Source organism: Ursus maritimus, unplaced genomic scaffold, assembly GCF_017311325.1.
Source record: "Ursus maritimus isolate PB19 unplaced genomic scaffold, ASM1731132v1 scaffold_11, whole genome shotgun sequence".
NCBI classification, from domain to species: domain Eukaryota; kingdom Metazoa; phylum Chordata; class Mammalia; order Carnivora; family Ursidae; genus Ursus; species Ursus maritimus.
In genome coordinates, this window is record NW_024423453.1 from 62,185,305 (window position 1) to 62,249,015 (window position 63,711).

Consider the following 63,711-nt stretch of genomic DNA (forward strand, 5'->3'; position numbering starts at 1 on the left):
AAAAAAAAAAAAAAAAAAAAAGTCCCTTAAAAAGAGAATAGTGCTGAGAATTCACGGGAGCAGAGAGAAAGGGAGGCGGAAGCCGGCTCAGCCCCCGAGGCCGGGGCCAGAGGCTTCGGCGGGCGCCGGGAGCCCGCGTCCGGAGAAGGAGGCGGGGAGCTCGGTGACACACTTGGAAAGGGCCTTGGAGCGCCTCGGAAGGTAGGTTTGCAACAGGGGCGGGGATGTTCCCAGGACTGGGGTCGGGGCTGGGCGCCCCGCTGGGGGTGGTGCTGCGGTGGCCCACGGCGCCCGCAGGGGAGGGGGCTCGGGGCCGCAGGTCCCTAGAGCAGGCACTGGCAGAGGGCAGCCTGGCCCGGGGCTGGGGAGCACCGGTCCCAAAGCACCCTGGAGTGGACACCCCGCAACCCGCCCGCAGGAGAGCAGGTTCTCTCCGTCCCTGGGGGTTCACTTGTCTCATGCGGAGTGGGACAGCCTGCTGGTCTCCATCTCCCACCTCCTTGATGGCCCGTTCCATGGCTAAGATCTGGAAGCAGATTTGGGGTACAGGGTCTGAGAGGCGGGAGCCCCCACTCAGTATCTTCAGGTCTACTCCCAGACTGCTTGTCATCTCTAAGGCCACCCTGTCCCCTCCAACCTACTTCAGGCACAGTTACTACCCCAAGGAAGCAATCCCTAACTCAGAAGAAATGACCCAGGGCACTTGGGCCCTGGGTGTTCTGAAGGGCTGAGGCCAGTGTGGTTAGAGGGAACTGCACAGCCCAAAGAGCCCCAGGGGAAGGAGCAGATCAGCCTTGAGACTGGGCTTCCCCCCTTCCGGGGATTGTCACTAAGAGAAGGCAGGAAGGTCTATGGCCCTTGGCTAGAGCACAGGTGTCTCCCTCCACCAAGTCAGGTTGGATGTTCTGCTTTTAAAATAATCCCTTATTGTCTGTATCTGGTTTTCATTCTCTGTGGCGTGTGGTTCCTCCTGAGAAGGTCTGGAAGGGAGGCTGATTCTTGGTTGGTGGGCCACGACCTCCTCTTAAACCCACAGGCATGTTCTCCCAGATTAAGCTGCCATCCACTCCCAGCCATTCCTGGTGAATCCCAGGTGGGAGCAGCCCAGGTTCCCATCACCAGGGGAATCCCCTAAGTGCCCAAGGGAGCCAGGCTCCAAAGCAGCTTCCCTTCTGATGCCCAAGAGATGGTCCTGCCGCCCACCAGGCAAGGGACGGAGAGGGGAGAGTGCTGGGCAAAGTCCTGGAGGAGCGAGGTGGCCACGGTGCCTCTAGCCCAACAGCTCGTTTCTGCTAGTATGTTTTTAAGAGGTTTGGCAAAGCAGCCATGAGCTGTGCTTGGAGTGGATAAAGATGACAGCTCTTTTCTGAGTACATTTACCAAGCAGGCACTGCTTGAGGACCCTTCGCATCCATTGGTCATTTTATTCTCACAATGGCCCCTGGCGGGGGCACTGTATCCCAGTTTTGCCAAGAGGGACTCCAAGAGACTCAGTAACTCTGTAGGGCTCAGGTGGCTGCTGAAAGTGCAGGGAGAGTCAGCCTCACGTGCCTGACTCCTCAGACAGTGCTCTCAAAGGAAGGCTGCTTTAGGAGATCTGAGGGCGGAGGCCCAGAGAGGGGGAAGCCACCAGTTGCACCCAGAGAAAATGAGAGCGCTGTGGCAGGGCTGATCCTGTGTCCGGGGACTGTCCCTTACCATCCTGAGGGATCCTGTGCAGCCAGGAAATCCATTTCTTGCATTAGGAGTCTGAAAGGCTCTTCAGTCCAGCCTGGCTCACTTCACCCGTACTTGCCTGAAGTGGAGACAAGGCTTCGCCCTCACCCTCTTCTCCTCCCTGTCCACCCGAAGTCCCCCAACTTTTCATGCACTTGTTCCTGTCTTGTCCTCCCAAATACACGCAAGGATTTCCACAAGATAAATCGTCCCGTTTCCGTATCTACCAGCTTGACCTCCCTCCAAAAAGAGACTCTGGCGGGGAAGTAAATTAAGGCAATGCCTAACTGTTTGCTCAGAGAGATCCACGGAGCCCCAGGCCGAGGGGGAAGAAATGGCTTGTTAGGCTCCTCACACACTCGGGTGGTTTTCTCTAGGTAAATTTTGCTAGTGGAAAACTCCCGTGGCCCCACATAAGCATCTGGAATTTTCAGACCCCTCCGCGAGCTCTGCTCTAACTGGCCAAGGCTCTTTGCTTGACTGGGATGCTGGGCTACTTGCAAAGCTGGAAGATGAATGATAAGCTGCACGGTTTGTTCCCTGGTTTATAGACTAGGGTTGAGGGAGTTCGTACTAATTGGAAATCTCCTAGGATTACCCTGGATGGCTCTCAATACACAAATGCACCCTGGGATTTGGATTGGGGTGAGGAGAAAGGACGGAAAAGGCAAATTTTGAAGCAGTCCTCAGGCCAACCTCGAAGGCATGGGGAGGGGCTGCAGAGAGGGTGGGAGCAGGGAGGATGAGGCGGGAGGTGGGAAAGGGGTTTAGCGGGGAACTTGGCAATCAGCCTGTAGAGTTTGGGCTGCCCTAGAGGGTTGAGTTGCCAACATGAGTTTGGAAGGCTGCAAATGTCAGCTTTTCCATGGTCAGGACAGTCGCCCTGGTGTGTAAAAGCCCAGAGCTTCCCCCTCACTCCCCCACCCCCGTTTCTCTCTGGACAAGTATGGGAGAGAAAGGAAAGAAAAGGGGAAAGAAGGTGGGCAAGAGGAGAGGTTAGAAGCTTGCACTCCCCACATCATCTGCTTTCCTACTGAATGCTCCCCGACCCTGCAACAGCAGTCACCCAGGAAAAGCCTTTAGAGAAGGGAGCGCACAGCCCATCTCCCTGTGGGCACTGCCCATCGAGGAAGGGCGCTCATCTCTAGGGATGGAGCAGTAGCAAGCACTCCAGCCTCAGGGGCCCCTTCACCTCAGGACACCTGCCCAGCAGCCTTTGCAGAGCCCCAGGAAGGGGCCAGCGTTCAGCTTATCCAGGGGTACAGCCAGGGGTACAGCCTGAGTTCCATTTCTTCAAGACAGTCTCTCCAGTATGGCCAGAAATCCCCCCCACACATACAGCCACCCCCAGGATCTGATCTAATTGTGGGAACTAGTAATGGGTCCCAAAAGACTTCCTCATAGGGCTTGCCCCTTGAGATCTCGAAGGGAAGGCCCAGCTCAGAGCCGGTTTTCCAGGTACACAATGGGCCCTGACAGTGACCTCCACTGTGGCCACAGTGTCGGGGCTTACTGAAGGCCGAGCAGCATTTCCTCATACCAGGAAGCCAGCAGAGCTTCTGAGTATGAGCCGGGCACTTCAGCCCCGGAGGCCAGCTGGGGAGCTCTCAGGGCGATGAGTATGCAGTACGATGAGATCCTTGCTTGGAAGGCCTTTCAGGGCCCAGACTATATCCCCCTACCCCTACCCCCACGCCCATAAAGTGAAAAGTGACAGTACCTCCTTAGTCCTGTGAGCATTGACATATGCTGTGCCCTGGGGACCCTGAGACACTATGAAGTGACTTACGCCCATTCGGTCATAACTCCAGGGTTCGGCTGGGTGGGTGGTTGTTTATTTGCTGGACGGCAACCGCTGCAAACTTGAAGCAAGGGAAGGTGAACCTCATTAGCAGGTTGGATGAAAACAAGCCCTCAGACCACATTCTGCCATCTATGTAGACATTTTTTAAAAGATTTATTCATTTGAGAGAGAGAGACAGAGCACAAGCAGGGGGAGAGGCAGAGGGAGAGGGAGAAGCAGACTCCCCACTGAGCAGGGAGCCTGACTTGGGGCTCCATCCCAGGACCCGGGATCATGACCTGAGCCAGAGGCAGACGCTTAACCATCTGAGCCACCCAAGCGCCCCTATGTAGACATATTTTGAACAACTATTTGCATTCAGGCCCAGCAGAATTCATTCAGCTTGTTCTGTGGACTCAGTGAGGTCGCAGCCATCTGTCTCTCTAGGTGTCCTAACCACACCTCCCCTGAGAGCTCACTAGACTCTTTAGTCCTGCCTTTCCAGGTCAAGAACGTCTCAAGTAATTTTGGCCAACCCACATATCCTGAATACCTCTGTTTTCACCAGGGAGAATGCGTTTCTAACACTTACTCTGTTCATTATCAAATGCCCGGTGTTGAGCAGAGAGAAAACCGCCAAAGCCCCTGTCACAGCCCCCTCTGGGGCACAGACCCTCTGCCTGAGGCTGCTGGCCAGGACTGGGGAGTCCCGCTTTGAATGCACCCTTGCTGCAGCTAGCCTAATGAAACCACACAGAACATCTCGCGACGTCTGTGAAGGGTTTTAAGATCAATAGTAGGCATTGTATCCCAGGTAAGACAATGGTCTTGCCCTCAAGGAGTGTGGAGTCTGATCCGGGTTGCAGGTTAGAAAGATGATTTGAGCAGCCCAGAGTACTGAGCTGACAGGAAAGTGATGCTTCGAGCGTTCTGGAGCACACAGACACACAGGAGCTAACCTGAATGGTCTGGCAGTCATTCTGTCCTTTGGTAGGTCAAGGAGAGGCCCAGCCAAGTGTTGTCATGGACGGGAGGGGACAGTCCTATTAGAGGCCTGACTAAGAATTCACATACACTCTATCGCATTGGGACCTTCCAAAGCTTTGAGGTAGGTTCCATTATGAACACCATTCCATGGATGAGGAACTTGAGGCCTAGAGGGTTAAAGCAATTACGCAAGGTGGTAGAATTGGTGAAATGTTGGGACTGGGCTATCAAGCCCTGTCCCCCAGCACGCAGCCCTGCCCCATCCCTAACCTGCTCTATCTCTTTCTCCTGCTACCAGTCCCCGCCCTCTGTGAGGGATGAACTCAGGCAGCTCCACAGCCCAGCTACATGCAGCTCAAGCTGACACGAGTGGGGAGCAAGGTAACACATCCCACTTTCTGTTCTTCCTGAGCCAGTGTTCCCTCCAAACCCCAGGGTGGGCACAGTCCTGCCCCTCGGGTTAGCTGCAGGCAGCGCTGGACATTGCTAGGCGGCCGAGGACGGGCCCTGCCCAAATACAGGGAAACTCTAAGGGCACTTCAATCCCTGGAGAGGTCAGCACGCCCAGACAGAGTATGAAAGAGAAGTGACTTCAAGAACAGAGCACACCACGAAACTTCTTAGGAAGTCCTTGCTAAACCATTAGGCTTTGGAACTTGTAATGCAGAGTAAAATAGAAAGCCCATCATCAAAACAAATTCCCATTTGAGCTGGACTTGGTTGATTCTGCTTATTTGAAGTGGAAGCCAATTATCCTGTGGATTTGGATAGTCCTAAATCTGCCTTGTGTGGGGGCTGAGACGCATCCCCATCGGGACACACTTTGGTGGGCTGCACTCCACAGGGGGACAGTGTACACCCCAGCGCCCTTAGCTGTGAAGTGGCACCCTGAGTTTCAGTCAGCTGTGAAATGTTCCCTACTTTTATAGCCAGAACACCGGCTTGAACTGCCTTCTACTTTGATCTCTGCCAATTGCTGTAAAGGCCACTCTGCGTCAGCTTTCTACCCTCTAATCCCCAATGCCGTGGCCTTTGGCCAGAAAAGTGCTGTGGTCACATGCAGCTGTGGGCCGGGTTGGCAACAGGCTGCCTCAGCCCCCTCCTGGGCAGCTCTGCCTCATCATGCTCTCCCTGGAGGAGGGCCCCTGATTCAGACTCCGCATTTCCCATGGCTCCTTACCCCCCTTCATCCCCCTTCCCCTCCCCCTGCCCCTCCCCCTCATGGGACTTGAGGATTCTCAGACACCTTTCTTCCTGCCTGTCAGAGCAAAGCAGCCCTTTCCCAGGGCCTCACAGCCTTGGAGGGGACACTATGGCTTTGACTCCTCGACTCCGACTCCGGGTGGCCCAGCAGCCCCCTCCCTGCAGCAGCCCTGCACTTTCTCCTCTCCTTTCAGTGAGGCAGTAAATTAGATCTGGGGTGGGGGGGGGGTTGCTGTCCCTGCAGCAACAGGGAAGCACAACTCTTTCTTGGTGATTTTCTGGGCAACTTTTTTCACTGGGCAAAAAGATAGGAAAGGTCTCCTGTTCCCAGCCCTGCGTGTGGCAGGAGGCCTGTGCATCTGCTCTGAGCTGCGGGGAGCAGAGCCCATCAATTATTCAGCATGGGCTGAGCACTCAGAATGTGCAAAGGTCTGAACAAGTGGTTTTTTTTTTATCGAATCTTGCCTCACAATATCCCAGCGAGTTGAAGCAAGGTTTCCAGGTATTCTAGACAGTAAAAGCTCAACTGGGAGTCAGAAGAGGAACCCAAGCCCAGAAAACCCCACTAACGGAGCTGTGTGACCCCACGCATGTCTCGAGATGTCTCTGGTCTGCGGTTTGTCTGTGGCTGAACTCTGAGGAAGGCCTCTCCAGCCCAGACTATCGTGTGTGGGGAAGAACTTGTGAACTTTCGTGTACGGGGTGATTTCAAAATCAGTGTGATCGTTCTTGTTATTCCAGGTAAGGAAATAGGAACTTTGAATGATACGTGGAGGTACAACCATTAGCACTGGACGCCGGAGACCGAGCTTCCCAGGGGAGTGTGGGTAAGTGGGTTCCTCTGCCCCCTACCCTCCCGGGTGCAGCTCGGGGACATGGTGACCACCCACCGGCTGCTGCGGTGTAGACTCTGCGCATGTCAGGGTGGAAGGAAGTGCAGAGGCCGCTGCACCCACACTGCCCATGTTGCAGGGGAGAAGCAGAAGCCCTGAGAGGGGAAGTGAGCTGCTGCGGTCCCTCGGGATGGGACAGGGTCCCTGGAGCTGACTCTCAGGCGGGGGACTCTTTCCTCTCCCACCCTAGCTAACTAATGCAATCCAAGGAGAGACATGGCAAATACCTAGACTAGTTGGTGCAGAAAAGTACTAAAAAGATTTTGTCAGGGGAAGAAGCGATTGGTTCCACCCAGAAAGAACATAGAAGGCTGTAGAATGAGGTGGTGTTTCAAGTAGCCTCAAAGACTCAGCCACATTCAAACATGAGGTTACAGGGGAAGGATAAAGCCTCAAGGGGAGGCCAGCCCCCCAAGCCACCCGCTTCCCCGTCAGACTCTTTCTGACCCTGAAAGTCATGCCTGTGAACTTGCAGGAGGTCTCCTGCTGGGCAGATTTGGAGGCAGAACGACTCCAGCTGGCGTGTGTTCACTAATTCACAGCCCCGCCATCCTCAGCATTTATTGAACATCTACTGTTTGTAGATCCTTGTGTTCAGGATGCAAAAGAGGAAGCGATGCTCTTCCTATTGAGAAGCTAGACATCTGGTCAGGGAGGCGGGACACTTCCACGGCTCAAGGTCAAACAGGCTCATGTGCGGTGAGCATCGTGGAGGCCAGTGCCAGGGGGGATTCAAAGAACGACCTGGTGGGTCAGGCACCCGTGAGGACTTTTGAGTGGAAGCAACCCCTTGGCTGAGCTGGAAAGCAGAGCTTTAGTCTTTGTGAGGAGCAGGGAGGCCCCAGACAGGCTAGTCATTCATTCCTTCAACAAAGTTACTGACACCGACTGTGTTGGGAGTGCTAGGGTCACAGTAGTGAGCAAGAGAACGTCACCGTCCTCGTGGAGCTTACGTTCTAGTGGGTGAAATGCACAGTAAACAAGTAAACAAATCCACATATACCAGCATAGTTGTATGATGGGTGACAACAGCTAGGGATTGAAACGAAGAAGGATATCTCGGTACGATGGTCAGAGCCGGTGTCTGTGTGGAGGGGGCATGTGAGCGGACACGCATGAACTGGGCGCATGCAATCAGACGGAGGCCAGCTGACCGAGCCGAGGCTTGAGGGCAGGCAGCCGAGCCTCGGACTCTCAGATGAAATACCTGGATTCTCACAGTGACTTGCTGCCAGGAGGGGTCATCCAGGCAGCAAAGAGATGACTTCCAGGAAGCGGGAAATGAAGTGTTCTTCTGGGCGGGCAGCTGTCCCCTGAGGTCTGTAGATCGTGGGGGGCATTTGAGGAAGATCCCACCGACAGGCACAACCCTGGTACCATCCCCCTTCCCTTACTGTCATCCCCCACCATACACCCAGAGCACACATGCGACCGTGTAACACCCCCCCCTACACACACAGTGTCCCAGCACAGTTTACCCCCACCAGGGTCCAGTCTCTGCAAGATGTCATTCCCATCTCAGGAGCTCCCTCCCGACAGCGGCTCAGACCAAGACATGGAATAAAGATGAGCTATGGAGGGCCAGACCAGCAGGTGTCCCCTCCTGCTTCGGTCACCATGGCAACCTCTGACAGGAGAGAAAACCCGCTTTCTGGCAGCTCCTCGAAGCTCCCTGGCTCCTTTGGGTAGTTCTGTAGGGCACAGGGCTGTATCCCCCGACCCCTCAGCCCGGGTCATGAGCACTCCTGCCAGTGTGCGGAGCACACACTAGAAGTTCACTAGAAGGCCACCATGGGCCACCACCGGAGGTCAGGCCTGAGTCGGCCTCCCCTCCCCCCACTCCTCCATTTAAGATAAGCATTGTGGGTTTATGATTAAACCTGGCTGAAGAAGCCTGCCTTGTCAAACTCCGCCTCCACACCCCAGACCTATTGACCCCTCACCCACCTGGGGAAAAAAATTAGCTGCTTTAGAAAAGGAAAGAAAAAAAATCCAGGTGTGAGTTGTGGCCTGAGCTGCCCTGAATTTAAGTTTCTAAGATGCATAACAGTCCACCAAGCCCTTCTCATCCTTGCTATAACTCTACAGGGGGGGCACTGCACCAACCCTACTTTCAAAACGGGTCCCTGTAATTCTCAGCTGGAGGAGGCCCCGCCTGCCTCTCAGGGAGGGGAGAGTTTTGTAGTTGGCATGCTGTTTTAGGACACTGCTGAGCCCTCAGGGATGGATTCTGTCTCCCCAAATGAATTATACATCCCCCTCTTCTTTCAGTCAGGGCTCTCGGTCTAAGCACCAGAAAACAGTCTTGCTGCAAGGAGTTCACAGAATTGGCGGAAGGTAGAGACCCAAGGGAGACAACAGGCAGAGCCAAGGCGGCTCCAGAAAACAGAGTGGGAGGCAAGGCCCTGTGAATTAAACGGTTTGCCTGACACCGACTCCGTGGGGTTTTAGGTTTTTACTCACATAATACCCCCAAAACACTTCTGATACCAGATGTGTGATTTTTCCACACCAAACAACCCTCCAGCTCTCTGCAGGCAGCAGTTGGTGTCCTATGATCTCCCTCAATGTTGACACCATCGAGCTGAAGTCAGTGTCAGAACCCGCAGGTGAAGGGTTCAGTCCCGCAGACTGCTCCCGGCTTTGCACGACAACTATAAGTCCCAGATTGTCACCCGGACTTCTGACCTGCTGACTATATATTGGGAATTGCTCACAACCCCCTCCTCTGATTCACTGGTTTGCTAGAATGGCTCACAAAACTCAGGGAAGCATTTCCTTTCATTCACCTGCCAATAAAGGGGTACACAGGGCAAGGTGTGAGGAAGGGGTGCAGAACTCACGTGCCCTCTCCAGGTGCGCCACCCGCCCCCCCCGCAGAATTTCCATGCGTGCACCAATCCAGAAGCTCTCTGAACCCCTTCGGGTAGGGTTTTTATGGAGGCTCATTACATAGGCATGATTGATTAAATCATTAGCTATTTGTGATTGACTCAATCTCCAGCCCCTCCCCCCCACCTCCCAGGGCAGAGGCCGGGCTGAAAGTTCCAACCTTCTCATCACAGAGTGGGCTTTCTGTGAGTCCCCCCATTAACATAAACTCCGGTGAGGTTGAAAGGGGCTTGTTATGAATAGTAAGACACTCCTTTCACCTCTCTGGCTCTAGAGCTATTTCAAGAACTAAGGACAAAACCCAGACATTACAACAAGAAATATTCTTAATTGCTCTTATCACTTAAGGACATTCCAAGGGTTTCAGGAGCTCTGTATCAGAAATTGGGGATGGAAACCAAATATATATTTCTTATTATATATCACGTCCTGCAACTGTCCTTTAGCAGGGATGATCTGGCTAAGATAATGCCATTTCCCCTGCACTTCACATCTGCCTCCAAGGTTCATCTGGCCACAAATGAATCCTAACCATTTCTCCTTCTGGGCCTCAGGCACACCACGTCCTTTTTTTTTTTTTTTTTAAGATTTTATTTATTTATTAGAGAGAGAGAGATCACAAGAAGGGGGAGCAGCAGGCAGAGGGAGAGGGAGAAGCAGGGGCTCGATCCCAGGACCCTGGCATCATGACCTGAGCCGGAGGCAGACGCTTAACTGACTGAGCCACCCAGGCGCCCCACATCCCCCATTCTGAGGCCTGGGCCTGAGCATCGGATTGGCCAAGCTCAAGTCGCCTACTCTCAGCTAGGTGTCAGGGCATGGGACAGGAAGGAGGGAGGAGCTGATCCTCTCTGCTCAGAGGACAGGCCCCCAGCAACCCCAGGTCAGCATGGACCATGGCTGGTTTCTGGATAGTTCTGGTAAGGAAACCTAGGAAGACTCTGATTGGCCCAGCTGGGGTCATGTGACCACCTACTCAGGCCGGAGAAGGCATGCACATCCTGAAAGGGTTTCGGGGTTCTTGTCTCACTGAGTCAAAAAATTAATCTCACAGACACAAAAGGGTGAAGTGAAGTGGAAGTTTATTCAGTGAAGGTGAGAACAGAAAGGAAAGAAAAAATCTCCCTAGAGTGAGAGGGCTCCTGAATAGGGACCCCTGAGGGCTTTTATGGTCTGTCTTTTATAGAAAACTGACCAGGGAACTTGAATCCTCTTGATGTCACCCCTGATAGCACCATGATTACTTCTCCTTTGACTATCTCGTCTCTGCTGTTTAAGACAAATGAGGTGGTGTGGTTCTGTTCCCTTATCTCTGGTTGTTACGCCTCAGCATTTCTGGGATTTTGGGTGGGCCCAATCACCTAGCCCCCTACCTTTCTCTCCCTATCTAACCCCGCCTGTCCCTTACTCAACAGGAAGCACACAGAGAAATTCTGTTTCCAGAAGAGAGAAAGGACCCAGGGTGGAAATTACCTCACAATGCTGGACACAGAGGAAGTCCTCCAGCTACACCTGTGATGCTGGATTGGCCCACGTGCCAGCTCCCAGTCCTGGCACTTGAAGCAGGATGAGGCTATTCCTGTCTTCCTAGGGCCTGAGGGTCTGGGACTCTGAGGTCAGGGCAGGGCTCATGAGGACAGGCAGTGAGGGGACCAGGTCCCCTCTGCTTCTGTGAACCTGCCCAGACTGGCTCAGACTTGAATGAGCACAGGCCACAGTGCATGGAGTGGGGGCCCAGGTGGCTAACTGTTCTATTTGCTCGTTCATTCCACAGATGTTTAGAGAGAGCAGCATGGTGGCAAGTGCTGTGTGTTCCAGGATGCAAAATCTGGTTCTTATCCTCATGAAGCTCAGAGTCTTATGAAGGAACCATCAGGAAAGTTCCTTGTAGCAGTGCTATGGTTTGAGAGGGCCAGTAAGCCCAGTGGTAGATGAGCCAGCCTGGAGCTTGACTGCAGAGGTGAAATCTCCACTTTCCCATTCATTAGTTCTGCTACTCAGCCTCTCTGTGTCTCTCAGTCTCCTCATGTGTGTAATGGAGACAACGATACTACTTGCCTTGTGGGGTTGTTGTGAGGATTCCTGTGTTTGTACATGTAACGCTCCTAGAACAATGCCTGGCATGGTCCGCTCTGAGTAAGCGTTAGCTAATATTGTTGTGGTGACATAATTGTTTCTCTGATGTGCTCTCTTTGCATCCCAGGCACAAGCAGCTGGGGCAAGTCAAGGAACACTTCCTGAAAAAGAAAACCCCTGAGAAATGATGGGTAGAGGAAGGGAAGGGTGTTCCAGGCCGAGAGAACAGCTTATGCAAAGCCCCGAGGGGGTGAGAGAGCGAGCTACTCCATGGGACAGGAGCACTGGGGAAATTGCATACCGTGGAGAAGAAACGAAACAGTTCTAGGGAAGAACCTCAGACAGCAGGGAGCAGGCATGAGCCTGGGGATCCAAACAGGGCAAGGGTGGCTTTTGAGTGCCTTAGACCGTAGAGCAACAGGGAGTGAGCGCAGCCAGGCAATGGGCTCCTCCTACCTTCGCCCCTGAGAGAGACAGAGACAGGGAGCGACAGAGAGAATGAGTTAGCAGCCCCTGCGCCCTTCCCTGCCCATGGAGTCCATCTAGGAAGTGGGTCTGAAAGTTGTCCAAGTGAACAGATTAGGTCATAATGACACAAGGGCATAATTGGCTGATGACGGAGCTGCACCCACCTGGCTCCCCCAGCAGCCTGAGAATTAGCTCATGGCTGGCGCAGCCTCCCTTGCAGCAGCCACTGTGGGCGCGAGTGAGCCAGGAGCGTGTTTGAGCAGCAGTCCTCCTGGGCAGCGTAGGTCCTGGGGCGCTGGCTTCTTGCTACTACAAAAAGGTGGATGCGCCCCTGAGGCTTGTCTTCTGTTGCGGGAAATTTCACGTTTCCCCCGGCAGCCGGGTGGCCTGACTGGCAGGGCACGCCTGGGCCTGGTGGGATTAGGGTCTGACCTTGTTTTTCTGGGCGCCTGGTTCTGCCAGTATCCTTTGGCTTTCCTCCCCAGGCTGTCTGCCTTTGCAAGGCTCAGAGTGAGAGAAAATGTGTTCCCCAGCGTCAGGAAGGAATTAGGTTAGATATAAAGCAAGCCCCTTTGCCCAGGTGTTGGAGGGCTCTTCCTCTCAGGGCCAGCGCTCCCACATCCCTGGTTTGTCCAGGGGAAAGGGAAGTCCCTACTGCCCTTTCAGACCAGGGAGCCCTCCAGGGCTGGCGTTGGCTCCCCTGCACCCAGCTGAGTGCCCACATCCCTGCAGTGACCTGAGTCGGTGACATTCCAGCTCAGCTCCCAGCAGCCTAGCTGGAGAGGGAGGGAACAACTCCACAGGGGCTCTTGGACACCAGGGCATCCAGAGGGGCAGCGATCCCTGGGACACCATCTGAGGACCAGGCGGCCTGAGAGCGGGTCCTGTTTCAACAAATCTTCACCACATGCATGTGCTGGGGGCCATGGGAAACAGTCTAGGGCTCTGTCCCTGCCTGCTACGGGTGACCACGCCCCTCAAGTGGGGAGTCCCTGACTCAGGCCTCTCCACACCCCGCACATGCCTTGATGCTAGTAATAATCCTCAGGTGGGTACAGCTCTTCAAAGGTGGCAGCGAACTTTCATGTACCAGGTTTCAGCGGATGCTCACAGCATCCTCACGAGGCGGGTTGGGGTAGGAAGCCCACTTGTACAGAGGAGGAAACGGAGGCTGAGAGGAGAGAGCTGAGCCCCAACACTCGGTTTCTGGGGAGCAGATCTGGGGCCAGAGCTGAGGCATTCAGCCCCCCTGCCCTTGCTCTTACTATGTGGATAACACACTGTCAAAGCTGGTCACTCTGGGGCACCTGAGCCATGGACAGGGGTGTTTAGAATAGGAGCAGGGAGGGAAGGGAGTGGGGATAGAGAGTGGTGTTTTCCTAAGCTGAGCTTTTTTTCCTCTTTCCTGTGGCAGACCTGCTAGTCACCACTGCGGGATGAGACTCTAAAGGGGAGACCTGAACATCTGGGGGGAGGTGGAGCCCATCGACTTCATCTCAGTCAGCTTCCAGGGAAGGATGCAGGGTGCATGGAGTGCCCAGGCCACCCAGCATGTCCGGGCTGAAGGGGGTGACTGCTCAGTGCAGCGCATAGTAGTTTATCTGGTCACATGACTGATGTAGCACTGATAGGTTTCATCATCTTAGGAATAAGTTTTAAAGTACAACGTTGTCTAGGGTTCACCATAGATTAGGCAACGTGTGAAGGGCTCGATTATTTGTTACTTCAATCCTTGAAATGGCCCATGAAGCTGATATTATTAGCACCAGGGCTGGCTTCATGAGCAAGGAACCCTGGCAGCCCCTCTGGGCCCCGTGCTTGAGGAAACGCTCTGCGCTGCCATCTTTAAATTCTTCATACTTTTCCACAAGGAGCTCTGCATTTTCATTTTGCACTGAGCCCAGCAAATTATGTAGACGATCGTGGTTATCCCCACGTCTTAGAAGAGGACGCAGAGGCACAGAATGGTCGAGAAGCGCCCATGGGCGTCTAACCCCAAGGCCCATGCCCTCTGGAGTCGGCAGAGGCCGGCCAGTGTCCGAAGACTGTATGCAAGTCCGGCGACCGGCACCTGTCTGTGGTTGGGGCTGACTCACTTCACTCCTCCCAACCTCGATTTTCTCCTTTGTGGAATGGGGTGATCCCACCTGCTCCTCGGGGCCACTGGGTGGCTTGAGCGAGGGGATGCGTACCTGGGTTCTTCCACACACTCCCTAAGCTCCGCCGATCAAAGGATCATCACTAGCTGACTCACAGCGCATTGGCGCTCCTGTTAATGCCTCCAAGTCCTCCTGACCCCGTCTTCATAGGCCTTCTCTGGATTGCTTTAGAAACCACCAATTAAAATAAACTCCCCTACCCTTGGAGGCAGCCTCATAAAGTCACGGAGTCATAGCTCTTTCCCACTCCAAAGGGAAGACCCTCCCCTAACAGGTTCTCCCTCTAGCCACAGCTGCCCCTGCCTTCTGCAGTGAACTGTGCAGCTCAGGGAGAGCAGGGAGGACTTCCAGTCCGTGTCCTCTGCTCACGCAACTGTGGTGTGGAGAGAGCTTACGGTCTGTCTGCGATTAGATCCTCTCCAAAAAGCTTCACTGGAAACCATCAGAGCTCCCCTGTCTGGCGGAAAGAAGTCCTGTAAGGTAGAGCCGCCCCGAGGCACACTCACAGCACTTTCTGGCATCTCCGCAAAGAGGCAGCTGGCGCCTGGGAGGGGCTGCTAATAGGTCTTTAGATTCGGAGAGATGCTAAGGAAGCCTGTGTGACCTTGAGACTGCACAGAAAGCCCTTCGTGAGAACACCCTGCATTCGCAAAGCATGCTAAACCTGCAGAAAGTGCGTATAAACCTCAGTTCTGCCAATCCCCCAAACCTAGGAGATTATCACCCCCATTTTATGGGCAAGAATACTGAGGCTCAGCAAGCCTGACAGCACCTACAGCGTGGCCATCTGATCCCTGGTCTAGTGTTTCTGGCTCAAGACCAGTGGTTCCCAGTCCTGGCCACTCACTCACATTCCCTGGGGAGCCTTAAAACCACGCTGATGGCTGAGTCCCACCCCAGATTAATTGAATCAGAACCCCTGGGACTGGAGCCTGGAAATTCATTATCATGGAAGTTCCTCTGGGGAGTCCCATCTGGGTGGCTGGAGGTGAGAACTAGCTTTCTCTGCCATTAGTTGGGGTAGAATATTCCCACTCATTCCTCAGGGATGCCCCCAGATGGGCCAGGCTCAGAGCTTGGGGAGGACATCCAGACTTCCTCTGGTCAGATGGAGTTTCAGGAGGGGATCACAGATTGTAGCAAGCTTGGTTCTTCTTGAATGTCTCCCCCGCCAGGTGGGAGAGAAGCCCCAGAGCCTCCCTGGGGGACCGAGTATGTGTTTTTTTTTTTTGCTCCGCTCCAATTCTCTGTCTCTTCCTATGCCTGTCCACCAACACCCTGTGCCCAGTTTCCATCACCCAAACAAGTAATCAGTTTTAGTTTTCCTCCTCGCAGAGATCTTTTAGGCACATAGAAGTCAATAAGAATCTGCCCCTTCTCCTCCTTTCCCACACCAACAATGTACTCTCCAGACTATGAATGTCTTGGTTTTTTTCATGTTGGCTTTATCTTGGACATCATGCCATACAAATTCATTCTTTTTCTGCATGCCCTCAGCACACGTTTTTAAAGATGAGCCTGAGAACCAAGGAATTCTCTCGTCTGTCCAAGTGTCCAAGTCAAATGTGCCCTACTCTGATCTACCCATCTCCACTTGCCTGGACCCTGTGGGCACAGGAATGTGGCTGGGAGGCTGGGGTCTCACTCAGACTCAGAGTTACTTCTCTACCCTGCGCTCAGACCACCTCCCCAGAGATGGGAGGATCAAATCAGATCAGAGAGCCTCAGCCCTTGTCCATGAGGCACTGCAGTGTGGGCGTTTTAGGTAAATGGGAGAACCATCTTTCTAGAACCGTGAGTCACAATCCTCGCTCGGTTTAACAATCCTTGAGTGAGTTCGGCTCTTCCCTCAGCCGTTGCAGGTTTATTTGCTTCCTCCTCGGAAGAGGTGAGGTAAGGTGTTGTTCTTGGAGGAAGGAGCTGAGAGTGTGTCATAAGAGCTGGAAGAGCAAGCGCCTGAGGACAAGGGCTGTGGTGGGCGGGGTGGGGCGGGGTCAGCGGTCCAGGGACCCCAAGGCACAACTGTGCCTGCCTGGGGACCCACAGTTTCGCTGTCGCTCAGAGGAGAGACCTGATCCTTCAGAATCAGACAACCCAGCCTTGTCCTTGCTCATCGCCAGGAGCTCTCTGGTGAGTCATTCAAACTCTCAGAGCCTCAGGTTTCTTGCGTGTAAAATGGGGACAGAAAGAAGTAACTACAGACTTGCCTTGAGAACTGAATGAGATAATGCAGGTGGAATCATTTCGTAAATAGTGAACACTGTGTGTGCAGAGCATTGATTTATTATTAACTTCTCTGTGTTGAATGAAGGCTTGAAATTGCCTCTCTCGTCCTGTGCGAGCAATGTCACCTAACCTCTTGGAGCCTCAGTTTCCCCTCCTGAGGAGCTCAGGATTGTGGCGGGCCTTCTGCCAGGGGAGGGATTAGTACTGACATCATTTGCGTCCTTCCTGCAGGGCCTCCAACCAGCCGGCAGCTCCTCAACGCCTGCCCTTGCCCATGAGGAGGGAGCTCAGTCCTGCTTCCCCGCCAGTCTCTGATCTGCCTGCACCTCAGCACTGATAGATCTTCTTGGCAAATCTGCCCCCAAGATTCCTGCTGACGCTTGTCTGTTCCTGCCTTTTGTGAAACATGGCACCCACAGGACTCCGGGAAGAATCTTAAATCCTGAGCCTCCACAGCAGCTCTGGAGAGGGCACTCGGTGTGGCTCAACCACGGTCCCTGTCAGCTCCGGGAGCTGCTAACATACCAGCAATGCCCTCAGGATCCCTGACCCCAGCTGGATGAGACCCTTCCTGAGTGGGACCCAACCTTGCCACCCACTAAGATTCCCACACCGCCCCCCACCACTTCCCATGACTGGCCGCCCCAGCAGGCTCTAGAATGTCTGTGCCTCAGATCCAAGTAGAAGAAGTGGTAGGTGGGGAAGAAGAGACGGCAGGAGCAGCCCTGCCTCCCGACGACCACCTTCGGAGCCTGAAGGCCCTCACTGAGAAATTGAGGCTGGAGACCCGAAGGCCCTCCTACTTGGAATGGCAGGCCCGGCTGGAAGAGCAGACATGGCCCTTCCCGAGGCCAGCTGCTGAGCAGGAGGAGTGTGGGGAGGAGGAGCCCTCATGCCCCAGGAGAGAGCCCAGGCAGCATCCCCCACCTAACGGGAGTGCCAGCCAGGACGCTGGGCCCCAGCCCACTGGCAAGCTGGAAGGCTTTGAAAATATCGACGAAGCTATAGCCTGGCTCAGGAAGGAACTGGTAAGTGGCTGCCCCTCCAAGAATCCCCGGAAAAGATGCCCCCCCCTTTCTGTCTGTCTCCTCTGTCTGTGTCTCTCTTTATCTCTGTGTCTCTCCCCCCATCTCTATCCCTCCCAACTGCATGGCTTTCATTTTCCTAGTAAATCAAGGGTAGACCTCGTTACTGTGTGGTTACATGAGATCCACATGCCAGTCAGCCCCTAGTCATAAGTACTTACGGAGGAACTGTGTTTAAGGAGCTGCCCAGAGGGTGGCGTGGTTGGTTGGGCCTGAAAGCTTCGGGCTGGGTCTCGGAGGCGGAATTCGAGTCTGTCCAGAAGTCAGGACCCGGGGGTGGGGGGTGTGGGGGGGTGTGCATCCGAGGAAATGAGCATGAGCAACAGGTATGCTTGGGGAGAGGGGGGCAGCAGCTTGACCTTTTCTCTGCCCAGGGGCACAGCAGGCTCCCATCAGGGGCATCTCTCAGCAGGTGGGAAAGAGAATGGGTGTTCAGACCTTTGTGCTCATGGCCCAGGGGAGGACCACTGGTTCTGGGCAAAGCTGGGCACGATGCTAATGCTCCCCATGATCTCAACTCCTGCCCCTCCTCATCACCTGTGGCCCAGGTCACACCTGCCCAGTCAGGCCACTCTAGCTACAGGTGAGCCAGCAACCAATGGCTTCGAGAGCCACTCATAACTCCTGTGTCAGCAGGGTAGGCAGGGGCCTGCCTGGTTTGTTCTGCAAAAGCCTGAAAAATAAATCCCCTTTGGTGTCTGGAATTCCTCATAGGTTGAAATAAATCGTTGGGGCTGGGGGAGGGGAGGCTCAGGGACTCAGGTGTCTGATCCATTGGAAATCTTTTTTGGTTTTAATGTGTCACCTTGAATGTTGAAACGCCTTCCCAGAACCCACCGTTCCACTATGTCTGTCTCTAGTAACTGGAGGGTCAGTTGGCTTGCATAGCAAATGGGGTACCTGTGGATTCACACTGCGTCTCTGGGCACTCCGCTGCCACTGGGTGCTCCCGGGGTGTTTAAGAGGGGAGTTAAGAGGGACATGCAGTGGGCCCTGCTCTCTAAAGCTACTCTTTAAACTCCTGAGGCTGAACTGCTTTATTTGGTTTTCACAAGGAGAGCAAAAATATCCCCATCAATCAAGGGTTCAAGTATTTGGCTCTGGGTCCATTTAATGTTTTATTGCTTCTGGGAGTGGAGGCGTTTGCTTTTGAAATAAATTAGCATTCCTTGTGGGCCCCCCTTTGGGGTAGAGATTAGGGAAGGTATTCCTTGCATATAAACCAGGAGGGAGTTCCTCCTCTTCCTCTAGATAAGAGAGGTGTCTGTCAACCCCAGCTGCATTGTAGAGTCACCTGGGAAGCCCTAAAGCATCCCAGAACCTAGACACACCTCAGATCAATCAAATGAATGTCAGTGGGTGGGACCCAGGCATCGGTAGATTTTTAAGTCCCCCCCTCCCCAGGGCTTCCAAATGCAGGTTCAGTTGAAAAGCATCGCTGTAGGTCTCCAGGCTGTGCCCCTTTTTCTCACCCAGCCATTGCAAGCCAAGCCGCATGAGTGCCCCAGCCAGACTACACTGAGAGAAAGCAGGTGGGGCCAGGTCAAGGACACCTGTGGGTAATGTAGAGCGCAACGCTCTGTAGGCAGAGGGAGAAGCACTAATTGTCAGGACTAACTTGGCTGCCAAAAGCTGTCTGAAATAAGCACAGGGAATACCAGCATTGATAATGCTTTATATTTGTATGATATTTTCTTTTTTTTCATATATGGTGTAGTAGTTTTTTTTCTAAGTTTTTATTTAAATTCCAGTTAGTTAACATACAGTGTAATATTAGTTTCAGGTGTACAGTATAGTGATTCAACATTTCCACGCATCATCCCCTGGTGCCCATCACAAGTGCCCTCCTTAATCCCTGTCACCTATTTCCCCCACCCCCCACCCCCTCCCCGCTGGTAACCATCCATGTGTTCTCTGCAGTTGAGAGTCTGTTTCTTGGTTTGCCTCTCTCTCTTCTTTTTTCCCTTAGCTGGTTTGTTTTGTTTCTTAAATTCCACATATGAGTGAAATCATATGGTATTTGTCTTTCTCTGACTGACTTATTTCACTTAGCATTATACTCTCTAGCTCCATTCATGTCATCACAAATGGCAAGATTTCATTTTTTTTTTTACGGCTGAATAATATTCCATTGTGTATATATACCACATCTTGTTTATCCATTTGTCAGTCAGTGAACACTTGGGCTGCTTTCATAAGGTGGCTATTGTACATAGTGCTGCTATAAACATTGGGGTGCATGTATCCCTTAGAATTAATGTTTTTGTATTCTTTGGGCTGATACCTAGTAGTGCAATTGCTGGATCATAGGGTAGTTCTATTTTTAACTTTTTTTAAATTTTTTATTTATTTATTTTTTATTTTTTATTTTTTTAAGATTTTATTTATTTATTTGACAGAGATAGAGACAGCCAGCGAGAGAGGGAACACAAGCAGGGCGAGTGGGAGAGGAAGAAGCAGGCTCATAGCGGAGGAGCCTGATGTGGGGCTCAATCCCAGAATGCCGGGATCACGCCCTGAGCCGAAGGCAGACACTTAACAACTGCGCTACCCAGGCGCCCCTAACTTTTTTTTTAAAGATTTTATTTATTTAAGAGAAAGAGCCAGGGATGGAGGGGAGTAGGGGGAGAGGGACCAGCAGACTCTGCACTGAGCGTGGAGCCCAATGTGGGGCTCAATCTCCCGACCCTGAGATCATGACCTGAGCCGTCACCAAGAGTCAGACGCTTTAACCGACTGAGCCACTCAGCAGACCCTCTATTTTTACCTTTTTGAGGAAACTCCATACTGTTTTCCAGCGTGGCTGTGCCAGTTTAAGCTGTGCCCCCCTCCCACCATTTCTCTGTGCTACCGGGGATGGGTAATAATAGTAATAATAATAATACCGAGCTTTGTCACTGATCGTGTTTGTTGTGTGCCTCACACTTCACATGCATTACTTACCTCTTTTGATTGTCACATCACTTTCCTGTCACACCCATTTTATAGAGGAAAAAACCGAGGCTCAGAGAGGAATGTAGCAATACACGAGAGAGTTGAAATTTGAACTCTGGCCCATTTGGTTGCATTGCCCATGCTCTTCTTAGCCACCGTACTACATAGTATCTTCCAAAGTCAATGGATTTTGCTGGGTGATTCCTAAAAATGTACATTCACAAAGAAGCCAGCAGTCAACAGAATGCATGGGAGTGGGGGCCAAGGGAGAAATGAGACTGAATGAGAATCCCAGTCCTCACGCCATTATTTCTTTTTCTTACATCAGACCTGTGTGATTGCTGTAATTGTCTCCATTTTACAGATGAATAAAGTGAGGGTCATAGAAGTCAGATCCCCTGCCTAGGATTGTATGACTAGTAAGTGCCAGAGCCAGAGCTTGAACCCAGCCTTCACCATTGAAGGTAGAGAGCTATGGGGAGAGAAGCAGGAGAGCTGGCCCTCCCACAAAGGGCCCAGTTGGGCATGCCGAATGAGCAACGACAGGGGCAGATTTGTGCTCTTGAATTCCCTCAGGAGCACTTCTTAGAGCAGTGACTCCCAAACTAACTTGCATACAGATCACCTGGCTCTCCTGTTAACATGAAGATTCTGATCCTGTTGGTCTGGGATGGGGTCCATGATTCCAAATTTCCAACAAGCTCCGAGGTAACACTATACTGCGGGTCCACGGACCACACTTTGAGAAGCAAGGACTGAGAGGCAGGCATGACTAGAGCCAGAGGACCAAGAAGGGACCTCAGAGGAAAGCCCCAGGGATCCCCAGGCCTGAACCCTGAGCTGAGCCACTGCCATAGCTGCCCTTTTGGCTCCAGGCTCAGTCAGTCAATGGGTCTCTGGGAAGGAAGTCCCAGCATCCCACACTGAGTTGTCCAAGAACCAGATTCCATCAGAGAGTGTATGTCTGAGGTCAGAAGCAGCTCAGAGGCAGACTGGCAGGCAGGCCAACTTGAATGTGCAGTTCTGTCCACTTCGCTTCGGGGATTAAATAGTAACAAAGGCAACTCGTAAAATCCTTGGATTGGGTGGAAAACACGGAGTCCAACATCTGCGCAGCAAACGCAATCTCACATTTTTAGAATTTCAGTCAAAACATTCAACTTCATGTCATTTGTTTTCCTAATTTGTCATCTGTCAACTCACTGGAGATGTCATTAAAAATTAACCTGTTTTTTGGGGGGCGCCTGGGTGGCTCAGTCGTTAAGTGTCTGCCTTCAGCCCAGGTCTTGATCCCAGAGTCCCGGGTTCAGAGCCCACCGCCCGCACAGCAGGGAGCCTGCTTCTCCTTCTCCCTCTGCCCCTCCCTCCCACTCGTGCTCTCTCTCTCGCTCTCTCTCAAATAAAATCTTAAAAAAAAATTTAACCTGTTTTTTGAACCCAGTGAAAGTAGTTTCAAATAACCTTTGTTTTATTTTAAGCCCAGAGTTAAGTTTTCTCTACAGCTGGGCAGGCTCACTCCACCAGTTTGTCAGGCCCATATGCAAATTCGTCTTTTCTCCTCATGTGGCTAAGGTAGCAGATTAAAAATCTGTAATTCAGACAATCAGGTGGCTGTTTTCCCTCCAGGATGCCAAACCCTCAATTCTTTGGAAGTTTTGGCTCTGGAGTGGGTTTGCCCATAGAGGGCAGGCCCCCAAACAGCTCTGTGATTACCGCAGGGCTGTCCCAGGAGCCACTAACAAAACCAGTGAGACAGTTTGTTGTCATTGTTGACCCTTCCAGCGGCAGGCCATGCTGGGTCTGGACAGACGGGCTAGTCCACCCCATCTCCTACCTGGACAACTCAGAGGCAGAGAGTGACTGCCTGAATCTTATTTCCAAGGCAAGAAAGGATCCTAAGAGCTGCCTCGGTGGGTTCACTCTCCCTCTCTGCTCTCACCATGTTCCAGGGACCTGTAAGTAGGGCAGACTTTTCTTCCAGTCTCATGTGTTGGAGGTACAAGGAAGGTGGAGATCCTCAAACCCTGTTGGCATTACTCCTCCAAGAGAGGAAGCCCTGACCTTTGGCTTCCCCAAGTATCCTGGGCCCCTGTCGCCATCTGGCTATGGCAGGCAGGGCTACCACCTCTGTGTGCAGGGGACGGACCCGGAGCCCGGCCCAGGGGCCGTGCTGTATCTTTGCTTGTTCTGGACTGCTTACGTTGGCAGAGAGTCCCAGCCTCCAGCTCCTTGCCTTTGGGGCGGCCTCACTAGGTGGCCAAAGGCTGGGGGCAGTCCTTCAGGAAAGAGTGAGCTAGAAAGGGCACGCCCCAGATCCTGTGGGACTCAGCTCTCTAGAACATGTCACTAACCTCTGCGCTTGGTCCCAGAGCTTGCAGCACAAGGGGAAAGGGATGCTCGCTTGTCTTCTTTCTTCGACCAGGCTAAAATATTCCCCTTGCAACATTTTCCCCCGAAAGATAAAGAAAAGGGAAAAATCTTCCACTTGGCCTGCCTGGTGCTGAAACTAAAAATGAAACAGTCCAGCTTCCTAAGGGGTTGTCTTTGTGGCAAGAATCCTTGGGTGTGAGCAGATGTATTTCTTTTAGTTTCATGCAGGTGTTTGATACCCACAGAAAGCCCCCCGAAAGGTGTTTATGGTTGTTAGAAAAAGGGAAGAGGAACCTGACACGTTTTAATAATTCTAGGGCCTGCGTGGCAAGAGGTCATGGACCTGAACTCGGCTGGCCCCTCTGTGTCCACAGCTTGATTTCAACCTCTCCTGATTAAGCCTCTCTTGCTTGTGCTGCCCGCTTGGCAAGCACATGACTGGTGTGTCCCAGGCACAACCAACAAGGCCAGCGTTACCCATTTCCGCTGAATGACACAGCCGAACGGCGGCAGTTCAAACGCACTGAGCCTCATCTGATGACAGCTGCAGTAATGCCTCCCATCTAGGGAGCATGGTATGGTCCCCAAAGCATTTTAACATTCAGTGTCCTGGGAGAAGGCTTGGAGGTACTTGCTATTCCCATTTTACAGAGGGGAAGACTGAGCCTCAGAAAGATGCTAAACCTGGGATCAGAGAGGTTAAGTGACTTACCCAAGGTCATATGCAAGGATATGGCCAAACCAAGACATAGACTCACATCTCCTGGCTCCGGATCCAGATCGCTTACCTTCATACTAGGCATAGGTACTGACACTCAGTGTTCTGTCAGTGGGGCCGGGAGTTGTAAAAAAGCCTGTACTTAAAACCCAGCTGGGCACCTGGGTGGCTCAATCGGTGGGGCATCTGCCTTCGGCTCAGGTCCTGAGGTCCTGGGATCCTTGGATCCAGGGATAAGGTCCCGCATCAGGCTCCCTGCTCAGTGGGGAGGCTGCTTCTCCCTCTGCCTCTGCCTGTACCCCTGCTCATGTCTGCTTGCCCTCTCTCTCTGTCAAACAAATAAATAACATCTTTGAAGGAAATAAATAAATGAATAAAACCCTGCTGATTAGAGAACAGCACACACGTAAAGGGTGAGCAATGCCTTATAAGGACCCTGTCGCAGAGCCGGGACAGCTGTGGCCGTTTTATGATAAGGGTATGCTCAGAGCCGTCCAGGGAGCTGCCGGCTGAGCCAGGATTCGAGTCCCCAGACTTTCTAGTCCAGCTGTTCCTTTGCCCGACTGTGAATCTTCTCAGGGTAGCTGGGAGCTCTCAGCCTGCCCGGCACGAGCAACCTGCAGGATGAAGACTCTGTTCTAGTGATCTAGCCACTCACTTTAGTAACCCTTCGGTCATTACTAAGGTGTGTATAAACAGAGGCACCAGCAAAGGCAATAGGATGAAACACCAATGACCGTCATTTCCGAGTGCCAATATGATTCTTTGGATTTTTCTCTAGCTTCTGAGGTTTCTAAAATAGGAATACATTATATATCATTAGGAAAAAAAAGATTTAAAAATCAAAGGCAAAAGAAAGAAAAGTTCCAAGTTCCTCTCTGTCTTGACAATGTAATTGGTACACATGCCTCACCTTGTCATCTACAGGTTTTAAAAAAGGTATAGACTCTCCTAGACTAAGATAAGAAAATTGAGGCCTGGGTCCCCCGAAATTACCCACTCACGGTGAGAGCTGACAAGGTGGGGACCGTTGGCCATGAGATGAAGCTGACTCCAAGAATAGGTCCTGCCTCTTTCCTTCCCTTGACTGTCTTGCAGTTGAAAAGAGAGGAAGGTGGGAGACAGGAGCAGAGGCCTAATAGGGGCACCCACCCAGAATAGCAGCAGAAGGCAGGCCTGGGGCTGTAAGAGACAGGCGGGCGGGCAGTGGGGGGATCCTGTGATCCAATCCTCCATTCATCCAGTATAGCCAGAGTTCACGGGGGGGTCTGAGCTTAGGAGCTGGGTGCAGGTGGGAGAATGGGACAGGGTTCCTGCCTTTGTGGGGTTCCACTTTTTGTGGAGGAAACAGACACAAAACACAATGACACAGTGTGACAAGCGCTATACCAAGGGCATAATAAGTACAGTTCAAAATGCTTTGGGGAGCTGAGGTGCGCGCCGAGGGTCGCTGGGCGCCAGGCACAGCAGACAGTGAAATTAACCAAAGGGAAATACACAAATCCCGACCTTCTTCAGCAACCAGATCCATGTCTTTAAGTGTGATTGACATTAGGCTGCTCCTTATTTCCCGATCACATTTTTCCTACAATAAGGAAAGCTTGATTCCTCTGAGGGGCACCCTCCCAGTTATAACAACTACACAATATGTTAGTGTGTAGAAACTGTTGCAAGAGGCACCCAGGGCATTTGTTAAAAATACAGATCCTGCCCAACCCCCCGTGGAAATTCAGATTGCATAAATCCGGGGTGGTGTCAGGAATTTAACAAATGCCTGTGGGCGACTGTAGTGCAGCTGGGTCACTAACCAGTCACAGGTGGAGTGGGAAAAGCATCAACTTTGTAACTAAACTAGACTTCCCATCAGGTTCTACTATATCTTAGCTGTGCGATTTTAGGAAAACCGATGAACCGAGCCCCAGGTTTTGTCATTGTAAAATGGATCTAATAAATACCTACCTGGCAGAGTGTATGTAATAAATACCTACCGAGCTAGTCAGGTATTCTGTACTAAATGTCCTGTGCACAAGTCTGTTCATCACATCATTTAATACAGAGCTCTTTTAAGGTAGGCGCCATCCCCATCTTGCAGGTGGGAAAACTGAGGTAAAGTAACTTGGCCAACATCAACCTTCAGAGCAGGGGTTTGAACCCAGAGCTGCCCGACCTCAGAACCCCTGTGCTTTGAACGGCGGCTACACAATCAGTTGCTTCTGGGATCGAATGAGCATGTATCCACTTTGTATTTCACTTAGTTTTAGGCTCATTCAATACATCCTCTCAACTCCTGGAACTCTAGGCTATTATTCTCCAAAGTTCACTTGATTTTGCCCTTTTTCCAAGAACTCCCCTGTCCCTCTGAGAAGTCTTCATTATTCTAATACAAAGGCCATGTCTGGTGGCACAGAGGTTCAGAAGGGACTGTTCAAGCCTGAGACATCCCCCTGGGCTGAACATCCCCTTTTGCAGGGATGAATATTATTTTATAAGCTTCAGGACCCAACCCTGTCCCCAAGCTGCCACCAGCACCCCCCCCCCAAATCAGAACAAAACCTGAGCGCTGCCCAAAAGCTGTTGTTGGTCATGTCCCTGGGCACAGGCCTGAGCCAGACATAGCCAGTGAGCAGGCAAAAGCCAGGGATGGTGACAGAGAGGCTCACTCAAGGTGGCTGAGCCCTTGACAGGGGAAACGGTTTCCAGGTCTGTGCCAAGGGCCTGGCACTCAGGAGCCACGGCAGCCCAGGGAGAAGGAGAGTCCCAAGCCAGCGGGAAGTCCTGGCTTCTCTGCCTCCCGCACCCTCCCCCGCAGGGCAGGCACGCCCGCCAGCCCCAGCCCTGGAGGAGGACCCCCTCTGATAGAGCTAGCTCTAACAGGGCTAGCTAGAAGGATGCACAGAGCCGCCAAACACGAGAGCAGGAAGGAGCCAAAGGGCTGATCACCCTCATTTTTCAAGGAGGGCAAGAGTTATGCCCAGAGATCCTGTGAGTGCCCATCAGTCCGCTGTCACAGGCTTGGCCCAGCCCTCTCCAACCTACCACCCCCTCCCCCACCTACCACCCCCTCCCCCCCAAGCTCACACTCTGCCAGCAGCCCCCAGGGCCACCGCTGGCCTGGCCGCATTCCACAGCACTCACCAGTTGGTGACCTTACTGAGCACCTGGGGCATGTGGGGGAGGGGAGCAGCCCTGACTCCTGCCCTAACTCTGTACTATGAAGGGGGAGCTGGGTCACAGCCCCTTCCCAGGCACAGCAAATACTCTCCTGAGGTGGGCTTTGCATTCACCCCAGTGCCCTAAGCTGCTTCGGGTTCCCTCAGGCAGATGAGGCCCAAACCATCTGTTCTTTCTAAGGAGGCAGGCTCCAGGTTAATGGAGTGTGAAATGACTTTGGAGAGCAAAATGGCCTCAATCATGCCTGGAAGGTGGGGCAGAGAATAGATTAGCTTCACTTCCTCTTGAAGGTACCGTGAGAATCTATATATAGAAACTACAGATGCACGGGAGCCTTGATTACTCATACGAGCCCCAGCTCCAGAGAGCTCTTGTCCCACCAGCAGCAGTCCCTCACTCGTGGTCAGTGAGTGTTTCTGGCTGGTTCGTGGGCTTGCTCAGTACCCCATGTGAAACTCCCACTCCGTCCGTTTCCAAGCTGGGGAGCCCAGAACCCAGAAGTCTAGAAGCACCAACACAGGTGCTCTAGGGGTCTTCTCGGGACTCTCCACAGAAGTCAGGGTGCCTCAGCATCCTTCCTTCCATTGACAGCTGCCCTGGCCACAGCTGATTGATGTCCAGAAAATGTCTCAAGGAAGCACAATCCCCATCCTGGACCGTAAGTGCTCCCTGTAGGTACAATACGAAGGCAGTTCGAGGAGCTCGTGGGGGAGCAGGAACACGATCCCCGCAGGAGGGTCTCCCCTCCGGCAGCTCTCTCGCCCAGAGACACCCCAGCGGGGCCTCTTGTTCAGAGAGGCCAGGAAGCCAGCCCTCCCTGCAGCCTGGCTGGAGGCCTTGCTCCAGCAGCCTGCCTTGAGCGGCACAGCTCTAGGACTGGCTGTCGGCCCCACAAGGCCCCCACTGGCTGTCCAGGGCAGTGGCCGGGAAGCTGGGGAAGGCCCCACATTGGCCAAACTGAGGACACCCTGCCCGGCAGGGTCCCCTGCCTCCATTTCAAATCCTGAAGGGCTTTGCATTACCAGCTCTGTGAACCCAGCTAGGCCACGTGATAAAGGGGATTCTAACACCACCCTGCCAAGCCCACGGGGCTGTGCTAAAGTATGAGGAGCAACACAGGTGTCAGGTGTGAGTAATCATCTGCGAAGTGTGTGTGGGAAGCGTGATTTGGCAACTAGCTCTGCTCCCGGCCCTGTTGGTGACCAAAGAAGAATCCTACGGGGCCTCAGCACTCAAGGGCTCCTGTTAACTTAGTAGGGGATATAAGAGTGTCATACGGGAAATACTAAATACTTAGCTCTGTAGTTCTGGGGGATAAAGTGGAACTAATACTTATGGAACCTCGTGTCCTATACAGAGAGTCTTATATATGTGTTATTCATGTCATTCTCGAGAGCAGATATTATGATTATGCCCATTTCACAGATAAGGAAATTGAGGCTCAGACGGCTTGAGCACCTTGCCCAGAGTTGCACCACCAGTGAGTGGTAAATGAAGGCTTTGAACCCACAAGCCAGTGCTCTGTTCATTCTACTCACTGCCTCTCCACAGGCCTGGAGGGCAGCCTGGGTGAGAAAGTCAGGAAAGGTCCCCTAGGATTGTCCCAACTGGGGAAAATCAAAACCTGGCTCTGGGGAGGTATAGTCCATTGATTGATTGGTTGATTCATTCATTCATTCATTCATTCATTCATTCATTCATTCATTCAACAAATGGCTTTTGAGCACCAGAGCTATGCACCAGGCACTGGGATGGGCCTGGTGAATACATGGTAGTCATTTCTCCTTGGTGTTTTGCCACCTGGTCAGGGGACAGATGAGTCAACAAAGGCCTTGTGTAAGTGCTATGGTAGGAGGTACCCATGGTGGGGATTGTCACCCAACCTACAGGGTTTGGAGACAAGGGCTGGGCCTGAAGGATGATGGAATGGGAAAGAGTGGTTCTAGGGGAGGGAATAAGGACCCAGTGAGACTGCCATGGAGGGTAAGAGGTTCAGAATGGGAGAGCTGAGGCTGGAGAGAACAAGGGAGCCAGGAGGGCTGGTGGTACCTTTGAAAGGTTTGAAGAAGGGGGAGACCTACCCATCAGCCTTTTGAGTGTAGGGCCCAGTGCAGACAGTGGGAGGGGAGGCAGGAAGGAACCCACAGCATGGAGTGTGGGGTGCGGGGTGACTGTGGGCATGCTGATCTGGGCTTGTCCTTCCCACCCCGGCCACAGCGCCCGTCTCGTCTGCTCTCACTCAATCAAAGCACACAGGATTCCTTTCTTGGGTGTTTAGCTTCCAGGCCCACCTCATGCCCAGGATGCAGTCTTACCAGGGAGGGGAAGGTGGTCAGCATGCCCTTTCCATAAAGGGGTCACATCACTTCCCAGAGCCACTCATCTCACTAGGGGCTGATCTAGGATTATGTGTTAGTCTCTAGGTGCTACTCCAACAAAATACCCCAGCCTGGGTAGCTTCTGAACCACAGACACCTAATTCTCACAGCAGGAGGCTGCAAGGCCAGGATCAGGGGACCAGCACGGTCAAGAGAGGCCCTCTTCCGGGTCACAGACTTCTCGCTGAGTCCTCACATGGGGGAAGAAGAGGTGAGGGATCTCTCTGGAGTTTCTTTATAAGAGTGTTAATTCCCATTCATGACTTAAGCGCATCCCCAAAAGCCCCACCTCCAAATACCATCACATTGGGCATTAGGATTTCAACATGTGAATTTTGGGGTCACACAAACATTCAGACCAAAGCAAACTGGAACCCAGAGCCTCCGGGGATGGATCTGGGGGCTATTTGGGTTGCAGTTTGTCCTTGAGGCCAGCCTGGCAGGTGAAAAGGCAGTGTGACCTGGGACCTTTCACGTCTGAGACCTGATATATACGTAGAGCTTGACTCTTGCCACAGGGGACGGACAGTCCCTGGCAGGGTCTGAAGGGTGTCCTGCTCTCTTCCCTGGCTCTGGGCTCCGATCAGATTTTCCCTCCCAGCAGACAATGGCTCCAGGGGGAGCACGAGAGCCCCTCGGGGGAGCTGAGACAGATGAGTCATCTTCTGCCCAGGGGATGGGAGCCGTGGTGCCCTTCTGTCCACCCACACCCCGGGCCAGGGACAGCCTGGCGCCTGCCCGAGCAGCTGTGAGCACAGCCTCTACTTTGCCAGCAAGCATGGTCTGCTGCCACCAGACTGGACGCCTTTGGAAAGCGTGTTCCAGCTTTCACTCGAGTCAACAGCTTTGCTGGAAAACCGGTCCAGCAACAGTTTGGTTTCTAGGGATGTTTGAAAAACATTTTTTAAAAATTTTCCCAGACCCTAAAGTGGCCTCTAGCAGCACATTTCAATGACCCCACTTGCTTTCTTTCCTAACAGCATTATTTTGGCTTTTTCTCAGAGGCCAAACCCAAGATCAAATAATGAATAATATTTTCTCCAGGTTTCTAAGTGTGTTCCTACACAGCACTGATGAAAACAATAAGCTGGACCTTTCGGTTAAGTTCTATAAATCACCAGACAGCTTACAAAAACTATTTCTAAGGTTCAAGAATGAAGTCTCATGGAGAATACAGCGTATTCTGTCCTTTCATGCACTGCTGAGAAAATGGCCTGGATTTTCATACTCAGTCTCTCTTCAACATCAGTCAGAGCCTAATGGTGACTGCGGGGCTGGGGTGGCTTAGATCCAAGCCTCAGAAACCGGGATTAAACAAAATGCCTTGATCACCTCGAGATTTTTCTGTCTTCCTGGATCTGTGCTAATCCCAGCGCACCTCAATCCAGCTCATTCATAGCTCCTTGTTTGCCCTGGGCCTAGGGCCTTTTCTGGGGTGAGCTTTAGAGATAGACTTGCAAACCTCTGCCCCTAATGTGCTGGCTGGGGTGCACAGGGCCGAGTCTCAAGCCATGGTTCCCGTTCTGTTGTTTCTCCAAATTAAGAGAACAGAAGCTTTCCGGGGCAAAGGCGCAGGATCGTCCAGAAAGCAAAGGACTGGAGACTGGCAATGAGGCAGATCAGGAACAGGGCTGCAAGGAGGCCCAGTGCTGGAGAGAGGAGGGTGTGTCCCACAGGCCATGCACTAGCACTCGCTGCCGGAAGCAGGAGCTGCGGGGGGACAAAGGCGGCATGTTCAGAAGAATTGCTTCTTGCGCTCAGTTACGTGTCTTTTGTATTTTTTCAAACTCCTTAAATCCTCAGGGCATTTTACCTGCAGAGAGCAGACCCAACAAAGCGTCTAGTGTATCCCACTGACCAGGAATAAAGGTGTTAGCCAGAACCTCGCTCTTTTAAGACTTTATTCATCAAGAAACAGACATGCTGGCTTCCCTGGAACGCCAAGACATCATTCAGGGTTTGAGACTGAGCAGGTGAACACAGGGCAAGTGGGCAAGGAATGCTGAGGAGGGAAGCAAACCATCCAGATTGCCACAAATTCCCGCCTCTCCCAAATGCTGCAGGGGCCGTTGCCAAAGAACGAAACTCTCTCTTCCCCTTGCCTGTTGGTCTGAGCCCCTCCTTCTGTGGTCACTGCTCCTCCGACTTACTGAGAGAAGCCTTCAACCTCCCAGACCACTCCACCTCCTTCAGGGTCTGGTGGGTTCCCAGTGCCACCCACGTTAAAGACTGTGTCCCACAGACTGGGCTGGCTGGCCAAGACGGATCCTCCTCGCCAACTCCTGCAATGTCCACACGCGCCTCAGGGGGGTGTTTGCCTGGGACCAGGGGAAGGCTTTTAGGACACGGGACTTGGGGGTGGGAGCTAAAACCAGGAAGGTTCTGGGCAAACCAGGTCGGAGTGATCACCCCAAATGTGTAGCTTTTGTTGTTTCTTTAATGGGGGTAAAATATATGACTATTACATAAAATTACCATTTTAACCATTTTTAAGTGTACGATTTGTTAGGTACATTCACAGCGTTGTGCTGTAATCATCACCACTGTCTATCTCCAGACGTGCTTTCTTCTTCCCCAGCTGAAACTTTGTCCCCAGTAGACACTCACTCTCCATTCTCCTATCTCCCCAGCCCCTGGCAACCCCCATTCTATTTTCTGTTTCTATGAGTTTGACTACTTAGGTATGTCATTTAAGTGCAATTGTAAAGTACTTGGGCCTTTTGTGGCTGGCTTGTCTCTTATATATCGTCCTCAAGGTCCCCCATGCCGTGGCATAGGTCGGGATGGCGGAATGATATGCCATTGTACACACAGACCATAGTTAATCTGTACCTCCATCAATGGACACATGGGCTGCTCCCACCTTTTGCTTCTTGTAAATAATGCTGCTCAGACACGACTATACAAGTTAATGTTCAAGCCCCTGTTTTCAATTCTTGCAGGGCTATACCCACGAGAGGCCTTGCTGGATCATGTGGCAATCCTATGTTTCATTTTTTGAGGAACTGCCGCATGGTTCTCCACATCAGTTTACTGCAATGTTGGTTTCGATTCCACCCCTCCCAGAGGCAGGAATCAGCCCGTCTTCTAACTCCCCCTGAGACTTGGCTGCAGAGACCTCCCAGCAACGTGCTGTCCCATGAGGTCCTTCCGTGAATTTCCTCGTCTGGCCATCCTACCCTCGTTGGCTACAGCCAAGCACCGCTATTGCCGCGAGGCCACCGATCAGCCGCCTTCTCCTTCATGGGCCTCCTCGCCCGGTAGGAACATGCCTCTCACGCAATGTGCTGACAGCCGCCACACACTGACATTTCTCCCCCTTTCACCGAGCACTGTGCCCTAATTACAGGATTACTGTGATTGCAGGCGCTCCTTCGAAATTGCAGCAAGCATCTTTATTCTGCAGGAACGACAGTCTACCCTGGGCAGGGGGATTAGAAATCAGCACGTCCTACAGTGGAGTCTTTGCCAGGGAGAACATTAACCCACACTGATCGTTGAGTCACCAAGACTGGGTTTTAGGGCCAGCGTCTCAGTTGCTTTAATAAAGTCTTGAATGTGGGAGGATCTGGCTGGTTCCCACGTTCTGCACCTTGGCCCGGAGAGAAAAAGCTTGAACGGGGAACCTCTTACCTTTGTTTGACTGGCAGCGTTCAGCTCACTTGGATACCACTTATTATCTACTATGCTTCTCTCGTAGCCCTTTGGAATAAACAGTATCCCTTCTCTCTAGATGAAGACAGACGTTCAGGCAGCGTTAGTGACTCACCCAAAGCCACACAGCTAGTGACGGCAGGGGGTCCACTGGAACCCAGAGTCTAACCCCAGAGCAATGGATTTCCCACATCTACTGCCTCTGGGACCCAGCCCACCTCCAGGTAAGCAGAAGCCATGGAGAGGCCCCCAGCTCTGGGTTCTGATGGGCCCCTCGGTGATCCAAGTGTACCACGCCCCTGTTGGCTGATCCTGGACAGTCCCTTAAACTTCTCTGAGCTAGTTTCCTCATCTGGAACACAGATCGAAATCGCTCTCATCTAGAGCTGTGAGCAGATGCAGTGAAGTAATACGTGTCAACTGCACCTGACGGTGTGTGGCAGAAGATGGCGTGGGAGGTCACTGCTGCCAGAGTGCCTCCTTGGCAGAGAAGAAAGGAGAAGGCAGGACGGCCTCGATCCCCAGCCCAGACCCCCTCTCAGCTTTCCCACCTTTCTCCGGAGCTGCCATTCTTCCAACTCACTGCAAACAGGAGCAGCGATGACATATGTTCACTGAACATTTCTGAAAAGGTTAAAATCTGAAAAGCTTCTTAGCTGTATGAACCTTGTGGACATGAGGCTGAGTGCAATAAGCCAGTCACAAAAGGACAAATTCTATATGAGTCCGCTTACAGAAGGAACATGGAGCAGTCACGTTCAGAGAGACAGAGAGTGAAATGGTGGTGGTTGCAGGGGTGGGGGGAGCTGTTTAATGAGGACGGAGTTTCAGTTTGACAAGATGGGAGGTCTGGAGCTGGACGGTGGAAATGGTTGCGTATCATTGAGAACGTGCTTAGTGCCACTGAATTGTCATCTAAATGTGATGAAGACGGTAAAAATATTATGTTCTGTGTGTTTTACCACAATGAAAAAATGAAAAAAAAAATGCTGGGGGGCATCTGCATATTTTGCTTAAGTTTTTTTGGTTTTTGTTTTTTGGTTTTTTAGGTTTTCTTTTCTTTCTTTCTTTTTTTTTTTTTTTTTTAGCTGTGGGAGCTCATTTCTGTATGGATCTGGTCTGATCACAGCAGAGTTACTGTTGGGGGAGGGCTCAAATTAATGTTCAAGGCACAGAGTCACCCTGTGATATTGGAACAAACACTGTTTCTCTGATCATCAGATGCAGCGGCTGATTTACATTCAGGGATCATAACAAAATATATAATCCCAGTGACTCCTAGGACAGGTGCTCACACTGAAGTGCCCGCAGAACCAGGGCCTCGGAAAACAGCAGCTTCCCAGTCCCTCGTGGTCCTTTGGGGCACCAACAAGTACAATGGCCAGAATCTTCAGCCCTGTTAGAAGTGTGGTCTAATTCCTCTTCTTTCCCTTATGCAGAGTTGAATGAATCCAGGCTGAATGAGTGTGTGAAATGGCTCCACCAAGGTGGGCTTTGTCCAAAAAGAACTGGTCACATGCTTTACTATCACCCTTCTTTCCAGCTAACTCTGATGGGATTTCAACCCTAAATTGTTCTCTGACCTCTGACTGGATCTATGAGCCATAGAAAAAGAGACCTTTTCCTCCACCAGGCACCCCTGCGGGCCACATCTCACAGATCCTCCCAGATACCTGCTCAAACCCGAAATTCTCCAACTTTCAAGGATTTTTTCAGACCTAAGATCCAATTCTTGGGGCCAAAATTCAAACCTAAACCATGAAGTTCCTATCTTTTCAAAGAGTTCTATCTTCAAATTATAAATACTCCCGGATAAATGGTTCAATCAAGACTCCTCAAAGACCATATTAGATGAAGCAATGGGTGTGAGCTGGCACTGCCTTTCAGACAAATTTGACCAGCATCTCCTTCAGAAGGGTTTTAGACAACAGCCCACTTCTGGGCATGACTAAGGGCTCCGTAATGAATGAATGACCAACTGCCTTGTGATGAGCCCACCATCATTAGTTTGGTGCTATTCTAAATCAATAGGATATTTTTAAAGATTTATTTATTTTAGAGAGAAAGAGAGCAGGGGTGGGAGCAAAGGGAGAGGGAGAGAATCTCAAGCAGACTCCCCACTGAGTGGATCCCAGGACCCCAAGACCATGACCTGACCTGAAATCAAGATCAGATGCTTAACCCACTGAGCCACCCAGGCGCCCCAAAAGAATTTCTGATTGGCAATAAATTTGGGTTTTTATGCCCAAGGATTGAGAATAAACAAATAAACTGGGGACTATGAATGTTAATCCCAATTTTGCCATTAAATACTTTGCTGATCCTCATGCAAGACTTTTTATCAAGATCATTCTCATCTATAAAATGGAAAGAAAAGGTACCTGTAGAAATACATTTAAAAATAAAAGAGAAAAAAAAAGAACAATGGAATGCTTACTGGTAAAGTCGTTTTCTACCAGGCAATGCACTGGATTCCAAACCTTAACAGGTTAAAGTGAGACCGTTTGTGTTCACTTGCATAACGAAGGGGAGGGTCCCTCTGGGATCTCATGGTTGATTTCTCCACATCAGTTTGGTTCCAAGCACCAGGTAAAGGACATGGCTGAGCTTGAAGACACAAAACTGCGAAAATAATAACCCCTTGCAATGACAGAGTGAACAGTGAGAAGGAATCAAATATCATGTCAAGTAGGAGCAGTTGAGGACCTGTCTTAGGGATGAAGTATTGTTAATGGAAAGTGCTCTGTGCTGGGAGCCTGAGGAGATCCTGTGACCTCCAATCCCTATCACTGTCATGGCACAACTGTGAAACAGAGAACTCACTGACACTCTTCCAGACTTGTAAACTACTCAGCCAAGCTGTCCTGCTAATCCTTCGGGGCTGGCTGTACAGTACTAACAAAGTCGGCACACGGATGAATTTTGGAAACTGTAAAGATGTTAAAACAGGTGTGGGGTTATTATCACTTCCCTCTTCAATAGAAAAAAAACCCTGAGTCCCCAAAAAGATCATAAGCCTTTAGTTAGTTCACTGAGCCCGGGACTAGCTCCATACCCGCCCTACTCAACCGTACCTGAAGAGGCGGGGCTTCCTTTTCAGTGGCTTGGGCTCTGGAGTCTGATTGGGTTTCTCATCTCAACTTGCCATTTATGCCCTTTGTGACTTGACACAATGACTGATTTCATTAGTTTCTGCCTCTTCATCTCTAACTTGTGGATGATGATGGTGATATTACTTAACAGATCTGTAGTGAAGAGTAACTGTAGCATGTTGATATACCCATTATTGACTGAATTTTTGTGCCCCCCCTCCAAATTCATATGTTGAAGCCCTACCCCCAGTGTGATGGTATTTGGAGGTGGGTCTTTAGGAGGTAATTAGATTTTGAGGTCATTAGAGTGGGGCCCCCATCATGAAATTAATGTCCTTATGAAAAGAAAGAAAGCTGAGCTTTCTCTTTCCAACATGTGGATATACAGCAAGGTGGCCATTTGCAAGCCAGGAAAAGGTCCTTAGTAAGAAGAGCATCAGCCCACCCCTTGATCTTGAACTTCTTGACCATGAGAACTATGAAAAATAAATGTCTATTGGTTAAGCTTTCCAGTCTGTGATGTTTTATACAGCAGCCTGAGCAGACTAATACATACCTGAAAAGCTTAGAACAGTGCCTGGTTCATAGTAAAGCATTCAGTAAATATTAGCATATATTTACATATTGTTTGGCTTTTTTGAACCCTTATTAAGAAATATTACAGGCAGTGGTGCCTGGGTGGCTCAGTGGGTTGAGCATCCAACTCTTGGCTTAGGCTCAAGTCATGATCTCATGGTCATGAGCTCCGAGGTGGGCTTAGTGGGGAGTCTGTTTGAGGATTCTCTCCTCTCTCTCTCTCTCTCTCTCTCTCTCTCGCTTTGCCCCTCCCCCTGCTTGCACTCCCTCTCTCAAATAAACAAAATCTTTTAAAAAAATATTGCAGGTATTCTAAAATGTTTAAAGTTTTAAAGAATAATCTAACAGTATACCCACCACCCAACATAAGGTATAAAACATTACCAATACAACTGAAGCCCCCATATACTTTCCCCGACCACCTTCTTTCCTTCCCACCCAGAGGTAATCATGCTCCTGAATTTGGTACTTATCACTCCTTTATACTCTTTCTCTGTCTGTACCTATCTATTAACAGTGAGACTGAACCTTTAAGCCAGAACTGAGATGTGCCTCTTCCAGAAGGATTTAGACATAGTATCTAGCTTAGCACAAAGTATTGTTTGGAAAACCCATCTGTCCCCATTCGTCATCTTGCTTTGTGTGTCTTTTCACCTTCCTGAGCAGGGAATGTGCCAATATCTCCAGGTGGACCCAGTGATGATGCAAGCCATTAATTAGGTCTCCATTCAGCAGGTCTGTGTTTGTCAGAGACTCTGGAGAGGCAAGCCCCAGCCTAGCTCTTTGCTGATGCCTCCCCTCCTCCCTTCCAGATGGAGATGCGGCTGCAGGACCAGCAGCTGGCCAGACAGCTCATGCGCCTGCGCAGTGACATCAACAAGCTGAAGATCGAGCAGACCTGTGACCTGCACCGGAGGATGCTCAACGATGCCACCTACGAGCTAGAGGAACGGGACGAGCTGTCTGATCTCTTCTGTGACTCCCCGCTCGCCTCCTCCTTCAGTCTCTCCACCCCACTCAAGCTCATTGGTGTCACCAAGATGAACATCAACTCCCGGAGGTTCTCTCTGTGCTGAGAAGCCCTGGAAGGGGGTGGAGGAGCCAGAGCTGAGTGTTCGGGAGGCAGAGGGGAGGGATCGTGGGAAGGGCGTTGAGGCTGAGTTACCCTGAGTGGGTCTCCCCAGGGGCTTTCCTGTGGCTGGTGAACCGTGGGCCCTCAGACCCACGGCAGGTGCTTTCTCAGGGGCCCCAGCTGTGGAGCCCTGCAACCCCTTGACTATCCGTCACCCAAAGTGTTCTGCAGAAGGGCTGCCCCATCCAGATGTTCAAGGAGACCTGGCTCCCAGCATGACACGTCTCCATCCTCCCCTCGTTGACCCCCATTCCTGTTTCCCGGAATCACTGGTGCTATGATCTGGGAGCCCAAAAAGGGGCCCCCAAACGCTGTGATTCTTGCAGAAAGCTCCCCCAAGGGCACTGAGCATCCAGGGAGGAGGTGATCAGGTGTGCCAGATGAACCTGTCTCCTGTTGCTGTCCTCTGAGTATGGGCTCAAATTCATCCTAGACGGGTGACTCAGCAATCCTGACAGGGACCCACCAGGAAAGGAAAACCAGAAGGAATGACAAAGTGGAGCTCGGGAACATGGGCCCCACAGCCGCCACCAGCACCTCTGCTGAGCGGCTGGTCGAGGCTGCCGTCAGTCTTAGACCTTGGCACTACCAGTGCTGGGTCGGTCGATCATTTCCAGCGCGTGCCAGGACACACCAGAACAACGTGAGTGGAGCAAACACAGATGCCCTCTCTGTTGCCTCCCCTGGCCCCACACACCAATCCCAATCTCCAAAGAGCCCCTTTGCCTCCACCCTGCACCTCCAGGGGAGTGCCTGAGTGAACTAGGCAAGTCTGTCTGTGGATTTCCCATCACCGACTTCTGGTGGCGTCACCTTTGTCCCCTTCTTGCCCTCCCCAGAAAGCCTCGAGGGAGCTCACAAGCTCACCCTGAGCATCCTCTGGCATTCTATGCCTGATTTAAACCGCTAATTTTAATTGAATCAGACTGTTACTAATCTGTTGCTAACTTGTTCACAACTGTTCGATTTTTGTCCAAATGGTGATGCCAGTTGGGTAGGTCAAGTGCAGTAGTTCAGGATTTGATTTGAAAATGTTCTCCCTAAATAAAAAACATGAGGATCAGCAAGGTGAGGACTGAGACCTCAACAGGGAGGAAAGTTAGCCTCATAGAATGCCACATGGCGCAGGGTCTCCTGCCAGCTTGAGGGGGTGGGGGTGGCTTTTGACATCATCTTCTTCAAGCCTTCTTGTTCGTAAAGGAGTAAAATGAAGCCAGGGAAAGAGGATGACTTCCCTCAGATTCCATGGCTCCTTAGTGGCTATAGACTATCACAGTTTAAATCATTATTAAGAATGCCTAGATAGCTCATATATCAATGAACTTGAACCCCAAAGATGGTCCTAATGCTTTGCCAAACCCACAAACTGCCAAGCCCTCTACTCTCCACCTCACGCAGCCCCCGCGGGTACCTCTCACTTTGCAATTCAGAATATTTGGGTCCAACTCAGAGCAATGCCTGGAAAGTGGACCCACAGAACATGTATCACCGATCACATTTCCATCGTTGAAGTAAGGTGTCCTGATGTTTTTTCATGTTTCATCTTCCCATGTAGTCTCACTGGGGTCCATGCACACTTCACACACACACACACACACACACACACACACACACACACACACACCCCTTGACCCACATTGGGAAGGTTGTTTTTCTTTTGTGGGCTGGCAGGGGGAGGAGGTGAATGAATGGTCCCTAGTTAGAAAAGAACCTGGTCTCTTTCTTGTGATTTCGAAGATCCAGAGGCTTTAAGCTTCCTTCGAAAAAGGTATAGCAACATAGCTGTGTTTTCTGCCTGACTCTGAGCAGTGACTGAAGTCTGAGGCTCAGAGGACTGGTCCACCTGGGTGGAATGCCAGACCCTTTAGAGCTCTTCCCCCTCAGGCAGGAAAGGAGGGGGATTTTCTGGACCCCGCCCTGTCTCTCCTCAGAGATTATGTACAAGCACTGCCAAGTCCCCCCGGAGGCCTTCCTGCCAGGCTGCTCTGAGATGCGTCCTTGAGATCGCAGGGTAGCAGGCTGGCCTACACACACCCCTTGCTCTGGAGGGGCACACGTTTACACACACCCACACAGGAAAGCCCATTCCATATGCTGAAAGTAATGCCAAACTGGGTTGTTTTTTTTTTCTTTCTAGAAATCAGTCGTTACAAGAATTGAAAATTTGGATTCAACTGAAGCTGATTTAGTTGATTTTGTCGATCCAGTTGAATTGGAGTCAACTGGGCAATTTAGTTGTTCAGCTCACCTAACATCCCCTTCCTTTCTTTTTACCTAGAGGAAACTGAGATCAAGGCACACTTTTTGGAACAGGTTCAACGTCTCAGCTCTTTTACTTAGTTAACCCTAAGAGAATTTAATTTGGGAATGAGGACGGAGGAGAAAGGGGAGGGGACCAGAGATGAGAGTGGAGGGGATAGACGGGGTGCGTCTCCTTACTCAGTATCCAGCTTCTGTTAGTTCCCTTATTCCCACAGGGAACACAAATAACTCACCAAATTAGTTCAGTGTTGTAAAGTCCCTACCTTGTTGGGGCCAAGCGATGGCTGCGGGTCACCTGTGACCTGACCTGTGTCGCCAGCATTCTGGGGCCGCCTTCTGGCCTACCACATATACACAATACTGTTTGCAGCTTAACTCATCATCTACCCATCTCTGTGTCATCCCCAAGGACCCTGGGTGTAAACCACCATGCACGGCAGTGTGTGATGCCTTCACGGACTCAGCAGAGATCACAGAGGCCCGGAGAGCCTGGGGAGGCTTGAGAGGGTCTGGTCCAGCCCCGGGCCTCCTCCTTGTAGCAATACCAAGTGCTATTACATAATCGATGGACAATTTATAATCTTATTTTTTATGATTCTTTGTTTCTATATTGCTGTTAGAGGAAGTGAAATAAAAATATTTCAAAAGAAGATACTGTATAGGGGGAGACATTTGTTTTCTTTTGCCTTGTTCCTATTATAGCATGCAGAGAAGGAAAGAGAAAGAGAGAAGGAGAAGGGAGGGGGGAAGGAGGAGGGAGGGAGGGAGGGAGGGAGGGAGGGAGGGAGGAAGGAAGGAAGGAAGGAAGGAAGGAAGGAAGGAAGGAAAGGCGAGAAGGAGGGAGGATGGGTTTGGGATTTACTTTGGGACATGCTTTGGGACATGCTTTGGAGGTAAAGCCAACAAGACACACTGATAGCTTGGCTGTGGAGTGTGAAGGAAACGGAGGAATGAAGAACCATCCTGTGGCCGGCAGCTGGATGGAGGGGTGCCATTTACCGAGCTGAAGATGCTCTGAGAGGAGCACGATCGGGGCAGAGGGACAACACCAGTAGTTGGGTTTCGAGCGTGGCACACTTAAATGTGTATCAGGCATCCTAGTGGGGAGTGAGTAAGTGGCTGGGTATAGGAACCTGGACTTCAGGAATAGGCCAATGTGGGAGAGATAAATTTGGGATTCTGGATTTGGGTATTTCGACGATATTAAAAGCACCATGCCTATATAAATTCCTCAAGGAAGAGAGAGAGGACATAAGAGAAAGGCACTAAATGCTGCACCCTGAGACTCTGATATTAGAGGTCTGGAGACCAAATGGAAGGTGATGACCGGACTCTGGGGGAGCAGAAGTGACCTTTCAGGGCTGGTGCGGCTCCTGCATTCAGGGACACAGCCTGACGCTACCCTAGCTGCCTGCTGGCCCCAACTAAGGGTATCCTCCGGGACTGGCGACATCGGTCACCAGTCACCTCAGTGGCTTCCAGAGCTTCCTGCAGATCTTATCTAACTTATTTAGAGTTTTGAACTCTGTTGACAACATTCCCTTTGGCTTCTCAGCAGGAGCAGAAGCCTGCCTCCCCTTGCTGACTCTCCATGTGCAAAGGCAGGAGTCCTTGACCTGGGAGGCTGGGGGAGGAAGGCCTCAGCGGGCACTCAGGGGGAGGAGGGCCGTGTGGCTGATGGGGGCCCTGCCACCAGCACAGACAGGCCTGTCACAACCACAGGCCCTCTCTGTGGGGAACTGCTCGGGCACACTGCAAGTTTTCAGACCCGGCTCTTTTTAAATACCCTGTTCACAGGCTCAAAGCCAACAGTGACAGAGACAGCAAGGCGGTGAAGGAAATTGCTTCAGGAAAGGAAACTGCAAATGTTTGATGGCTCTGACAAACAGGGGTCCCCTCCCCCACTGCAAGGTGCCAAGTTCACTGTGGACATTTCCCTGACCAGCAGGGATGGGCATCGGCAGCATGGACAAACTCCCCGGGCCAGCTTCACGGCCCCCAGTGTGTTCTCTAGACCATTTCACCACACAGATGGATGGTGCCCCCACTGCTTCCCTGCCTCCCTGCTTCTCCACACAGCAATGGCTGAAGCACTAAGAAAGGATGACCTGCCTGAGAGCATCCAGGGTCCCAAGGCAAACCTGCATACATGCGTGAGGGAATGACAAGCCGGCCTCCTCACCTCCACGAACCCCCCGCCCCCCCGGCCCAGACCCGCTTCCCCAGGCTGCCAGCCCAGGCACGGGGAAGGGGTGCCATGGTTGGGAGGCACGGGCTGGGGCTGAACAAACACTGTCCACCCTGTTCCACCTGTACCAGTCATGGTTGGGGCGGAAAGTGGAAGTGGCCGCCAGCATTCCAGGAGGGGAAGGACCTGACATGACGACTAGGGGGCTACAGAATCATCGGAAGGGTCTGGAAAGTGGCAGCTAGGAGAGGTGATCCTGAAAGTGTGCTGGGTTTCAGCAGGCTCGGCAGGCACCCTCCACTGGGAAATAACGGCCTCACTCGCGGTCGTGGGCTGGGCTCTGTCCCCTCAAAATTCAAATGTTGAAGTCCCAGTGCCCCATCGCTCAGAATATGACTGTATTTAGAGATAGGGCCTTGAAAGAGGTCATTTAGGTAAAGTGAGGTCACGAGCCGGACTGAATTCAAAAGGACTGGTGTCCTTGCAGGAAGAGGACTTCGGGACACAGACACACACAGAGGGAAGACCATTTGAGAACACAGGGAGAAGGCAGCCGTCTGCAAACTGAGGAGATGAGACCTCAGGAGAACATGCTCCTGTGGTCACCTTGGTCCCAGACTTGCCCCCTCCAGCCCCGTGAGACAGCACATGGCTGTTATTGAGGCCACAAGTCTGGGGGACTCGGGGTGGCTCGAGCAGACTGAGACACTCACTGTTCCTCTTTATCTCCCTCTTCCTCTAGCCCTGGCTCTTACAGCTTGCACCGGAAGTGATTCAGACCACTTCTGCTCATATGTCTTTGTCCAGAACAAGTCACACGGCCCTACCAATCCTCACGTGGAGGAGGAAGCACAAGCTTACAGGAGCACTGGAATGTTCGAGACCAGGACATGAATGATCACGCCCCCCATTCTTCCCCACCTCACCCTGAGCCACCTGCAAAACCTCATCAGCCCGTAGCCCTAAGGACACCTTGGCCAGCAGACTCAAAGGTGTGAGACAGTCCCCTGGGACTGTGCAAGACGGTGCGGTAGGGGGCAAGAAGAAAAGATGAGACCTTGTATGAACATTTTTATTATTTTTTAATTTTTATTTTATTTTTTTAAAAAGATTTTATTTGTTTATTTGAGAGAGAGAGAGACAGCCAGCGAGAGAGGGAACACAAGCAGAGGGAGTGGGAGAGGAAGAAGGAGGCTCCCAGCAGAGAAGCCTGATGTGGGGCTGGAGCCTGATGTGGGGCTCGATCCCATAACGCCGGGATCACGCCCGGAGCCGAAAGCAGACGCTTAATGACTGAGGCACCCAGGCGCCCCTGTATGAACATTTTTAATCTCTTTCTATCTTCAGTATGTTTTAAATGTTCATAATGCATTGGCACAGTAATACATTTTGTGAAGTGTGACTCTGTCAGGGGGACACTCACAAAACTTCTTACCAAAGGGGCATAGCATCGATCACGTGGGCCTTAGCCTACAGAGACTGGTCCTGGATCTCACCCTGCTGCCCGACGCTAGGCTGGGCCACACGGAACTCAGGGACCAACGCTCTTCTCCTGAGATGTCACACAGGTATGTCCTGTGACAAATGTGCTTCTGTGGACACCAGCAGCTGGTCCCTGCACTTGAGTCCTGTGGTAAAGGGTACAACATTCCTTCCAGTTAGCTCTGGGCTCTGTGCCCCTTGGCCACAGAGCAGAAAACAGAGGGTGGGTGAGGAAGGAGAGGGAGGAAGGGAGAGAGGAAAGGAGGAGAAGGCCAAGAAAGAAGGCACACACACACACAAAAAAAAGCAAAAGAGGGTAGAATTTTCTAAAGCATAGAGTTGGCACCAAGTCAGAGAACATGAAATAATCTCCCATTCCTGTGCTGAATCCCCCACCTTTCTAATAAGGTCCTGGTCGATTCTTAGAACAAGGCCCAGAAATCACAGTTTCCGAGATTGAGTCCCGGGGGGCAGGCGTGGATCCAAGGCCCAGCAGCCAGAGGAATTGCCAGGCACCCCACAGCCTGTTGGAGTCCACACCCCAGCTGGAGCAAAGCGACTGATCTCAGTGCCTGCTCTTCCTGTCTGCCAGGCCTGTGACAGGGCCCCCTCTTGCACAGCTCCCCCAGGGCCCTGCTCAAATGACCAGGGCTCAGCCCACAGAGGGAGGGGCACCTGGAAACCCCGGGGAGCCTGGGGACTGGCCACAGGAAGGGAGGAGGTCCCCACGGCTGCTTCTGGTAGGAGACAGAGGACCACAAAATGTCATCTGCTGAACCCCCACCCCCCCACCCCAGCCTGAAGTTGCAGTGAGCTCTGCTCACTCTAAGGACAGACAAGACTGAATGAACCATCATAAAGATGCCGCAGGGCACCCCAGGAGGTGGGACTAGATTTTCTAAGAGCAAGTTTCTGTTAGAAGTTTCCAGCCACTTCTATTTCTAGCAGAGGAGATAGTGAGTCTCCCTGAGAAAAAGCTCCTGAGCGGTCCCTTCCAGGAAGAAGATGAAAGGCAAGTCAGCAAGAACTCCCCTCTGGACGGTGAGCCAGGACTCTCGGCACTGACAAAGACCATCCTTCCCAGCTCCCGCTGCGACTGCTGGGAAGGAGTGGACAAACTGTGTCAGGGTCTAGAAGCCTTCCAAAGAAAGGGATCTCGATGCCTTTACAGATTCTAAAGTATTGAAGCATCTCTAAATCGCCTCTAATGCCGAATGTCTGACTCCTCCGGGGGGGAAGGCTGGATGTCATCAATCACAGCCATGCAGAATGGCAAGACATCTGTGAGCCTCATCACGGGGGCTGGAATGCTGGGAGCCCAGACCCTAGAGGAGATGACAGTCTCCACTTTAAGGCCAAGCAGAGAGCCAGGAGCAGCCTCAGGGAGGGATGAGTCCTACGAAAGAATGGAGAGGAGAGACATGGACTTGCCATGATGAAATGGGGCTCAGGATGACATCCTACAAAATATAAAAGGTGCCATGGCCTTATACCAACCCCAGGCTGCTGAGGTGGGATACATCACCTGCGGTCAGGTCAGAGGGCCTTAGCGATCAGAGCTTGATCTTTTCCTAGTACAAAGAAGCAGGTCCAGGAGCTGCAGTGGCTGGCCAAGGTCACTGCCCAGCTGGTACAGAGCTGGAAATGCATCCTGAGCCTGGCTCTTCCCAACACCTTCTCTTCCCTGAAGCCTTTCCACCTCCCATTGCCTTGTCAGAACCTCGCAGAGGTCTGAGAAAACAAATGAAGTTCTTTCTTCTGTAAACGAACGATTTTTTTTGTTTTTTTTTGTCACAGAGACCCATTGTATTACAGAAACCCTAAAGTGCCCTCTGTGGAGACACTGAGGAATCTAGTCATGTGTGGATTTTTCTTCCCCAGAGTTTCAGCAACACCAGTCACTTACACCTTGATATTTGCTGATTTTCTTGGCGTGTGCGACTGTCATCACTTTACGTGTTTGCTAAAAAAATTCAAAGTTCAGACAGTATTTCCGCCACTCAAAACCCCAAATCTCTAGTTGAAGCACTCTGTCACCATGCAATCAATCTGCTACTATTTTTTAATATCTAGTTTGTGCCAAGCACGGCGCCAATTCCAGGACACAAACACTGTGGTTTCTTTCATGCTATCTAAAGTGAAACTAGGGATGCCTGGGTGGCTCAGCCGGTTAAACATCTGCCTCTGGCTCAGTCATGATCCCAGGGTCCTGGGGTCGAGTCCCATATTGGGGTCCTTGGTCATCAGGGAGTCTCCTTCTCCCTCTGCCTGCTCCTCCACCTGCTTGTGCGTGCTCTCTCTGACAAATAAATACATAAAATCCTTAAAAATAAATAAAGTGAAACTCATGTTTTATCTCCATTCTAGAATGCAATCCTTCATAAAGAAAATCAGCTAGCCACTAACCTGAAAACTGTATGTGAAGTTTTTAAATCTCTTGTTTCATTTAGTGCTTTCCTTCTCACCTTTCCAAGCTACAATTCCTAAATATCGGGGCCATTTTCCCGATTACAGGTGAGAAGGGAGAAAGCTTCCCATCTTTCTGTGACTTGTTCTCTCAAAACGCCTGAGCTACTCCGGGTTTTTCCCCTCACTGCCTTCACTCAGTTTCAAAGCTCTAGCAGTCGTCCTCTGCCCTTGTCCCCGTCTTTCTTCCCATGAGTTAGAAACAAAATGATCACATTCGCAAGCCTTTTCCCTTTCTTATTGTGTGTTTCCTCATGACTAATTGGATGTGTCTTGATTCATTTTGATTTTATGGTCTTGCTTGCTTTCTTGTGTTTTTTTAACCTTTAGGATGCCTCTCAGATTTGCAACCCTCGCTCCAGATGGCCACCCGCCTTTCCAACAAACAGCATATTTTCACCTTAATTGGCCCTGGCAGCCGACCAAGATCTAAATTAGCACCCCAGCGAAGTCCACGTGATACATTACTAACAGAGTTCGTGAAAACAAACAAACAAAGTGTGGGGGAGGGGCTTTCTGGAACTTACTCTTAACCCGAGTTCAAGAGATAATGCAATTTATACCTATCATTTTTAAAACCCGAGTGCAAAAATGATTGAAGGGAAGGTTTAAACAACCCAGACCATCCAAACAACCTCTATAATCTCAGGCGCTGGACCTGTGATTGTCTCTTTCTAGACCAGCGCAAATTCCAAATTGACGATGTCACCGAATGTTAAATTGTTAAGTGTGAACACCTTCACTTTAAGCAACAAAACCATACAGTAACTCTTAACATCAGACTATCTCTGACCTACTCTCTAGATCGGTGATGAAGGTATATTAATATGCGCGTGTGTGATTTTACGTCTGCCCCTTTGCGCATTTGAGCCTCTTTTCCTGTGTTATCCTGACTCCAGAATAAGACTGAAGTTTCCTCTTTAAACGCCTAGTGCCTAACTCAGTACCCAGAGCCATCAGGGCCCTGAATAAACATGAGGAAAATGAAAAGGCTCAGAATTATTTTATGAGTCTCATCTACCTCAAGTGTTTAGAGAACGTGGCTATCTAGATCCTGAGAACGGACGGCATTGTCCAGCGGTTATGACTGAGATGAGCCAGAAGCAGGGGTGCAGTCACCTCCCCTGGCCTGAGTCTCGGGCCCCCTCTGCTGGTACTCCTTCCAATTGTCCACGAATAAGGCAAATCAAGACAGCCTTCTAGGCATGGCCAACCTCAAAGCATCCTTGGTATGAGCACATCACACCTGGTTCTCAGAAAAAATCAGGCTTAGAAAACATTAAACAGAAAATATTATTTTAGAACACATTAGAGAGAACTGATAAAAAGAAAAATCTTAGCATGCCATGTCCTAGAGAAGCCAGAAGGCATGGGAGGTAAACCAAAAGAACCTGTGCAAATTTGTCCTTCCCTAGACCTAGCCACTTGAAAAATCCCCAAATAATTGGAAAATGAAGCAACATACTACTGAATAGCCAATGAGTCAAAGAAGAGAGCAAAGACGAAATCAGAAAATATTTTAAGCCAAAAAAAAAAGAAAGAAAATATTTTAAGCCAAGTGAAATGGATACATGGTATATCAAATTCATGATACTCCAGTTAGTGCAATCATTAGAGGGAAATTTGCTTTAAGCATTTTTATTGGAAAGAAATAAAATTCCTAAATAAATTTTCTAATTGTCTACGTTGAGAACTTAGAAAAAAGAGCAAATTAAAACCGCTATATAAGCGGGAAGAAAACAATAAATATTAACACAAAAATCGATTAAATAGAAACAGAAAAACAATAGAGAAAATCAATGATGTTGAAAGTAAGTTAATTGAAAAGATCAATAAAATTGATAAACTTCTATCTAAACTGATCAACTAAAAAGAAAGGGAAAATACACACAAATTACCAATAGCAGAAGTGAACGGAAACAGTACCATAGATTCTTATGGATGTGATAACAAGGGGACATCATGTAAAAGCTTCTACCTAAATTTGACAACTTACATGAATGGAAAAACACCTTGAAACACACAGATTATTGAAACTAACTAAAGAAAAAACAGAAAATCTAAGTAACTCTGTAGTCACTACAGAAATTGACTTCTTAATTAAAAGCCATCCCACAGAGAAAACTCTAGGCCTAACTGGTCTCATCAGTGAAAGCTGTCAAATAAGTTTAGAAAGAAAAAGAAGACCATCCACTGGAAACTCTTTCAGAAAATAAAGGAGAGCACACTTTCCATCTCATTTTATGAGATCTTCATTATTCTGATATCAAAACCGGACAAAGACATTACAAAGAAAGAAAGAAAAGTACAGGTTAATATCTCCCATGAAAAAAAAAAACTAGCAAATTCAATGTAGCAATACACAGAAAATGAGATTTATCCCAGCTATTTAAGGTTGGTTAAGATTAAAAAATCACATTTCACCATAACAGCATAAATTTTGCTTTAAAGATTATCTTCATAGTTGTAGGGGGAAAAAATTGAAAAGATTCTATTTTCATTGATCTTAGAAACTCTTAGCAAATTAAGAATAGAAGACTTCAAACGGATAAAGAAATATGAAAAACCTAGAGCTAACATTATACTTAATAGCAAAAGACTAAAGTGGTTTTCATCCTCGATTTGAGAACAGGCAAAAAATTCTTGCTCTCATGGCTTCTCTTCATCAAACTGGGAATTCTAGCCCATGTAATCAGGCAAGAAAAATTAATAAAAAGCAGAAAGAGGGGAAAGCAGAAAGTAAAATTGTCTTTTGCGCAGACTCCACGGTCATGTATACAGAGAACCCTAACAAACCTACAAAAAAAACTACTAGAACTAGTAAATGAGATTAACAATGTCTCAAGTTACAAAGTCAATATACAAAAATCAATTGTATTTCTATACATTAGCAACTAGAACTTGCACCTTTTTAAATTAGCATCCCAAAACATGAATAATTAGGGATAAATTTAATAAAATCTGGCTACGACTTATAACTGAGACATATACAACATTGTTGAGAGAAACCAAAGAGGCCCAAAATAAGTGGAGATATATACCATTTCAATGGATTAGAAAAATCGACCTCCCTAACTAATCTGTAGATGTGACACAACTCCAAACAAAATTCCAGCAAGGCTTTCTAGTGGAAATCGACACGTTGATTCTAAAATTTACGTGGAAATGCAAAAGACCTACAAGTGCCAACATAAACTTGGAAAGAAGTACACAGTTAGAGGCCCTCGCTCTCTGGGTTCACGACACTGTGCAGTGACAGTAATTAAGACTGTGTGGATCAGTGTGAGGATAAACACACAGATCAACGGATGGAAGACAGAGTACAGAAACAGACCCCCACATATATGATTAATTGATTTTCAACAACTTACCAAGGCAATTCAGTGGGGGGAAATTATTGTTTATTTTCAATAAATTGTACTGGAACAACTGAACTGGACACTCATATTATTCATACAGAGAAAAAAAGTGAATGCTAACCTTCACAACATACATAAAAATGAGATAAAAGATAGCCTCTTTATTCATAATAGTAAAAAAAAATAAAAAGAAGAAACAAACAAAAATGTCCTTTAGTAAATCAATGGATAAAAAATTGTAGTGGGCACCTGGATGGCTCAGTCAGTTAAACGTCCGACTCTTGGTTTCAGCTCAGCTCATGATCTCAGGGTCGTGAGATTAAGTCCTGTATGGAGCTGGGCATGGAGCCGGCGTGGGATTCTCTCTCCCCCTCTCCCTCTGCCCCTCCATCCTCCGCTCCAGCTTGCGCTGTCTCTCAAAAAAAAAAAAAAAGTGGTATACAATAGAATACTACTTAGCAATCAAAGGAATAAACTACTGATACGGTAACATAGATGAATCTCAAACATCCTGCTGAGCAAGAGAAGTGAAATGCAAAAGAGTACATGGTGTATAATTCCATTTACAAAAGACAAATTCCATTTACGGTGACAGAAAGCAGATCAGTGGTTACCCGGGGCAGAGGCAGGGACACAGGGTATTGGGGGGGGGTAATAGGAATAACCTGTATCTTGGAGGTGTTTGTATGAAGGTATAAATGTGTTCAACCTCATCGAAATGGTGTGTGGACACATAGTAAATTATACTTCGGTAAATTATAACTCAATAAAGTTAATTAAAAAAAACCCTAAGTAATCGGGGAGAAAAGGAGGTTTAAAAAACACAAATAAGTAACATATGAAAAGGAAAACCACAGCTTTATGGAGTCCTAGAGGCAGGGGCCAGAAGAAAGGAGACGTAAGTCGGTAGAAATGCCTGTGAAATGCCTTTCCCCTCCCTTGGCTTCAGGTGTCACTGAGGGCGCAAAAGACCGGATCCTATCCGTGGTCAGCTGTAGGTCCTTCTGACGTTTTCTCTGCCAGCAAAGCCGACACACAGTTACAGTCACCATCACGGGGAACCTCCCACAGCCACGTTGGCTCTGCTGGTCTGCGGCCAGACGTCTTCCCATCCACTTCTTACTCGACCCTCACCTCCACTCTTGACTCAGCTACTACAGTGTCATCTCCATTACTACAGGGAAGGAGACGGAGGCTCTGAGAACTGAGCGACTTTCCCAAGATCACACAGAAAACAATAGACCCCAGATTTAAGTCCAAGGGCCAAGGATCTTTGCTTTTCGTATTTTCTCACGCCCCCTATCCTGCGTCCCTGGGAAAAGTAACTCGGTTGTCACGTAATTAGACTCAGCAGCGGCAATAACATCGCAATCACAGACTGATAACAGATCTAAAATGTACAGCGGTGATAGAACATTCGATTTCTTGCTCACGCCATCCCACATGTATTTGTCAAAGAAGGGAGTGCCTGTCACTCTGCTTGCTGTGTTTAACTAGGCTTTACTTAGTAGTTCAATTCAACTAATAGTCTGCGGGTGAGGCATCGTTAGAAGCCAGGCGTTCGGCAGGGAACAAGACACGGTGTTTGCCTTCCAGGAACTCAACAGTCGGTACTAGACACTTCTGACCAGCTTAGGCCTGTCCTTTCCTGTGCGTGGGCCTAACCCCAACTGTTACTTCCTACTGAAATCCCATGAGCTCACTCCCAGCAACTCACAGAATGGGGACGATAAGAGTCCGTGTCCAAATTTTCTGTTTTCCAGGAAGTAGCATGGTGTTTTCCAAATCCAAAAGGAGGCAGGATCTGACAAGTACAAGAGCACTGGTGGCCACAAAGGGAAAGAGTGATTTAAATCAGACAGAGCGTGCGGAATCCAGAACAGAGTGATGTTCTGTACGGGGCTGTAAGCCTCGAGCCTGACATCCTCAAGCTACTTGAGTATTGTTAATCTTGTTATGTTTGGGATTGTCTGTCAACATAACTGCCAAATCTGATAAGTCAAGGAAACAGTCCACGGGTCTCCTTATGTCTCCCCCTATAAATTTTAAAACACCTCTTTTACATATGATCACATATACCTCGAATCATAAATATTTCTCTGGGAAAGGAGGTGGTATAGAGAGAGACACTTTTGTGATAAGCACCATTCCTTTTATTTCTGCCCAGGCTTTTAAAGGCAGGGGAAGAAAAGCAGAGGCTGTTACTCTGTTTTTCAGGATGAGAAGCTCAGACACCAAGAGGGTAGTAGTATGAGGATAGAATGGACACCCCTTGGTTTCATGGGTCTCAATCTTTTTTAAAGTTTTGACATATTCATCTTTCTTTCTCTCATGCTACGTCACACACATTTATTTGAAAAATTAAAGTGAATTATGCCTAGCTTGTATTACCTCACAACATGTAAAATAGGGACTCCTGGGGGGCTCAGTCAGTTAAGTGTCTGCCTTCAGCTCAGGTCGTGATTCCGGGGTCCTGGGATGGAGTCCCACATCTGGCTCCTTGCTCAGTGGGGAGCCTGCCTCTCCCTCTGCCTGCTGCTCCCCCTGCTTGTGCTCTCTCTCTCTCTCTCTGACAAATAAATAAGTAAAATCTTTAAAAAATTATAATAACATGTAAAATAGTAACTTTGGGTGCATTTTCTTTATGTGAAACACATATGGAGCAGAAAGCATGACACAAACCTGATTTCTGGCTTCCTCAGACACACATGGTTCCTACACAAGTGGCCCCTTGCTCATGATACACAAAATAACCTTCGCCTGTCTTCTCAAGCTCAGCACGGGCCAACCCATTAAATCCTTTCTCCAGTTGCGTTTACCCGGTCAACGCTGGGGTGCCCCCTGGTGGCAGAGGCTTTTATAACTTTCAAACACTAAAACTTCAATTTTTAAAAAGTCATTCCATATTTGATTATGTTGTTCTGCCTTGATGTAAGGTCCGTGAGGACAGATTCTTTATCTTTTTAGGTCCCTGAGGTATCCCTCACAGTTAAAACAGCATCTGGCACAGAGTAGGTGTCCTGTAAGTATTTGTTTAATGACTGAAACGATGAGTAAGCGCTCCTGCCCACATTTGGCTGTCCAGTGAGCCTGCTGTATCAGGCTGTTTTGAGTGTTTTTGCTGGTATTCATGTGCAATGTGTAGCTGAAGCCCCTCTCCCAACTTATCCATTGAAACTTAGCCCCAGCCTCTCCTCAATGAAACGAGCTTCCCGCGCAGCTGCAGTCTGAAAATATTTAACAGCAAGAATAATCATGTAAATCGTATGCAAATCAAATCAGCAAATACACTATTCTATTTCATATCTAAATAAACTGAATTATATGGATTCCACAAACCACAATGGCTTATCAAGAGATATAAATTATTATGAAAATAAGTCATCAAATCATTCTAGTAGTTTCCAAATCATGTTTTCATTTTTAGAAGTTTTTACAGTAATTTCTTTTTTTTTTTTTGTGGCTACCTGTCAGATGATAGCCTTGCCTGAGCCATAATTCAGCTTAGGGAATCATATTAAACTCTTTCAATAATTTCTACATTAGGGGCGCCTGGGTGGCTCAGTCCTTAAGCATCTGCCTTCGGCTCAGGGCGTGATCCCGGCGTTATGGGATCGAGCCCTGCATCAGGCTCCTCTGTTGGGAGCCTGCTTCTTCCTCTCCCACTCCCCCTGCTTGTGTTCCCTCTCTCGCTGGCTGTCTCTATCTCTGTCAAATAAATAAATAAAATGTTTAAGAAAAAAAAGAATTTCCACATTAGATTGATATTTGGTGGTGGCTTTTTGTCTTAATCAGTCCATTTCTCTTAGCATCAACAATTTAGTTTTTGGTGCTGTCTTCTCTTGGCTTCTGAACTAATGGGAATTTCACTAAAGAGCTTTTTAGCCCTTATCATACTGTTTGATATTCCTACTTATTCAGTATTTCTATTATCAACTAGGCCATATAAGTGTTTATTGAAAAGTCATATTCAAGAATTGGTTTAAGTGTATCAACTTAGGTTCATTGGCAGTTCACAGAGGTTTGGGAACATCAGTCAGGCACACTGAAAGGACTTTAAATTCATTATGACTTTTGTCAGCAAAAAAATGCATTTACATAGGGGTGCCTGGGTGGCTCAGTCGTTGAGCATCTAACTTTGGCTGGGGTCGTGATCCCAGGTCATGATCCCAGTGTCCTGTGATCGAGCCCTGCATTGGGCTCCCTGCTCAGTGGGGAGGCTGCTTCTCCCTCTCCCTCTTCCTGCTGCTCCCCTACTTGTGCTCTCTCTCTGTCAAATAAATAAATAAAATCTTTAAAAGAAATGCATTTACAAATAATTTATTTAAAGATTAATAACCTTTCTCTTATAATTGATATTTTCTTTTATTTTAAAATGACATTTCTTCACTGTTTCCTTGTTTATTATATCTTCTGCTTCTCTTTCTTATTTTCTCTGTTGAGATTGACAGTTTAGTGATTTTATCTGTCATCAAAATAATCTATCAGCTTTGATATTGGAAATATGTTTCTTATATAGCTAAACAAAGTTTTAAGGTTTGTTAGAATATTATTTACTTAAGCCAAATCACTGATTTAAAAAGTTTTTTTCCAAATCTGCAACCACTCCTATTTCACAGTTTCTATGTAAGTGACTATTTTTACATCTTTTTTTTTTTTTTTTAGAGCGGTGGGAGAGGGCAGAGGGAGTCTCAAGCAGGCTCCACGTCCAGTGTGGAACAAATGCAGGGCTTGATCTCACAACCCTGAGAGCCAAAATCAAGAGTCAGATGCTTAACCAACTCAGCCACCCAGGCACCCCAACTATTTGTCATCTTAATGTGATTTCCAACCTGCTTTGCAATACTAGCAATCACTTAGGTTATCACTTAAGGTTATTGAACATTTCAAACATCTCCTCCACTTGTTTGGAAATTTAAGCACATTATCTGTAGAATCCACTCATTGGAAAAGTTTTCCGCTTTTTAGGAACTCTGTAAGTTTCACATTTGGACCTAGAGTCCTCAACTATTTAAGCCAAAGGACCCTTTCCCTCTATAAATTGTCTGATCACCAAGTAATACTCAAAAACATGGGGCCAGGCCACCTGTACCCATTGGCCTTGCATACACAGTGATAATGGGCCAATGCTAAGTACCCCATGCCTGAATGTACCAGTCCTGGGCCTGGCTGCACTCAGAGTCATTCCTCACCCTTGCCCTGCTCTGCTGTATATTAAAGGGGCATCCTGCAGCCTGCAAGCCCCCATCAGCTGGATTTAGCCCAATGGGAGGCCGATGACTCCCACGGCTTGAGTCTGCCTGTTTGCATTTCTTTCCAACTCTGCTTTCAGCAACATCCTGTTTGTGGTTGGAAATCACCCACGAAGGGAGCATTGACACTATGGAAATCTGCAAACACTATACACCAGGTCCACCCTGCCCACCCCCCCACTCCACCAAGAGCCAGTTGTTGACCATTTACCAGCACACCACTAGTGGAGCTCTGGATGAGTAGTACAACGGACACGTGGCCCTTTAACTAGGGACGGGGCTTCCCTGTGGAGGTCAGTTTTCAGCTCCCCCACCTAGTCTTTACAGAGAACTAGTGCAGTATGAAGACAACTGTACCACCCTAGGGCGCCATGACTAACACACTGTCTCTGCAGCATGGTCTGCACTGTGGTGAGATGAGGCAGGAATTTGCCTCCAGCACAAAATTTTAGGAGGCATCCAAAAACCCAGTAACCAAGATGACTGGTATTTTAATCCAATATTCTCAAAGGTCAAAATTAATGCCCCCAAGCCCATGATAAACACAATATCAAATTTTTAAGTAAAAAGAGGATTGGGCTAGGCTGAGATTGTGCTGAGGTGAGTAAATTGAGCGATGCAAGTCCAGGTAGGATCCTGTGTCAGTTAGAATTTGATAGTTTGTTCATATGGGGGTTTTTGCATTAATTCGGATTTTTTTTTTTGTTGCATTTGGCAATGATTTCTTGGCTATGACACCAAAAACACAGTCAACAAATGAAAAATAGATAAATCAGAGCTCATCAAAATTTAAAACTTTTGTGCATCCAAGTACACTATTAATGAGATTAAAAACACACGCAGAATGGGAGAGAATATCTGCAAATTACATACCTGATAAGGAATTAATATCCATAATATTTAAAGAGCTCCTAAAACTCAACAACAAACTACCCAATGTAAAAAAAAAAAAAAGAGCGAAAGACTTGCATAGACTTTTCTCCAAAGAAGCTATTAAAATGGCCAAATAAACACATGAAAAGATACTCAGCATCACTAATCATTAGAGAAATGTGAATCAAAATGACAATGAGATACCACCTCACACCCATTGATTGGGTTGACTATTATTAATAAAGAAATTTAAAAAAAACAACAAGTTTTGGAGGAGTGGAGAAATTGGAATTCGTGCATTGCTGATGGGAATGCAACATGGTGAAGCTCTTGTGGAAAACAGTATGGAGGTTCCTCAAAAAATTAAAAATAGGGGCGCCTGGGTGGCTCAGTTGGTTAAGCATCTGACTCTTAATTTCAGCTCAGGTCATGATCTCAGGGTCATGAGTCAAGCCCCTCATCAGGTGCTGTGCTGAGCACGGAGCCTACTTTAGATTCTTATTCTCCCTCTGCCCCTCACTCCCCTCACTCACGCTCTCTCTCTCTAAAAAAAAATAAAAATAAAAATAATAAAGATAGACTATTTGATTCTACTTCTGGGTCTATAGCCAAAAGAATTGAAAGCAGGGACTCAAACAGATATTTGTACTCCCATGTTCATAGGGTTCAGCATTATTCACATAGCAAAAGGTGGAAGCAACCCGAGTATCCCCTGATGGATGTAGACATACACAAAGTGTGGTCTATCTATGCAATGGCATTTTATTCAGCCTTAAATAGAAAGACATTTTGACACAGGCTCCGACATGGATGAACCTTGAGGACATCACACTAAGTTAAATAAGCCAGTCACAAAAAGACAAACACTGTTTGATTCCACTTATATAATGTTCCTAGAATAGTCAAATTCATAAAGACATAAATTAGAATGGTGGTTGCCAGGGGTGGGGGGAAGAGGAAGTGGGGTGTTAGTGTTTAATGGGGATGGGGTTTCAGTTTGGCAAGATGAAAATGTTCTGCAGATGGGTGCTGGTGATGGCTGCACAGCACTGTGAAATGTACTTAAAGTGACTGAACTGTACATTTAAAGTTGGTTAAAATGGTAAATTTTACATTATATTTATTTTACCACAATTTCTTAAATTCTGCCTTAAAATATTATTTGTCTTGATTACTGAGGTCTTTTTGGCTGCTCCTTAAATTGTGCACCTGTGAAGAGTACCTCATTTGCCTCACCCTAGTCCCAGGCCTGCTCTGGAACACTTGTCAGGCAAATGTCAACAGTTCTCTGGTTTTCTTATTAGTAGAATGATGCTTCTCCCCGACATGAGCATGGCCCATGGTTGCTGGTAACCTTCCACTCCTGAATCCGGCAGCTGAGGACCTGTTTTGGGGTAGGGGTGGGGAGGCAGAGTGTGGCTGATGGTGGATTTGGAATAATGAGTGATGGATCGGCTATGGAGAAGCCTTTGAGACAGGATATAAGGTGCCAAGGAGAGAGTGGGACTATGGGAAGTGGCCTATTACAAATGGCTGCAGGAAAGAGGTCTTCAAAGAGCAAGCATGCTTGCCACACAGTGTGGTCAGGACTTGCTCTCAACTGCAACCCCCTCCAACGGGCTGGGAATGGTGCTGAAGAGCACATGGGATTGAAGGAAGGGCTCAGGAACAGGGCCTCGAGGGCAGGAGACGTCTTAGAGCTTCCAGGCCTGCACCTCTGCACCCATCTCTTACCTCTGTCTACTTGGCTCAGTTCTGAAGACAGCTTCTCTTCCCACATCTGGGAAAGAGACTCCCAACACCCCAATTCACATTCCTGCAGCTTAGCAAGTCGGGCAAACAAGGAATATCTTCCTTCCATGGTCCACTTGCCAACCCAAGAAAGGAATTCTTAGTTTGCTCAGGCTGCCTTCAAAAAACACTACAGACCAAGGGCCTTAACTAACCGAAGTGTGTTGTCCCACAGCTCTGCAGGCCAGAAGTCCAAGATCAAGGTTGCTTTTTCCTGAGGGCTGTGAGGGAAGGGTCTCTTTCCGGCCCCTCTCCTTGGCTTGTAGAAGGCCATCTTCTCCCTTTGTCTTCACACCGTCTTCCTTCTATATATATATGTCTGTCTCTGTCCAATTCTCCCCTTCTTAGAAGGATATCACTCACATTGGATTAGGGCCCACCTTTATGATTGTGTTTTAATTTGATTATCTAAAGTCTCCATCTCCAAATAAGGTCACATTCTGAGGTGCTGTGCATTAGGACTTCAACATATAAATGTTCACAGGGGACACAATTCAACTCATAACAGAAATCACTGGACACCACTGTTGCCAAGGAGACTGGATGCTATGATTGACAATACAGCATCCCTGTGGCAGGGTGTGAGGTGCTATGGGGATGCTCCCTCTTTCCCCCAAAGAAAGAACATTGTGAAGATAATAAAAACACTGACCAGTACATTCTACAGTAAAACTTACTGTTATGCTTTGCTGTCTATGGTACAATGTGAAATAAAATGCACATAAATGACAAGGCAGTCCTTCAGTCCTTGTTCAGTCCATCACGTGTGAATTCATGGCCACTTTCCCCCAGCTCACTGTTGGGAGCAAAAGGGAGTACAGCCCTGAGGTGGAAACCACTTTTCAAATTTCCTCATTTTCACTTATTCACAGGATGGTTACTTTTAGGCCCTGAGCTTGTGAACTAGTATTGATTTTAACATAAATAAAAGAATGCCTGGAAAAAGTAGTATACTAGAAAAAAAACTGGTCTGAGGGTAAGAGGCCTGTCTGGAGGCCCAGTTCCAGAGTCAACAACATTTCTTTCTCCAGGACCCAGATTTTTCACGTATAACATGAGCCTTACGCTCGTCGGGAAGTATCTCTAAGATACTCTTGGGTAAAAAAAAGCAAGGTGTGGGGGTACCTGGGTGGCTCAGTTGGTTAAGCCTCCGACTCTTGATTTCAGCTCAGGTCCTGATCTCAGGGTCATGAGATGGAGCCCCAGCGTGGGCTTTGGGGGGTGGGCCTTGGGCTCAGCAGGGAGTCAGCTTGAGATTTTCTCTCTCCCTCTCCCTCTGCCCCTCCCCCGCATGCTCACACACTCTCTCTCTCCCAAATAAATAAATAAATAAATAAATAAATAAATAAATCTTAAAAAAAAAAAAAAAGGCAAGGTGCATATGTACCAAAAGAATTGAAAGCAGGGACTCAGATAGATATCTGTACTCCCCATGTTCCCAGCAGCATTATTCACAGTAGCCAAAAGGTGGAAGCAACCCGAGCACCTATCAGAGATGAATGAATAAACACGATACATACAAATGACTATTATTCAGCCTTAAAGAGGAAGGAATTGCTGACACTTGCTACGTGTGGTGTGGGCGAACCCTGAGGACGTTATGCTAAGCCACGTAAGCTAGTCAGAAAAGGACAAATGTCTGATTCCACTTTTATGAGGTACGTAGACAGTCAAATTCAGAGACGGAAAGTAGAAGGGGGCAAGAATGGGGAGCTATAGTTTGGCGGATAGAGCCTCAGTTTCACAAGATGGAAAGAGCTAGGAAATAGATGGCGATGATGGTTGGAAACCATACGAATGGACCTCACACTACCGAACCATACGTACCTAAAAACCTGATTATGAAAATTAAGGAAAGCTCATTTGAAGTGAGTTCGGAAGCCTGACGGGGGCGCTGTCCTGCCCGCACCACTCCTGCAGCCTGCATTGTCCTCAGAAAGGAGGAAGACATCCTCACATAGGAATTTTATCTCCTGCTTCTAAGGGCGGGGCGAGAAAAGGGAAATCCCGCACCATCCCGCTCCAGCAACGAAGCACTAAGCACCGCTCGCAGTCAATGAGAAACTGCCAGAACCTCGACCTCTTGTTTTTCTCCTAGGAATTTGTGATTAAAACAGCCTTCCCCAATTCGCTCCTGAAACCTCATAAAAGCTGACCTTCCCTTTGTCTCTTCAGGCCCGCCTATGGTTCTCCAGAGTTTGCTTGCCCCAAACTATAGTTCCTCTGCTATTCCTAAATAAGATCATTTTGCTGGTAAAATAACTGGCTGCTTTTAAGATTGACATGGTTAAGATGGTAAATTTTATGTTATGTGTATTTTACCAAATTTTTTTTTAAATTACCATTTTTTTAAAATTGAGGAATAAGAGAAAGGGGCAAACCAGTCTGTGTTAATAGGTTACTTTTATGTTTGAAAACGAGGTGTGTGGGGGTGGTGGCTAAGAATCTAGTATTTGATTTGCTTAGATTTGCATTTTTCAAGCTCTGGAAAAATAGAATCAAGTCTACCTGGGAGGGGGGGCGGTGGGAACTGGGCAGCTGGAGAGCGAGGGTGGATATGACACTTGTCACAGTATCCTTTATAAGAAGTTCTAACTGTATATAAATAGGTCTCAGAAATTCCCAGCTGCTTATGGAAAAACAGAAATATCCCAATTGGAGGGTTACATAATGGTCACAAGGCCTCAGAATGATAACCCTTTCTGGCAGGGGTTTACCTTGACCTGCCATTGACCACTGCCTTGTTTTCTGTCTTATATCATTTGAAACCTAGAATGAGCCCTCAGGCCAACCCAGCAGAGCACTTTCCTCTGGAAAGAGTCCCACTCCCTTGAGAGCAGTGGGTCCAGGGGCAATGCGCCAGCTCAGCTGGGAACCTTCCCTTCGGGGGTATTTCCATCTTTCTCCTTGACTTTCCGTCACCTCCATGGACATTCTTACATTCGTGCACTGGCCAGTTCCCAGACCTGCTTGCCAAGCTCCCCTTTATCTAGTAGGAGAATTCAAGAATCTTCTGTCTCAAGTTTTACTGAAGGTTGACCACATTTGGCGCTGTCAGGGAGCAATGAGAAGGTGAGGATGGACACCCCCAGGGCATGCTCCCTCTTTGCTCCAAAGTAACTGCTCTTTACCTCTCCCTTCATCCTTCCCTGACCGGGGGAGAGAACCCAAGGCCCGGAGTCCTATCCCACCCCGCCCAGGGCATGGCCCTCCAGTTCTGCCCTGCTCCTTCCCACCCCCACCCCACTTCCCACACGGGAGCCCTGCCCGGCTAGCACCATCCTGCAGTCAGACCCACACAGGTGGGTTTGAATTCTGGCTGGGCTCCCTCCCAGCTGTGTGTGATGCAGGGGGAGGTATTAACCTACCTGAGCCTGGGATTGCCCCTGTAAAATCCTCATCAAGTAGCGTATGTAGGTGCAATCTCCTGCAAGGGAGCCCATGCTCCACGCTTGTTTCTGGGTCCCCACATGGCTCTGCTTCTTGAGCTACTTGGTGGCTACGCAGGACTTGTCTTTACAATCATTAAGCTACAATTTTTGTTTTATGCGCTTATCCATATGTGTGTTATACAGTTTCTTCAAGATAGTGATTTTTAAAAAGGCAAACCAGTAGAGGCCGCTTTTAGGCAACAGGCTTGAGGGATGGAATGTAGAAAGGGCCAGAGCCACCACCTGGCTGAATACAGACCAAACACCATTGCAGGTGTTTGGGTCTCTAAGTGATATGAAGCAGTATCATCTGCCCTTGCATCAGAATTACCTGAGTGCTTTTAAAGACACCCATTCCTCAGCCCCTGTAGTGAAGAAACTGCAAAGAAGGAGACTCCAGAAAATTCTCATCCACCAGGGACCTACTATGTACCAGGTGCTTCCCTCCACCAGCCTATTTAATTCTTCCCCCAGTCCCATGAAGTTGGTGCCGTGATTGTCCTCATTCTGCAGGGGAGAAACTGAGGCTCAGAGAAGATGAGTAACATGGGCAAGAACAGTGGAGTCAGAATTTGGAACCATGACGGTGTGGCTCCCTTGGGCCATGACTTTCTCCCTGGAGACCATGCTTTCCCATATCACTAATTTAATATCTGGTAGAGCAGTGTTTCTCAAAAACATTCACATGACTCAAATCACCTGGGAACGTGCTAATTCTGACTTGGCAGGTGTGGGGTGAGACCTGAGAGTCTGCATCTCTAATGAGCTTTCAGGCGATCGTGTTCGGAATGCCTTGCTGTGAGCAGCAACACAGGAAAAGAGGCAGAAGTGCACATCGCTGGGGGTGCTTGGGTGGCTCAGTCGTTAAGCATCTGCCTTCGGCTCAGGGCGTGATCCCAGAGTCCTAGGATCAAGCCCCGCATCGCGCTCCCTGCTCCGTGGGAGCCTGCTTCTTCCTCTCCCACTCCCCCTGCTTGTGTTCCCTCTCTCACTGGCTGTCTCTCTCTCTGTGAAATAAATAAAATAAAATCTTTAAAAAAAAAGTGCACATCACTGGAGTTTCCGTTTTAAGGATGGGTAAACTTAAGGTGCTAGAGACTGAATATGTCCCCCCAAAATGCATCTGTTGAAAACCTAACCCACAATGTGACAGTATGAGGAGATGGGGCCTCTGGGAGGCAATTAGGTCAGGAGGGTAGAGCCTCATGAATGGGATTAGTGCCCTTATAAAGAGACCCCAGGGAGCTCCCTCTCCCCAACTGCTACATGAGAGCACAGCAAGATGGCCATCCGTGAACCAGAAAGAGGGCTCTCACCAGATACGGAATTTGCCAGCGCCTTGATCTTGGACGTCCAGCCCCTAGAACCATGAGAAATAAATTTAAGCCAGCCATTCTAACTAGATGATCCCCCTCAGCCTGGGGGTGCCCTCGCCACGCTGCCACCGTTCTTCCAGCATCAGTCCCACACAAAGCCCAGCCCTCTGCCCACTCTACACGAGGACTTGAGGCCTTGGAAACTTCACTACAGATGTGAGGGGTGACAGGGAGCAAGCTCATCTCAGGCCACATGCCAACATCTCCTTAGCTCTGCTGTCGTCCCAGAAGGCCACGCTTGAGACACATGGTCCCCTGGGAGGTGTGGTCAAGTCCCTGCTCCAGAAGTTTCTCTCTCAGGGAGCACCTGCCCCCACGAGGTCTCTGGTGTCCCGGGGAATAAATGCTCTTCATCATATTATCTCTTCCTCAAAGAAAAATATTGACCGCCCTTTGGCCCTTTGCAAATGCTTGTTCTTATCCTTGTTTGTCATGTAAATTCTCTCCCTACTTGCCAGGGACCAAACGCAGTATTTACTTGTCACTCCCAGGCTTTCTCCAACTATTGTCCTACTCCTAAGGATTCGGGTGGGGCTCTTCTTTGAAGCACTTTTTGGGGTGTGGCTTCCCAGCTCAGCCTGATCAGTGTCTCCCCACTCTTTCCACCTTGTGGCACACCAGGAAGTCCAGAATACACACGCCGTGCTGGAGCCCAGGAGGCAGTGCGGCAGCCGAGACAGCATGCTGGCCCCGAGGGTCCCCGAGTGTCCCCAAGGGTCCCTGGGAGTCCCCCAATGTCCCCAGGGGCCAAGGGTATCCGTATCTCTGCACATTTGTGCTGCATTCACAGGACCTCAGTTGAAAAGCCCTGGATGGAGATTCTTACCCTGCCTTTGAGGACAATTGTCTCCCACACATTCTACTGATACCATCTGTCCTTGTAGATGGCTACAGCTCACACTGTGAGGGCTTTAAGGTGACCTGGAGGTGGATCTGAGTTCCAAGCTCTCTCCTCAGAGCTCAATCCTGCCCTGTGTCACTGAGAGGGTGCCCTGCCTGCTCTTACACCCCCTCCAGGGTCATGGCCTCCGACAGGGAATGGTAAGTTCTCTCTCTCTTTCCCTCTCTCTCCATCCCTCTCTGCACCTTTCCCAACCAGAATTCTTCATCACTCTGTCCCCTCCCCTGGCCCCTGACCTGATGCCCTGGAGAATGTTCTCTGCCCCTGCTCTGAGATGTCACACAGCAATAAGCGGGAGTGTCTTCCTCTGAATCATGTCAGTCCCTGTTTCCAGCCCCGCCCCACACGGTCCAGGGTCTGCCCACGGCCACAGGGTGAATCTGCTCACAGGCATTGTTGTGGGCACAATCGTCCACAAAAGCAGCAGACTGGCTCAGGGCTCGGGTTGCCTTTAGACCAGAGGTAGGGATCTCCCGGTCCCCACTCCCTCCACCTGACCCCGGCAAGCTGAGTGCCATCCCTTGCACCTTCCCCCATCCAGTCTAAGCCAGTACCCCCCCCAACCCCACCAACCTGGTTGTTTGGCCTCATTTCCCAACAAGAACCAGTGTAGCCTCCCTCTCGCCCTCTTATGAACTTAGTTTCACAACGAAGGAGAAGTCAGGGCCCTCTCAGCTAAGTTCTGGAGCTATGATTTTGCCGCAAGTCACTCCCGCGATAACTTGCCCATCCAGCTTAATGTGCTTTCCAGGATGCGTAGTCTACATTGCTTCCAGATGCCTTTCTAGTCACAACTTGCTTCTTTCTTCTGGCGGCA

General features: G+C 49.4%; 1 protein-coding gene across 2 annotated transcripts; it reads left to right on the forward strand.

The window, feature by feature from the left end:
• Window positions 1-6,430: 6,430 nt before the first annotated feature.
• On the forward strand, window positions 6,431-40,414 carry FAM167A (family with sequence similarity 167 member A). 2 transcript variants are annotated; one of them, XM_040626457.1, is made up of 3 exons: window positions 6,431-6,516; window positions 16,635-17,431; window positions 37,194-40,414. In XM_040626457.1, the coding sequence occupies exons 2-3, from the start codon at window positions 17,063-17,065 to the stop codon at window positions 37,455-37,457; spliced, it is 633 nt and encodes a 210-aa protein (XP_040482391.1). In that variant the 5' UTR covers window positions 6,431-6,516; window positions 16,635-17,062; the 3' UTR covers window positions 37,458-40,414. The 2 variants fall into 2 exon arrangements, with proteins under 2 accessions (XP_040482391.1, XP_008703298.1); XM_008705076.2 differs by lacking the exon at window positions 6,431-6,516 and having other exon boundaries at window positions 16,621-17,431.
• Window positions 40,415-63,711: the final 23,297 nt, after the last annotated feature.

Bases quoted from the DNA above. Each gene is read 5' to 3' on its own strand.
- FAM167A (XM_040626457.1), top strand. From the start codon at position 17,063: ATGTCTGTGCCTCAGATCCAAGTAGAAGAAGTGGTAGGTGGGGAAGAA. The intron at 17,432-37,193 runs GTAAGTGGCTGC...CCTCCCTTCCAG, and splicing joins CCTGGCTCAGGAAGGAACTG to ATGGAGATGCGGCTGCAGGA.